Source organism: Polypterus senegalus, unplaced genomic scaffold (assembly GCF_016835505.1).
Source record: "Polypterus senegalus isolate Bchr_013 unplaced genomic scaffold, ASM1683550v1 scaffold_5881, whole genome shotgun sequence".
Lineage (NCBI taxonomy): Eukaryota > Metazoa > Chordata > Cladistia > Polypteriformes > Polypteridae > Polypterus > Polypterus senegalus.
In genome coordinates, this window is record NW_024379093.1 from 1 (window position 1) to 53,125 (window position 53,125).

General features: G+C 39.0%; 1 pseudogene; it reads right to left on the reverse strand.

Annotated features, from left to right (window-relative positions):
- Window positions 1-1,698: 1,698 nt before the first annotated feature.
- LOC120519793 lies at window positions 1,699-45,370 on the reverse strand (annotated as a pseudogene).
- Window positions 45,371-53,125: the final 7,755 nt, after the last annotated feature.

Genomic DNA, 53,125 nt, shown 5'->3' on the forward strand with positions numbered 1-53,125 from the left:
GTCCATCTCGGTTGTGAATATGGATGTCTTGGGAAACAGAAGGACCCCAAGGCTGCGAGCACCCAGGGCATCTCACTTGTAAGTTATTCAAGAAGCCATTAATGAGCTCACTGAAGGGAATTCTGCACATAAGGAAAAAATATAGCGATAACTAGCAAATGATAGTACACCATCTGAAAAGATGTTACATTAGAATGAAAGTCTTTAGTTTTGTTTAATATTTAATTAAACTGTACAGCTTCATAATAAAGCCAATGGCACTATTTTTACTTAGGAGGTAATCATAGATAAGTGTAGGGGATTGCACAGAGATGCGACTATAAATCAGACATTGCAAGTAATTTTTAAAAGAATAACATTCAATCACTGTGGAAATTAGAAGCTGATATTTGTAAATCTTGAAATGGAACATTGGGCAATGTAATATCAGGTATCAACTATAAAACACTCTCCATAGTACTGGTCAAAATGAATTGGAAGGACTAATCATTTCTTAATTGGACTTTATAATATGTTAGCAAAAGCTGGAAGAATTACCTGTGACCAACATTCCTCTTAACCAGGGGTGGGCAAAGTCATTCCTCGAGGGGCCGTAGTGGCTGCAGGCTTTTCTTCCAACCCAGTTACTTAATCACAAGCACTTATTGCTCAAGTAACACTTCTCCATTTTAGTTGTCTCGCTCATTACGATTTTGAACCCTTATTGCCTATTTTAGTCTTAAACAGCTGTATTCTTGGTTTTTTATTGCTCCTTATTAGCAATAAGATGCAAATGACAAAAGAAACTAGCATTTCTCCATTTAACTTGTTTCCATTTACACCTGTGTGTATTTAATGTGCACTCTTTGGTTTAATTAAATACTTTGAAGGAAAGTGAAGAGAAAAAAGTAAACGGCTGAGAATTACTCTTCAATTTTAGACTTCAAATAATTTGGACAATATCCTTAGAAATGAAAAAAAATCTAGGATATGAGAATTACCTGACATGGCAGAGTTAAAGCATTAACAAGTCATGAAATTAAATTATCGGCAAGGATTATTTTCTAATTAAGCAACTGGGTTGGAACAAAAACCTTCAGCCACAGCAGCCCTCCAGGACTCACTTTGCCCACCCCTGCTCTTAACTGAATCTATTAAGACTCATTTCATTATTAAATTAGAAATGTTGAAAAGTGTTGATAATGGTCCAATTAGGATGACTAAAGAAATGGGTTATCATTAAATTACCAGGGGTTTGAACTGATCGTCTCTGTTAAGAGGCTATTCTTGATTGTGCCCTGTCAGACTACAACTGATTATTCAAAACAGTATCTATTACATTTCATATGGTAGGGACATTATCTAAAAACTTTTCACTGGTAACAAAACAGTCATCACATATATTTTATAAATATACAATACAGTCTAGTATATACAATCATAATATTTACAGTTATGTTCCACTTTTGTTCCAGACTTTATAAGCATGGTTGGCACTGCGAAAATCTAAAACTCCATTTGTTAAGGTAATACAAGGCAATTTTTTTATCATTCACATATCTATGAGTTTTTACTAAACTGTCTTATTCTTGTTTATATACAATATTTATTTTATTATGTCAGTTGACCTGTGACCCTGCTTATCACTAAAGTTGCTATTTAGAAAAGTGGTAAATAATGAAAACGATGGAATAACTTAGTAAGCTAAGAATTACTTACCACTTTCCTTCGGCCAGTGCCATCTTTTTGGAATAGCCACTTGATTGAAGCCTGTGGTGACCGTGGTTGACACTCAAGAAAGACAGTGCTGCCCTCTACGCCAAACTGAGATGTCTCACCCAGTCGCTTCTCCACTAATGAAGAGAAGGGAAAGAAGACATTCAGTAATACAGATAAATAGAATGAAATGAGTTCAGGAAAACTTTGATGTGAAATGTGGGTGTTGCACCTCACGATACCACTATTTTAAAGACAGATGTAGAGTTTCATATTTGAAATAAGCTCCTCTAACCTTACCCAGTTTAGTTTTTTGGTTTCTATGGCTACAAGGAGAATGTTTTGTGTGCCAGATGGACTGTTAAACTATACTAAGGCACTGATCACAATGTTGTCACGTGCAGGATTTTCATACTCATCTGGGCTATTTTTCCTGTTTTCCTTAACAAAATATTAGACTACCTACATTTTTACAGAGGTTAAAAGGAATTCATTTTTACAAAAATGAATTTGTTTTCTAATGCCAGTTGTTTGCAAAATGTCTAGAAATTGGTCAGGTTCTGAAATAACTACTTTATGTCAGTGTCGAAATTGATCAGCCTGTAAAGCACCCAACACAGCCATATGTCCTCTGCTTTCCAGCTGGTTAGGGTTTTCACCAGAAAAGAGAGAGAAGTGCTTGAGAAGTAAAGCTGCTTTATAACATGTTGCATATGGCACTACTCTGGTGGAGTCTGACATTTTACAGCTTTAAGGAAAAGTAACAACTCATTTTCTAATATTTATACCAAATGTATTGGAATTATGACTTTTCAATTTTCCATCCACAGCACTCTTTATGTGTTGATATTTTGTTTGTGATTCGAGTACTTTTAGCAATAAATACAAATAAGAACTGTGGCACTCGGCTGGGGGTAGCACCCAGCCGGGAAGCCCAGGAAGACAGGAGATGGGCTCAGGCCTCCTCCAGACCACGAGGGGGTGACTGCCCTGGCTCCTTTGGGGGCCACGGGTACATCGCTGGGAAGATCAACCCTGTAGGGGCCCGTGGTCACCGCCAGGGGGCACCCCCATGCCTGGAGAACCCTGGACCCCAGCACTTCCGCCACGCCAGGAAGTGCTGGGGAAGACGAGTAGCGACATCCAGGAGTGCTTCCGGCTATGCAGCCGCACTTCTGTCACACTGGGGCGTGTTCGGTGGGAGATTGCCAGAACACACCTGGAGCACATCCGGGTATAGATAAAAGGGGCTGCCTCCCTTCATTCGGGGCTGGAGTCGGGTGGAAGATGGACGAGGTCGGTGAAGAGAGAGAAGGAGGCGGTCAGAAGAAGAGGCAGTGTGGTTTGGTCTGGACTTTGGGGAAGATTGGGGTTTGTGGCGCACTGAACTTGTAAATATTAGTGTTAATAAATGTGTGGTGGTGTCTTTAAACTTGTCTGCCTGTCTGTGTCCGGGGCTCGTTCCACAGAACAAACATAACACTCAACTAATTCTACCCACCAACATTTTATTCACAAGTGAGAACCCTTAGATATACTAAATGGTTGCAACTGATGGATAGCTAAAAACACACTCATATGAAAATGTGTGCTTGTCCCCAACAGAACAAACTTCTAGTACCGAGTTTAGCTCTCCACTTTGTCTGACATTGACATTCACATGATGATATGAATGAACAAATATCTGACACTCTTGTTGAAGGCAGGGTTTATAATTAGATGTAGATTGTCTGAAAAGAGGTTCGGGTCAGTACACCAAGGCAAAATTCAAAAACAAAAATCAGAATACAAAAATCAAGGCCATAAAACAGACTACATTTCAAAATACCAATGAGCAAAGAACCAAAACAAAAACACCACAAAACTGCTATCAAAGGATGCTAAAGTCAAAACTGTGAGATTATTTTGTCTCTTAAAGGAGCAGCAATGTCATCAGATAGGTGTTTCCTTGCCATCACTATTAATCAGAAAAAAGACTACATGACAAAGAATGTAGGACAGTTGTATTACCACTGATTCAATGCAATTACGCAAAAAATAACTTACAATACAATGTTGAATACCCAAGTAACAAATCATAGACTTTTATTGTTCATACATTTTTATATGCTTTTACCATAAGAATCCTGTCAGATCTTAAATTTGGACTATTCAATTAAACATGTTTTATTCTTTTAAATTTAATAATAATCTAAACACTAACAAAATGCATTGGGCAGATGATGGCATATTATTTAGTACTGCTGTCTGAAATCTCCCAGATACTATGTTTTTCTGCAAACAGTTTGCTTTTTTCCCACAAGCCTGTATGGCAGCGTTTCTCAACCTTTAAGTATTTGCGACCCGAGTTTTCATAACCGTTTTAATCGCGACCCCCCCCTAACATTTTTTTGAAATGTAGATGCATATTTTATTATACCTACTTAACCTTTATCGACATTTATGTAACTCTATATTTATTGTTCCAGTATCAGAATGTAGTTTAAGTTAATTTGTTTTGGTTTCAACAGATGTTTTTTTTCATATTTTTGATTCTTGTTTTCTTTTTTTCACATCTTTGCACCCCCCTTTTTGTTACTTCGCGCCCCACAGGTTGAGAACCACTGCTGTATGGATTTGTCTTTGGCTACTGTGGTTTTTCTATCACACCCTAAACATAGGCATGTTATTTTAGATAGGGACACTACGTTGGGTTCTAATAAAAAACGCTTTATAGTTGTAGAAACCATACCCTTTCATTAGTACGGGGTTGTTTCCTTTTAATTAAATTAATGTATTTTCATGCTCTCCAATTATTGCTATAAAGACAGGACTGCCTGTGGGGTAGCGCTACAGACTCAAAGCTCTAGGTGCCAGAGTTTTAATTTTAGGATGTGCATTCAGTGTTCTAGGCTGCTGTGACAGGCCCTGGCTCCTGCCATCCTGTAATGGAACAAGTACAGTAGATTTAGAAAATATATGGATGACTTACAATTAATAAATGTTTTAACATGCAGTACCAGTGCAAAAAGCCCTCACGTAATTGGCTCCTTGTGCACTGCTGACACACTGCTCCTCTTTATAAAAAATATAATATGCTTACTGAGAAAAATGTTCAAAGAAAACAGTTCACCAAATGACAGATGTTCATTTTGTCTTCACTATTTGATATGCCTTAAGAAATGAAAAACTGTTGGATCTTTTAATTCATCTTTTTCCAAAAGTAGTTTAATGTTGCACTGAAAATGTCATTGAATTTCTTTTCTTATACAATAGACTTCAACTTTCAAACAGATTTTTATGTTGTACATTTATATGTAAAAAATACTAAAGACTGCAGGAAACTAACAAAATAATTTTGTGTGTAGGTTTTTTTCCATTGGCCAGCAACTGAATAGCCCTTCTAAAAAGATGATGGTGAGCCCAGTGTGTGGATAGTTATATATTTGTAATTTCCATATATATATATTTTGATTTACTTTCAGATTTTACACTTGAACTAATATCTTGTGAGTCTTTCTCTTACCTGTTAAACTTAAGTTTAAAGTTTTTGCTATTTGTTCTTATTTCTTTCTTTCCTTTTTTTCATACCCATAATGTCAAAACCTTGTCTGTGCACTTTTGTGCTCCACTTAAACTTCAGATGGAATACTAAATTGCGGTTGCATCTCATTTTGTGCTTTGCTTTGACTGTTACTTGAAGTTATGCAACAGGCTGGTATACCAAACATTAATTGTAAATTATTCAAAGTCATATTGGAATGAGAAGGCTTGTGTTAGAACTGTAAATGGAAACTAAGATACTTTACAATAAAAAAGAAGTAAGGCAGGAATATATTTTGTCATTTATATTGTTCGACTTATATAGTGAACATTCAATAACAGTTGCACTGGAGGAAGATAAAGGAATAGGCATTGTGGGACACATTCTAAACAATATAAGGTATGCAGATAACACAATACTGATTCTGAGAATGAACTAGACCTACAGAAACAAATTTACAATATAATTATGAAGAATATGGAATGGAATTAAACATATAACATTAATTACACATTAATCCATAAAACTGGAGGAAAGACATGAGATAGTGGCCAAAAGAATTAAACTGGCATAGAATAAAGAATACAAATAATTGCAAAACTGGATAACAGGAAATGGGAAATGTATAAAAGAAAAACAATTAATAAAAGGAGGTTTAAAATGCAACCTGAAAATGAAATTGCTAACATTTTCTCAAATTTTGGCTATTGCTGTGAAACATGGACTTTGAGGAAAGATCTGAAAAGGAAAATAGACACTTTTGAGCAATGGTACTACAGACGAACTCTAAGAATAAGCTGGATAAACAAAGTAACTAACATACTCATATTACTCAGAACAAAAACAAAGAAACATCAAGGAATAAATTTAACACAACGAAAGATGAAGTATGTTGAGCATGTGGTGAGGAGATCCGCTGGAAATCTATCCTTGTACATCTTAGGGGCAAGAATAAATAGTAAAAAAGTTAAGGAAAGACCAAGGAGAACCTGGTTAGATGAAATTGGGGAAAGATTAAATGTAAAAAACCATGGGGAAGTATAGGGGCTAACTGAAAACTAAATAAGATGGAGAACCATGATATGAAAGAGGACTATACAAATGAAATATTATTGGGGCTTTAAAAGAAATCACCGAATCCATAGGCCCAAACCATTGTTTTGCCATGTCCTGTCTGAACAGCCTTCCATTTATATATGCCATGCAGGGAAAACTGCCATGACTTTGTCATTTAAACCACCCATTAATTATCCAACCTGCTACATCCTAACTGCAGGGTCACAGGGGTCTACTGGAACCAATCCCAGCCAACGCAGAGCGCACCGCAGGGCACACACTAGGGACAATTTAGGATCGCCAATGCACCTAACCCGTATGTCTTTGGACTGTGGAAGGAAACCAGAGCACTTGGAGAAAACCCACATAGACACGGAAAGAACATGTAAACTCCACGCAGGGAGGACCGGGAAGCAACCCGGTCTCCTAACTGTGAGGCAGCAGTGCTACCCACTGCACCACTGTGCCACCCTCAATTAAACTACCTGGTCTTAAAAACTACTTTCTGCTGAAATCCCCTATATTCCATTAACTGCACAACTCAGTTAAATATTCAAAAAGTTCCACATAATTTTTGTCAAGACATATATGCTAAATGCCTGCAACCTCCCAAACACCTTTAGAACTGGTCTGTTTGATTAGGATCTGCTCACCTTTAGCATTGAATCCCCGGCACTGCCGCAAAGGGTCCCCATATTTAATGTCTTGTCTGCGACTCCTCCTGCATTGCAGACACAAAGAGACATTAATGCTATCATGAATGTTTCCTAGAAATTACAGATGACAACTTCAAATACTGTATAAAGCATGCATCAGAGACAAATGTTTCTGCAGAAGGAGAATGTTGCTTCAGCCAGTTGCATTTATTAGTGATTAAACCCCACTTGCTCTAGCCATTATACAGCTCATCTAATGCTTTTGGAAAAAATGAAGGCTAAAACAGCACATACCTCTTGGTAGCTGGAGTAAAGGGTGCACAGTTCTCCCCATCCCAAGCGCAGTATGGGTCTCTGGCTAGGCAGCAGTCAGAACATGCTTTTCCATAGACACCACAGCGGTGAAGTGAAACTTGAGTCAAGCCTTCTGAAGAAACATAAAGTTGTTGCTGCAAGCAAGGAATAAAAGAGTTGTGTTTATTATAAAATATATATATAGTTTTTAGTTTGTACGAATATTTGCATAGATAATATGTAAAACAAATTACAAGTTTTAATTTATTGCAAAGAAAAAGCAGAAAGAATATACAGTATAAAAATCTCCCATGTACTAAAACCTGGAATAAGTTACATTTATAGTGAGTAGAACTGGCATAACTCTGCTTTTTGTTAAACAAAGTATTACATTATGAATCAATTGTTAATTCTTTCCTCAATAGAGACAGTACCTGAGTACACTGAAGAAAAATGGGAAGCAAGACAGAAGCCAAACCTGAATGGCTGTCATATGTCACACTTAAATTCACTCATACAGGGATTATTGCATGCATCCAGTCAACTTAAGACAGTGCAATGCTTTAAAATGTTTTATTAAACAAGACTCCTTACTCCATTTGCTAAATTAACTTAAACTGATTTTGAGGTCTTAGGGAAACAAATGTCAATCAGGTAGCATCAGATTCAAAACAGAAGTCACATCAGGATGGGCAGCCTATCTGTTGCAGGGAACAGTCATGCACACATTCATACACACTCAAAATAGCGACAATATAACGTCACCAATTAACCTACAGGGTCACGGGGGTCTGCCGGAGCCAATCCCTGCCAACACAGACCCCAAGGCAGGAACAAACCCCAGGCAGGGCACCAGCCCACAGCAGGACACACACACCCACAGACACCAAGCACACACTAGGGGCAATTTAGGATCGCCAATGCAGCTAACCTGCATGTCTTTGGACTGTGGGAGGAAACCGGAGCACCCATAGGAAACCTACGCAGACACGGGGAGAAACTGCAAACTTCACACAGGGAGAACCCGGGAAGCGACCTTGCAGGTCTCCTTACTGCAAGGCAGCAGTGCTACTACTGCGCCACCCCGTATATAATACAATTAAGAAAAATAAGGAGATTCAAAATAACCAAAACAAATGAAACAAAAAAAAAACTAGTTCAAAAAGTTTAATCCAAAAAAAATATATACAAATAAACATACAGTATCTATAAATAATATGATAAAAAAGAATGCAAAACAAAATACATGGATAAAACAAGAAGAAACATAGGGAAGGAATTACTTAACATAAACCAAAGCAGAAAATTTGAATAGCAAATTCCAAGGAAACATGAGCAAAACGTACTGTAAGTGCCAAGAAATTTGAATACTAAATGATGATAAGAACTATAAACTATTACTTTAGGTTTTGATGAGACAAGTGCTAAGAACTAAACACAAAAAGTATCCTTGTAGGCCAATGGCCCCATTGAAGTCTTGGGGGACTCAATATGGCTGCAGATTTTTGTTCCAACCAGTTTCAAAATCAGTATGTCATTTTACCTCTAACTGATCACATTTTTAATTAGCTGGTCTTTGTTATCTTTCTTATATTGCATATAGTAAGAGCAGAGGAGTGAGATTTATTATTCATAAGAAATTTAGAAATATTCATAATTTTGCCATAGTTCTACGTTATTAACTCTCTTATATCATTTTCCTATTAATTGACCATTTTCTGTAGAGTTTGCTCCCTTAATTGCATCCTAATGATCACATTTAGGAATGCAGACAGCAGAGTAAACTACACTGAGTGCTAAACTTGGGAACCATTGTTCTAGACAAACAACAAATCTAAGAGCTTTTAGAGAGAAGTGTTGGGTAAGAGAGCTACAAGAACTGAAGTAAAGGCTAGCTAAAGGCACAGCAGGGGCCTTTTATAACTCTCCCAGGTAATTGTGGCCAATGTTGAGTTCAATAGAGGCAATAACCTTTTCATACTCAAAGACAGCTTTTGATCTCTTTTCCCTTGCCCATCAATCTGACAGATGTGTCACATAATGTGCAAAGCCACCATATGCTTTCTTCAGTTTGCAGTCTCCTTTTAACAAACAGCTGTGGGAAACCAATAGAACAAAACGGGAACTAGCGTACTTAAACCTTCCCTGACCTGAGATGTATCAAACCAGCACAGCACCCTCTTGTTAACACAACATTATTCATGCCAGCATCTGGTGTTTCTCCTATCCTTCTCTAAATCCAAAATCTTCTTTCTTGGCTTTGGTTATGCCCCTGAGACTGCTGTTCGCCAATTTAAAAATTCTGTTTTCTCTACTGCATGGCCCTCTTTCAAACATACTGTAAATTTAACAGTTGATTTATTGTCTTAACAATGAAAATAAAATGTACTTATAAGAGAATTTTTTGTATCTATAGATTTTGCAGTGATAACAAAAGTTTTTTTATTGCAGAATTCTCCCAGACTACCTCCTGAAACATACTAGTTAACAGTATCAATGTCCTCTAAACCACAAATAAACTTTGTATCACTGACTCCACAGTGTTAAAAAAAACAGTCACCAAATTAGTGCCTTGCATTTTTCACTAAAAAGGTGGCAAAACTACTGAGTTTGTAACAAGGAAACGTTCTATATCTACAAAACAACCACTGCTGTTCTCCCTCGAGGGCAGTGTATTAAAACTTGCAACAAGAATAATTTTGTCAGGCACATAAGGTTTCCATTAAATTCAGGCTCTGAAGCACCACCTAGTATACTTTGGCCGACCAGTAGTTACTCCCCAAGGTGCTAAAATATGGAAGAGCTATGCTTTAGCATGTTGCAAAACAAGTGGTGTTAGTTCCATTTATTTAATGACTAGCAAAATACCCGCGCTTCGCAGCGGAGAAGTAGTGTGTTAAAGAAGCAATGAAAAAGAAAAGGAAACATTTTGAAAATAACGTAACATGATTGTCAATGTAATTGTTTTGTCACTGTTGTGAGTGATGAGTGTTGTTGTCATATATATATATATATATATTTACACACACACACATAAACATATATATATACATATCTATACATATACACATATATACATACATATATATCTACATATATACACATACATACATACACACACATATATACACACAAATACATATATATATACATACACACACACATATATAAACATATATATACATATACATACATATCTACATTTATACACACACAGCTATTTCGTATCAGTGCAATACGCTGCTTGTTAAAATTGATAACTCCCGCTCTTACGTGCAAGTCTGCGTGGATATTATGAACTATCGTATTTGATCAAGTTCTATTTAAATTTTAAATAGAAGGAATTTTTATTTAGTCGACAGAAATATCTTTGGTAGGAATGGTAAAAACAGACAGGAATATTATTCCTGAATAAATCAACTCAAAACTTAAACAACTTATAATATTTTGCTCTCCATAAAAATATATCCTGTCTAAATTATACAAGTTAGAAATAAAGTAAACATTAAAAGAACAAACATTCAAATTTCTTTACTCTTATGTAATTTTATATAAAAAATAAACTTAGATTTTAAATATCCCAAAAGATTTTGCTCTCCATAAAAATATATCCTGTCAAAATTATACAAATTCAAATATGAACATGGTGCATAACAAAACCTGGAAATATAAATAAAATTTGTTCTTTTCAGCAATAACAAATCAAATCATTCAGTTGTCTTTGCTCACATGTCATTTTAGAGCTGGACGCCTGGCATCTTTTTTTCTCCACAAGTTCGTTTCTGTTTGGTGTGAGGTTCTGTGTTGTGGAGATTCTCAGGATGGAGTGCAGGTGCTCATCAGTGAGGCGACTCCTGTGTGCTGTTTTGTTAGTCTTTATCACTGAGAAGAGCTTCTCACACAGATATGTGCTACCAAACATGCACAAGGTTCGAGCCGCATGTAGACGGACTTTTTTTGTTCTTCAAAGTCACCAAAGCGCCGTGCAAACTCAGTGCGCCAATAACTCTAGCTTCGCAATAACTTGCAGCATCATAAGGTAGACTTGATTAACACGGTAAGTGTTAGGCAAGGCAGCTGAAGCGCTGCATTATGGGATCTGTAGTTTATTGTGTTACCAGCTTCATATACCCGGCCATTAATAACAATAATACAGTATATAAAATGATCTCGCGGGCGGATATAATTACACGCCGGGCCGGATGTGGCCCGCGGCCCTTGAGTTTGACACATATGGACTAAATAGAAATTGAAAAGATATATTTCTTCAAATGTGATCGCAATTCAGATAAAGTTGACGCCAAGACTACAGCCTGCATGCCTCAATGAGTCATCCTCCCTCGCTCTTACTTTTTACCGTTCATCTAATGAATACACCGAGTAGGGCTTTACCAAAACAATCATTGATGGCGAATAAAGTATCCATTATTCGAGTATGTAGATCGGGATATATATATACATATATATATACCCGCGTACATGCGGAGAAGTAGTGTGTTAAAAAGCTAGAAAAGAAAAGGGAACATTTTAAAAATAACGTAACATGACTGTCAATATACAGTATTTGTTTTGTGAGTGTTACTGAGTGTTGCTGTCATCAAGGATTTGATTATCATTATTTCTTTCAATCAGGTTCGTATTTGTAGGATGTGTTGTGTTCAAGTTACATTCCGTGTTTGTCAATCGTTGTAAAGATGACAGGTTTCATTCATCGATTCGTTTCTTACTGCATAAATAAACAGCTCATCTTCTTCTTTATCTGAGACCTGACACACTGCATGCACGGGTTTTTTTTACACTGTCTTCCTTTAGCGGGACATTGACTTTTTCCAACGTGTGCTTTGTTTCTGCAGTAGCTGGATTTATGAATATGCTTGTAAGTATCAGACGCTTCATATTTTTTGCTGCCTTTTCAATTGTATGATTCGGTTTTTGTTCAGCACTCTTTGGAACTGTTGCTTTTTATCTGTGCACTGCGTCCGTTCACGTGAGCTACTCAGTGTATATGCATCGAAGTTTCCCAGCTGTGCTGGTGCCATCTCGTGCTATGTCCATAGCTGTATTTAATGTTACCTTAGTCCTGGCACTTAAAACTTTCTCTCGCAGTTTCGCTGAGTTTGTGTCAAACACCACCCTGACCATCTCATCTTCCTCTCCATAAGCACAGTCCTTCACCCGTGAATATTTACCCGTGGCAGGTTGCTATTGGATTGCCGCTGACGGACAGCCTTATATGGGCAGGCACTAAATTACAAACGCCAGCGGCAGCCTGTCTATGAACTTAATTTAAAGTGTAGGTTTACATCGTGCTTTGTTTCCGAAGTAGCAGAACTCATGAATATGGTTGTATATGTCACTCGCTCGCTTCTTATTGTTTTGCTGCCTTCTCAATTATATAATGCATGTTTTCTTCAGCGCTTTTTTGAGGTCTTCCTGGTTTTCTATGTACTGCGTGATTACGCGGGAGGCGTGATGATGTCACACGAAACTCCCCACGGCGTTGAAGCTCATCTCCATTACAGTAAATGGAGAAAAACTGCTTCCAGTTATGACCATTACGCGTAGAATTTCGATATAAAACCTGCCCAACTTTTGTAAGGAAGCTGTAAGGAATGAACCTGCCAAATTTCAGCCTTCCACCCACACGGGAAGTTGGAGAATTAGTGATGAGTCAGTGAGTGAGTGAGTGAGTGAGGGCTTTGCCTTTTATTAGTATATATATATATATATATATATATATATATATATATATATATATATATATATATATATATATATATATTGTGATGGACGGCCGAGATTTCAGTCTGGCCAGGATGTCCCTCAACTAAGAGAAAGCCTTTTTATGGCACTGCATCCCCCGGGACACTAGATGGCAGCTCCCCTGGACGGAAGTGGTTCCCCGGATTCCCGCAGGGCAGCATGGGACATGGAGTCTGATTCTTCAGCCCTGTTGGGTGCCGCCAGGGGGAGCTCACCAAGAACCCGGGGACTATTACGGTGACGTTAACCCGGAAGTACTCAGGAGTCACAAGGACGGAAACTCGCAGTACTTCACCTAAAAAGGCGTTTGAACTGAAGACGGAATACTTTAGGGTCATAGACTATAAAGGATTGTGGGAAACCCCAGCAGATGGAGCCGGAGTTGGGTGGTAGAGGACAGAGCTGCTGGGAGTGGAGGATTGTGTTTATTATTATTGATTATTTTATTGATTTATTACTGGAGAATTGTGGAGAGTGTGGTGCTTTGTGCACTTTATTGAAGAAAATATTAAAGGAATATTGTGTCTGGGACGTCTGTCTGGTGGGTTCAACGGGGCAACAGCGACCCCTAGCATCCACAATATCTATATTTACTTATATAATATGCTGCCATGGCTGTTTATTTGTCTGTCCAAGATTTTAAATCACCTGTAGCTCGTAAACCGTTTCACCTATTGACTTGAAATTTCGTACACATATACTACGTGACGTCTACTATCCGCTTTCGGGGTGATGATTTTTATTACTCTTTTTATTTTTATTTTATTTTATTGCAGAATCAACTCTCTGCAGCGCGCAACAGTTCTCATTCCCTTCCACCTTCGCAGTCATTTCCCCTACCTCTTCATATCTATAATCATTTTTGAGGCAGATTAAAGACTTAAGTGCAAGCTTAAGTGAAAAATGAAAGCAAATGTACTAAGTAATTGAAACACAAAAACTAACTTAATCAGTTTTAACACGAAAAAGTGCAGACAAAAGAAGAGAAGCAGCGGGCCGCTAAGGTGGAGAAAACAAGAGCTGCACAGGAAGGAGCAATTACATCAACCTCTGAGCAAACAAATGATAAACGTACAGAGAAAGAGGATGAAAACTACAAATCAAGTGTATTCACTGCACGCTATCGTGCAGTATGCCATTACTGGTATATCTATACTAATAAAAGGCAAAGCCCTCACTGACTGACTGACTCACTGACTGACTCATCACTAATTCTCCAACTTCCTGTGTAGGTAGAAGGCTGAAATTTGGCAGGCTCATTCCTTACAGCTTACTTACAAAAGTTGGGCAGGTTTCATTTTGAAATTCTACGCGTAACGGTCATAACTGGAAGCTATTTTTCTCCATATACTGTAATGGAGTTGAGCTGGATGGCCGTGGGGGGCGGAGTTTCGTGCGACATCATCACGCCTCCCACGTAATCACGTGAACTGATTAAGTATCAACGCAGTACGTAGAAAACCAGGAAGAGCTCAAAAAAGCGCTGAAGAAAACATGCATTATATAATTGAGAAGGCAGCGAAACAATAAGAAGCGAGCGACTGACATATACAAGCATATTCATGAGTGCTGCTACTTCGGAAACAAAGCAAGGTGTAAACCTAAAGTTTAAGTTAAGTTCATAGACAGGCTGCCGCTGGGGTTTGTAATTTAGTGCCTGCCCATATAAGGCCGTCCGTCAGCGGCAATCCAATAGAAACACTGCCGCTAAATATTCACGGGTGAAGGACTGTGCTTATGCAGAGGAAGATGAGATGGTCGGGGTGGTGTTTGGCACAAACTCAGCGAAACTGCGAGAGAAACTTTTAAGTACTGGGTCTTAGCTAACATTAAAAACAGCCGTGGACATCACACGAGATGGCACCAGCACAGCTGGGAACCTTCAATGCATGAACACCAAGCGGCTCACGTGAACTGACGCAGTGCACAGACAAAAAGCAACAGTTCCAAAGAGTGCTGAACAAAAACCGAATTACACAATTGAGAAGGCAGCAAAAAAATATGAAGCATCTGATACATACAAGCATATTCATAAGTGCAGCTACTGCGGAAACAAAGCACACGGTGGAAAAAGTCAATGTTCCGCTAAAGGAAGACAGTGTAAAAAAAAAAACCCGTGCATGCAGTGTGTCACATCTCAGATAAAAAGGAAGACGAGCTGTTTATTGATGCAGTAAGAAACGAATCGATGAATGAACCTCTTATCTTTACAATGATTGACAAACACGGAATGTAACTTGAACACAACACATCGTACAAATACGACCCTGATTGAAAGAAATAATGATAATCAAATCCTTGATGACAGCAACACTCAATAACACTCACAAAACAATTACTGTATATTGACAATCATGTTACGTTATTTTTAAAATGTTCCCTTTTCTTTTTCATAACTTCTTTAACACACTACTTCTGCGCTGCGAATATATATATATACCCCAATCTACATACTCTCAAATAGACAAGCCACACGCGCCATTAGCACAATTGTAGAGGCTTCGCCTCTAGCGCCGACATCCGAGGTTCGATTCCCGAGAATGGATGCACTGAGTATGTACGCATGCTTCCCGATTCATTTTACCCTCGCATCTCCTTGGTTTGGGACGTATGAAAAAATATGCGGTTAACGCAGAATCATGTTACGTTATTTTTAAAATGTTTCCTTTTCTTAGCACAAGCACAGCTGAGAAGCTTCGATGCATGTACTCCATAACGCGTTAAAAAAGATAAAGCATTTAATCAAACTTTCAATTACAAGCAAAGGGGAACTTTTGTCAATGCATGATTTCCTGGTACATCGATTACACTGATGCACACATCACAGCTATAAAAATGTTAGAGTCGGAATATAGCGTGTTCCTACGACTGATCGGAGGAAAATTTCATTTCAAAAGACTAACCGATCGAAGCCTTGATAAAAGCATGGTTTTGTGCACACTGAAAAGCAAGCAAAATTAGATGCATTACAGAAAGCAGACTTTGTGGCTCTTACTGGGGATCATTGGACTTCCGCGACCGTTAGTAATTCTAAATACATCTAATTACAAAATGTTCAATGATCACACTGTTTTAGCCTAATGTACAAAATAATTTTGGCTAAGGTTACTCAGAGTTTAAAGATTAAGTTTGTCAAATTACCTTTTATGTTTCTGACTTATTTTCTTAATAAGAAAAACTGCACTTTATGTTGAAATTTTGGTTATTATTATTTAAAGACAATACCATTCTGAAAATGTACTTAAAGTACTTAAACTACCACTTTATTTTTAAGTCTGCCCAATTTTAACCAGGGATGATATTTTTGTTTCTGTTTTGAATTCAAATGCAGTTTAAGAGCATCTTTTCTTTTTCAGAAATTAAAAGAGCTTGAGTTTACAATATTCATGTCCATGTCTATTATTTGATTCTGTCGCCTACTAAAACCCTTTTAAATTAAAAAAAAAACATTTGCAATTTGGGGCAAATTTTCATGTGTGATTACATACGATTAATCAAGATTAATTATTACACAGCCTCTAATTAATTGGATTAATTTTTTTAATCGAGTCCCACCCCTAATATATATATATGTAGATATATATGTAGATTTGTATATATATGTGTATATATGTATATATGTGTGTGTGTATATATATATATATGTATATATATATAACTGTGTATATATGTGTATATATATGTTTATATATGTGTGTGTGTGTGTGTCTGTGTGTATATATATATAAATATATATACATATATATATAAATATATATATATATATATGCCAGCAACACTCATGACAATGACAAAACAATTACATTGTCAATCATGTTACGTTATTATTAAAATGTTTTCTTTTCTTTTTACTTCTCAGCTGCCAGCGGGTATTTTGCTATATATATATATATATATATATATATATATATATATATATATACTAGCAAAATACCCAGGCAGCTAGCAAAGTACTGCATTAAAATTTTTATTAAGAAGAAAAGTAAACCTTTTTAAACTGAGGGAAAATATGCCAATAATTACTTGTTAAGGATCTCTTTGTATACCATGTTGTCAGTTCGGCCCTCCGGTTGTAACATGACCAAGCTGTGCGCTGAGCTTACTCTTGAGCATGCAATGTACAGTTGGCCATGTGAAAAGTAATCTTGTCTCAAATCTCACAGCTTGGATTGCTGCTGTCATAATCGGTTTGAGTTTCATGGTTTGTTTCAATTACAACAGTATTTGCAGGATTTGTTGTGTTGAAGTGACATTCGGCATCTGTCAAGCGTTGTAAGCACACAACCAGTTTCATCGATAAAATCACATCCAGCTTTTGAGAGTTTAAACATTCATAAACATCAAAGTGTCCACTACTGAAATCGTCACCTGTGAATCTAAGATGTTTAAGAGGCATTGGCGGTTGTCGAAAGGTGTAAAATATTTGGCCATTTCGGTACACTTGAAAGCAACAACCGAACAATTCAGTGGCAGCCATCAACTCACATGCAGAACCATAGGTGAAGGGCTTAAGCATTTCACTCTTATATTGCTCCTCTGTAGTATAATTATCTCCTGTACCGTCATCAGTCCACAACTTGAACCTGTCCCAGTCATTCAATACATAAGACACAATGTTCCTCCGGATATCAAGAGTGAGCCTGATATGGCCGTGCAATATGATCATCTCGATAGACATGGTAATGAGGGTTGGAATGATAAAGGAAATGGGTACCTGAGCAATGTAAAGTAAGTTTAAAATACCTACACAATAACTATAATTGTAATAAACAAACAATAAAACAGCGGAGAAGCCGTGGATTAAACATAAAGGAATGTAGTTATCAGTAGGGAGACGTGAATCCCGTGGCGAAGCAAGGAAGGGAATGTAGAGACTGGAGCGACGGACGGCCTTATATAGGCAGGCAGCCAACAATGTGGGAGGCGTTGGGATGGGGGACCCAACGCCACCTCACACGGCGACCGAGCTGCAGGCTATGGACGATATATATACGTAAGTAGGATTCAGTTAGCGTTGGGAACCTGTGTACCAAATATCTTGAAGATGGGCCCATAAGTAACAAAGACTGTTGAAAAGTTCAATATGGCGGCCGACAGTGGCATCATACCACCGAAATAAGTACGTACATTGGTTTCGGTTAGCTCAGGGAAGCCGCCTACCAAATTTCGAGAAGATGGGGCCATAAATAAGAAAGTTCAACATGGTGGATGTTGTTGACCGTTATGACCGTTACGCATAGAATTTCGAAATGAAACCTGCTAAACTTTTGTAAGTAAACTGTAAGGAATGAGCCTGCCAAATTTCAGCCTTCTACCTACACAGGAAGTTGGAGAATTAGTGATGTTGGAAAGTTCAATATGGCAGTTGACAGTGGCGTCATACCACCGAAATAAGTACATATATTGGTTTCGGTTAGCTCAGGGAAGCCACCTACCAAATTTCGTGAAGATGGGGCCGTAAATAAGAAAGTTCAACATGGCAGACGTTGTTGACCGTTATAACCATTACGTGTAGAATTTCGAAATGAAACCTGCTTAACTGTTGTAAGTAAGCTGTAAGGAATGAGCCTGCCAAATTTCAGCCTTCTACCTACACGGGAAGTTGGAGGATTAGTGACATTGGAAAGTTCAATATGGCGGCCGACAGTGGTGTCATACCAACGAAATAAGTACGGACATCAGTTTCCATTAAAAGTTCAATATGGCGGCCAACAGTGGCATCATACCACCGAAATAAGTACCAAATTTCAGCCTTCTACCTACATGGGAAGTTGGAGAATTAGTAACATTGGAAAGTTCAATATGGCGGCAGACAGTGGCGTCATACCACCGAAATAAGTATGTACATTGGTTTCAATTAGCGCAGGGAAGACGCCTACCAAATTTCGTGAAGATGGGGCCATGAATAAGAAAGTTCAATATGGTGGACGTTGTTGACCGTTATGGCCATTACGCGTAGAATTTCAAAATGAAACCTGCTTAACTTTTGTAAGTAAGCTGTAAGGAATGGGCCTGCCAAATTTCAGCCTTCTACCTAAACGGGAAGTTGGAGAATTATTGATGTTTGGAAAATTCAATATGGCGGCTGACAGTGGCGTCATACAACCAAAATAAGTACGTACATCGGTTTTGGTTAGTGCAGGGAAGCCACCTACCAAATTTCGTGAAGATGGGGTCAGCCTTCTATCTACACGGAAAGTTCAAAAATTGGTGACGTTGGAAAGTTCAATATGGCGGCCGACAGTGGCGTCATACCATTGAAATAAGTAAGTACAGCGGTTTTGGTTAGCGCAGGGAAGCCGCCTACCAAATTTTGTGAAGATGGGGCCATAAATAAGAAAGTTCAACATGTATGGACGTTGTCGAACGTTATCGACCGTTATGACCTTTACGTGTACAATTTTGAAATGAAACCTGCTTAACTTTCGTAAGTATGCTGTAAGGAATAAGCCTGCCAAATTTCAGCTTTCTACCTACATGGGAAGTTGGAGAATTAGTGATGAGTCAGTGAGTCAGTCAGTCAGTGAGGGCTTTGCCTTTTATTATTATAGACTAGTAAAATACCCGCGCTTCGCAGTGGAGAAGTAGTGTGTTAAAGAAGCAATGAAAAAGAAAAGGAAACATTTTGAAAATAACGTAACATGATTGTCAATGTTATTGTTTTGTCACTGTTGTGAGTGATGAGTGTTGTTGTCATATATATATATATATATATATATATATATATATATATTGTCACACACGCAGCATGGGAGGCAGCTAAAGGGCTCGAGTGAAGGCAGTTCTGAGCCATGCCGGGATGTGGCAGAGCGCACTAACTCTCTTTCTCACTTCCCTGTAGACCTAACCCGGGAGGTTCCACCTGTCTCTCTGGACGTCACTTCTGGGACCGAGCCAATGGAGACAGACCTTGCCAGCTCCGGCCCCCCTGATGTCACATCCGGGACTAAACCAATGAACAATGAACACGTGCCCGACCCTTATGACCTCACTTCCTGTCTCCCCTTTAAAAGCCTTCCCTTTTCCCTTCTGTGTCAGTCTTGTTTTGGACTCTGTTGTAAGCACTTCAGTGCTGGTATTTGAAAGAAAACGAAGTTGCAGCCAGGATACCAAATTACATGGGTGGCTGCCCCAAACCTTTTTCTGTCTTTGACTCGTTTTGTGACAGTGGCGTAGTCGGCAGGATGGAGAAGTCCCAGAAGAGAAGGGGACAGGACCTGCAAAACACCCAGGTGGGAGCGTACCGGGGCCGAGTATTCAGGCGGGAGGGTGCCCGTGGTTCGGCGAGACCCGGTGCGGGCTCCGCTCCCAGCACGCAGAACTAGGCCGTCTAGAGAGGCCAGGGAGTGTGCGGGTGGGGCTCACCGTGGGCTGCCCTGGAGGGGGGAGACAAGAGGGACTCAGTATGCTCTCTTGGGGGAGAGTGCCTGCCCCCCAGTGAAACCACAGCCCCTTTTACCACCTTGGGGTGCCCCAGACTGGCAGGTGAGTAAAATAACGAAGTGGAGGTTGGACCCTGAGAGGCCGACCAGTAAACAAGCCTGGTCCTTATGGGCAAAAGTATGGCAGTGGCTACGGCCCTTGGAAAACAAGCCCTACCAGGTCATTGAGCAGGTAGCGTGCTATCTGCTCCTGAAAGCACTTCCCCAGGGCTTCACCCAGCCGGTCTGGGGCGTGCAGTTTAAGAACATGTCTGAGCTCATAGAGCTTCTGGAAACACAGAGGGCGGCCTCACACTCTGGGAGAGCAGAACCGCCCTTCTGCCAAACTCAGCCGGGTATGTCCCAAGACCTAGCCCCTCCCTGTATAACCCGGAGCTTGCATCGGCGTCGCGCGGCTGGCACGCAAAACCGCTTGGAGGCGAGGAGGAATGCAGGTGGAGGGGAGGAGGGCTTGGTGTGCTCTGACAAACCCGCTGACGGTCCCGCATACAGGCGTGGTGATCGTTAACGGGTTTAAAACTTCCGCTGCTCGATTCCGCAGCAACATTTCCATTGTTGCCCGCCGCTTTGTGCTACCGCGACAATGGCTAAAATTCAAGACCAGTATAACCTGTGTCCACGGGAAACCGCTGGTACAGCACCGCCGCTTGTGTCATTAGCTACGGACGATCAGTCCAGAAAGTAACCGTGGCAATCCTTCCTGATCCTCCGCACCGGTGATACTAGGGCGGGACTGGTCTGACATTAAAAGCGGTGAGACACATACCACTCCGGGGTTAAGTTGGGCCTCGTTATGGACGGAGATGAACCGTCTCAAGCTGCCTCCACGCCGTGTAATCAGCCGGCAGAGAGGTGAAGCAGCCGTCCTGGCTGACGTGGCAACTCCCGGGCCGTCGCAGGCTGACACGTCATCCACCAGCGCCGCGGCGGAGCGGGAGGAAACCACGCCCATTGAGGTCGGCGCTGACCCTCTCTCCGTGTTGCGGTTTCAATTTAAAAGCGCCGGCTTCTTTCAAAGGGAGCAATGGAATGACGACTCCCTGAAGTTTGTAAAAAATGCAGTGGTCCTTGTCAATGGCCAGCGCACTAGTCAGTCGATGCCACAGGGCCCCTACTTTGTGTTAGATAATGACCTCCTTTACCGTGTAGCAATGCATGACGGGCAGGAGACGAGGCTGCTGCTAGTGCCGCGTACCTTCGGCGGCAGGTCTGCGAGCTAGCACACGCCCACCTCCTAGGTGGCCACCTGGGCACCGAAAAAACTCTGGAGCGGATCAAGCTCCGGTTTTACTGGCCAGGAATTAATGAGGAGGTTCGCCGCTTTTGCGCTTCCTGCCGGAGTGTCAACTGCGACAGATTCCTAGGAGGGACCGTGCTCCTCTTGTTCCTATTCCCTTGATTGGCGTTCCCTTCCACAGAATCGGGTCGACCTGGTGGGACCTCTAGAGCCCTCAGCCCGAGGACACAAGTACATTTTAGTCCTCGTGGATTATGCTACGATACCCGAAGCTGTTCCGTTGCGCTCAGCTACCTCTAAAGCCATCGCACGGGAATTACTAGGGGTATCCGCCCGCGTGGGGATCCCCAAAGAAGTCTTGACAGACCAGGGGACCCCCTTCACCTCGGAGACGTTCAAGGAGACTGCCAGATTACTGAAAATAAAGCATTTAAAACCTCGGTGTATCATCCTCAAACCGACGGATTAGTAGAGAGGTTTAATCAAACTCTCAAGCAAATGCTACGTAAGGTGGTCAGCGAGGATGGAAGGAACTGGGATCAGCTCCTCCCCCTCGTCCTTTTGCCTATCGGAAGTCCCACAAGCCTCCACGGGGTTCTCCCCCTTTGAACTACTGTATGGGCGACAACCTCGGGGCATATTGGATATTTTGAAAGAAGGCTGGGAAGAAGAGGCTCTTCCCACCACTAACATACTGGAGTATATCGCGCAGTTACGCGATAGATTTGGAAAGATTCGCCTGTCCTTAAAAGTCACATGGAGGAGGCTCAAGCAGCACAGGTTCGCTACTACAACCGCGCACGTCTCTTGGGAGTTCCACCCGGAGATCGGGTCATGGTCCTAGTGCCTACCTCCCACTCTAAGTTGCTTGCCCACTGGCAGGGCCCCTCTGAAGTTAAGGAGAGGAAGGGACTGGTCGACTATTTGGTGAGTCAACCCAATCGCCGGCCAAAGGAGCGGTATATCATGTGAACCTGCTGAAACCGTGGAAGGACAGGGACCCGACCCCTCCTCCGGCCAGCCCCGCTCACTCTTCACACACACGACCTTAACTTTGGGCAGACTTGAGACCCAGGCAGCGGCAGGAGCTGGAAACAGTTATCCGGACCGTTCGAGAGGTAGTCAGTGAACACCCGGAAGGACCTCTCTGATTGAGCACAACATTGTGACAGAGCCGGGGTTGTTGTCCGAGAACGCCTACCGTCTTCCCGAGGCAAAAAGGCTGAAGTGGAGCTGAGATCAAGCGCATGCTGGAACTAGGTGTAATTGAGGAGAGTTATAGTCCCTGGTCCAGCCCCATTGTGCTCGTCGGTAAGCCTGGCGGAGTTGGAGGTTCTGCAATGACTTCCGTCGCTTAACCAAGTCTCCCAATTTGATGCCTATCCAATGCACGCGTGGGCGACCTCCTCGAGAGGCTTGGACAGGCTCAATACCTGACCACACTTGACATGACAAAGGGTACTGGCAGGTTCCTTTAACGGACTCCGAAGGAAAAACGCGTTTAGTACCCCTAGCGGACACTGGCAGTATCGTGTCCTTCCATTTGGGTTACGGGGCTCCAGCAACCTTTCAGCGTCTGGTGGACAAAGTGCTTCGCCTCATAACTCATACAGTGCTGCCTACCTAGATGGCGTGGTCATCTATTCCAGCACATGGAAGGAACACCTACAGCATGTCCAAGCGGTATTACGGACACTTGGTGAGGCCGGGCTCCGGATTAATCCCAAGAAATGTTTCTTTGGATTAAGCGAGGCCAAATATTTAGGCTACCTGGTGGGTCGGGTACCGTAAGGCCACAGTGCTCCAAAATTGATGCCATTCTGAAATGGCCCGTCCATGAACCAAGCGGCAGGTCCAAGCCTTTCGGGTTAGCGGGTACTACCGCCGGTTTGTACCCGGTTTTGGAGAAAGCGCGCCTTGACTGATTTAACAAAGAAGAGGGCCCGAACATTGTGGTATGGACTGCAAAAACAGACACTGCATTTGGTGACTTGAAGAAGGCCCTTACGTCCGCACCTATTTTGATGGCACCTAACTTTTCTTTGCCTTTCATCCTCCAGGCGGACGCCGGACACAGGCCTGGGAGCCGTGCTGAGCCAAAGTGTCGATGGTGTGAACACCCGTCATGTTCCTGAGCGGAAACTGTTGGACCGGGAGACCAGGTATGCGGCGGTGGAGAGGGAGGCTCTGGCGATTAAATGGGCGATCACTCAGCTGAGGAACTACCGGTTGGCCGTGAGTTCACCCTTGTCACGGACCATGCACCTCTACAGTGGATGGCCCTGCACAAGGAGTCGAATCCGCGGGTCACCCGGTGGTTTCTTGACCTGCAGCCGTACAAGTTTTCGCTCGTTCATCGTCGGGGTGCTCTCCATGCCAACGCCGATGCTCTCTCTCGGTTTTACGACCTCTCGGTTAAGGTCGCCCGACCCGACGGGTCTGGGCTGAGGGGGGGGCCTTGTCACACTGCAGCGCATGGGAGGCAGCTAAAGGGCTCGAGTGAAGGCAGTTCTGAGCCATGCCGGGATGTGGCAGAGCGCACTAACTCTCTTTCTCACTTCCCTGTAGACCTAACCCGGGAGGTTCCACCTGTCTCTCTGGACGTCACTTCTGGGACCGAGCCAATGGAGACAGACCTTGCCAGCTCCGCCCCTGATGTCACATCCGGGACTAAACCAATGAACAATGAACACGTGCCCGACCCTTATGACCTCACTTCCTGTCTCCCCCTTTAAAAGCCTTCCCTTTTCCCTTCTGTGTCAGTCTTGTTTTGGACTCTGTTGTAAGCACTTCAGTGCTGGTATTTGAAAGAAAACGAAGTTGCAGCCAGGATACCAAATTACATGGGTGGCTGCCCCAAACCTTTTCTGTCTTTGACTCGTTTTGTGACAATATATATATATATATATATATATATATATATATATATATATATATATATATATATATATATATATATATACACACACACATATATATATATATATACACATACATATACATACATACACACACATATATACACACAAATACATATATATATATACATACACACACACATATATAAACATATATATACATATACATACATATCTACATATATACACACACAGCTATTTCAGATCAGTGCAATACGCTGTTTGTTAAAACGGATGACACCCGCTCTTACGTGCAAGTCTGCGTGGATATTATGAACTATCAGATTTGTTCAAGTTCTATTTAAATTTTAAATAGAAGGAATTTTTATTTAGTCGACAGAAATATCTTTGGTAGGAATGGTAAAACAGACAGGAATATTATTCCTGAATAAATCAACTCAAACCTTAAACAACTTATAATATTTTGCTCTCCATAAAAATATATCCTGTCTAAATTATACAAGTTAGAAATAAAGTAAACATTAAAAGAACAAACATTCAAATTTCTTTACTCTTATGTAATTTTATATTTTATAAAAAATAAACTTAGATTTTAAATATCCCAAAAGATTTTGCTCTCCATAAAAATATATCCTGTCAAAATTATACAAATTCAAATATGAACATGCTGCATAACAAAACCTAGAAATATAAATAAAATGTGTTCCTTTCAGCAATAACAAATCAAATCATTCAGTTGTCTTTGCTCATATGTCATTTTAGAGCTGGACGCCTGGCATCTTTTTTGGCAACAGGTTGTTTCTGTTTGGTGTGAGGTTCTGTGTTGTGGAGATTCTCAGGATGGATTGCAGGTGCTCATCAGTGAGGCGACTCCTGTGTGCTGTTTTGTTAGTCTTCATCACTGAGAAGAGCTTCTCACACAGATATGTGCTACCAAACATGCACAAGGTTCGAGCCGCATGTAGACGGACTTTTTTTGTTCTTCAAAGTCACCAAAGCGCCGTGCAAACTCAGTGCGCAGCGCCAGTTTATCAGCAAAGTGCGATTTGGGAACACCGTAGTGACGACTTGGTTTAACATTACTTGGTAATAGGGAAAGTGGGGCAAGTGGTTGTGTCTCCCATAAAAGCAGCCTCAATTGAAATCACTTTGTGATTGTGCACGGGTAAAAACGTCCGCTGAAGTGTCAGATTCTTATTTAATTCTTCTGCTTTCTGTATCTTCTGCATTGCATTCAGGTCTTTCAGGTTACCCTGATGTTTTGTTTTATAGTGCCGTCTTAGATTAAATTCTGTAATTACAGCCACATTAGCTCCACAAATGAGACACACGGGTTCAGTAAACATATACTCAGCCTCCCATCGGTTTTAAAGGCTCTATTTTCAGAATCAACTTTTCTCTTCAGCATCGTGTGAGCTAGCTTCGCAATAACTTGCAGCATCTTAAGGTAGACTTGATTAACGCAGTAACTGTTCGGCAAGGCAGCTGAAGCGCTGCATTATGGGATCTGTAGTTTATTGTGTTACCAGCGCTTCATATACCCGAGCTTTAATAACAATAATACAGTATATAAAATGATCTCGCGGGCGGATATAATAACACGCCGGGCGGATGTGGCCCGCCCTTGAGTTTGACACATATGGACTAAATAGAACTTGAAAAGATATATTTTTCAAATGTGATCGCAATTCAGATAGAGTTGACGCACTACAGCCTGCATGCCTCAATAAGTCATCCTCCCTCGCCTTACTTTTTACCGTTCATCTAATGAATACACTGAGTATGGGTTTATCAAAACAATCACTGATGGCGAATAAAGTATCCATTATTCGAGTATGTAGATCGGGTTATATATATATACATATATATATACCCGTATCGCAGGAGAAGTAGTGTGTTAAAAAGCTAGAAAAGAAAAGGGAACATTTTAAAAATAACGTAACATGACTGTCAATATACAGTATTTGTTTTGTGAGTGTTACTGAGTGTTGCTGTCATCAAGGATTTGATTATTATTATTTCTTTCAATCAGGTTCGTATTTGTAGGATGTGTTGTGTTCAAGTTACATTCCGTGTTTGTCAATCGTTGTAAAGATGACAGGTTTCATTCATCGATTCGTTTCTTACTGCATCAATAAACAGCTCGCCTTCTTCTTTATCTGAGACCTGACACACTGCATGCACGGGTTTTTTTTACACTGTCTTCCTTTAGCGGGACATTGACTTTTTCCAACGTGTGCTTTGTTTCTGCAGTAGCTGGATTTATGAATATGCTTATATGTATCAGACGCTTCATATTTTTTGCTGCCTTTTCAATTGTGTAATTCGTTTTTGTTCAGCTCTTTGGAACTGTTGCTTTTATCTGTGCACTACGCCAGTTCACGTGAGCCACTCGGTGTACATGCATCGAAGGTTCCCAGCTGTGCTGGTGCCATCTCGTGCTATGTCCATGGCTGTATTTAATGTTACCTTAGTCCTGGCACTTAAAACTTTCTCTCGCAGTTTCGCTGAGTTTGTGTCAAACACCACCCTGACCATGTCATCTTCCTCTCCATAAGCACAGTCCTTCACCCGTGAATATTTACCCGTGGCAGTTTGCTATTGGATTGCCGCTGACGGACGGCCTTATATGGGCAGGCACTAAATTACAAACGCCAGCGGCAGCCTGTCTATGAACTTAATTTAAAATGTAGGGTTTACATCGTGCTTTGTTTCAGTAGCAGAACTCATGAATATGGTTGTATATGTCACCGCCGCTTCTTATTGTTTCGCTGCCTTCTCAATTATATAATGCATGTTTTCTTCAGCACTTTTTGAGGTCTTCCTGGTTTTCTATGTACTGCGTGATTACGTGGGAGGCGTGATGATGTCACACGAAACTCCGCCCCCACGGCATTGAAGCTCATCTCCATTACAGTAAATGGAGAAAAACTGCTTCCAGTTATGACCATTACGCGTAGAATTTCGATATAAAACCTGCCCAACTTTTGTAAGGAAGCTGTAAGGAATGAACCTGCCAAATATCAGCCTTCCACCCACACGGGAAGTTGGAGTATTAGTGATGAGTCAGTGAGTGAGTGAGTGAGTGAGTGAGTGAGGGCTTTGCCTTTTATTAGTATAGATATAGATAGATATGACAACAACACTCATATCAATGACAAAACAATTACATTAGCAATCATCTTTTTGCATAAAATACAGTATATTTCTAGAGTAGTAGGCTGATGTACTGTATTAGCCATTATAGGTGTAATGAGTAAAGCAAAAGAAAATGACATGTCAAGACACAGCTGGACAGAAAGGAACAGGAAGTTAAACTTAAAATGTAACACATTACAATTGCATGGTTTAAATAGAGACAAGAGTTTTATAATCAGATATGAGGATTATTTACATCTCTCTGTCTGACCTAGTCGATTTGATTACAGATCCACATTGTAAGGAAAACTCATCAGAAACTTCAAAGGACTTTGTTGGACAGTTATCTTATCAAGAGATCTTATCAAGAATGAATCATAGGCTGGAGAGGTCTGTTAATTTTTGATATTGAAAATGACCCACTTGAAGGTTTTCAAATGCCGTTTCTTTCCTAGTTTATATATAAACACAGGGAACTCCATTTGCTGTACTACAATTTGCCTGAAGAATGAACCTGAGCTGCCTCAAACACTTGCATATTATAATCTGTTCACTTAGCCAATAAAAGGTGTTATTTTGCTTCACTTCTCATATGTATGAAATCCATGTTCTGGTCTTATATATAGTATGGTGTATGTCTGACTTATATTTTCAGGTTATTAGAGGATCATGTAACTGTAGTCACATTCTAGGTTGCATAATGAGAATGAGGGCATTTTGAGAACGACAATAAGAATGAATGATCATTTTGTAACACACATGACAAGTGTCCTTACAGGAAAAACACAGCATAAATCTGAAAATAAATGTGCATATGTATGTGCTTAGTGTTTATGAGATCTCTGTCATTTCTTCACTGAAACCTCTAAACATGAATACAGTACTCCAAATATTGCATAATCTTTTCAGGTTTTTTCTTTAGTCTAATTTATGCCCTTTGTAGTTTTCAGTTTATGTGCATTCATATGCAGGAGCATGCTCACCTCTCACATGTGTGCTGATGCATTATACAGTGTGCAGAGAGAAACCGTCATGGTTACTTCAGATGGCACATACATCATTTGTAAAAGTCTGTTTTTTTTTAATTGGACTGTGATTTATTTACAGATGATGGCTCTGGTTTGGTATTTTGGCTGATTTCAAAATCTAAGTTTAAATTTAAGAAATCTAAAGCTGAGTTCAGAAAAGTGGCTTTAAATGACCTAGGGATAAAAGATTACTCAAATAGATTATTTTATGAAATACTTATTTTGTTTTTGTTAAGTAACTTTGGAAACCTCATACCAAAAATGAAGAAAGACATACCCTTTTTGATGATATCTTCATAGTTTTGACAGGTGCCGAAGTCTGAAAACAAACAACATTAAACAAGATTTAAAAAATAAATGGCACAAATCCACATTTGTTCAAAACTAAAACCAATGCTATTTTGCAAAAACATGTCATAATGCAGACATTGCTAAACCATAAAATGTGAAAGGGGGAAACACTTTTGAATAGTTTGGAATAAATCCAGATTTCCTCACAAACTCACATACCAATTTCAGCATGCCAATAAGGCGCAGGCAGGTTTATTTTATGTAAAAAAAAATTGGACACAGTTGTATACCAGCCCCCTCGGTGGGCTAGCGCTCTGCCTGGGGTTTGTTTCCTGCCTTGCACCCTATGTTGGCTGGGTTTGGCTCCAGCATACCCCCGTGACCCTGTAGTTAGGATATAGAGGGTTGGATAATGGATGGATGAATGTATTCCAGCTAAATAAACGTGTTATTTTGTAGAAGAAGAGCCATTAATTTGTTTACTTGTTTATGTGTTTTTATTATTCTCATTGAGCATATTGTTTAAATCACATTTTAAACAGTTTTGCAAGATGTTCATCTGAGTGTTTTATCAGTGTGAATCTTATGCATGTAGAAAATAACTAGCTTACAGATTAGAGGTCTCATTGCTGAGGTTATCATCAATAACTAGCAACCCTAATTATTTCACTCAATATAGCCCATAGCTGTACTTACAGTAGATGATGAAAGTCAAATAGCCATAAAGTGTACATTTTTGACAGTCAGATCCTGACAATGTTAATCTGAAAACTGAAATCTGTGCACTACCAGTATATAAAATGATTTCAAGTGTAATATTTTGATATTAATGTAAATGATAACGGTAATTTCTCAAATAAACACAAAACGACCTGTTGCATGAAGTAGGAATCCACACATGGAGAGACACTTTGTCACAGGAACACTCACTTACAACAAGGCAGTCAAGAGACACTAATTAAGATTATGGTTTTTAGACTTTTTTATGGGTTGTAGACTATATGAAGATGCCAGAGTCGACTCAGAAGGCTCAAAATAAAACATTTAAACAAGAAGATTCCACCTACGGTGGCGCAGTGGTAGCGCTGCTGCCTCGCAGTTAGGAGACCTGGGTTCGCTTCCTGGGTCCTCCCTGCGTGGAGTTTGCATGTTCTCCCTGTGTCTGCGTGGGTTTCCTCCGGGCGCTCCAGTTTCCTCCCACAATCCAACGACATGCAGGTTAGGTGGATTGGCGATTCTAAATTGGCCCTAGTGTGTGCTTGGTGTGTGGGTGTGTTTGTGTGTGTCCTGCGGTGGGTTGGCACCCTGCCCAGGATTGGTTCCTGCCTTGTGCCCTGTGTTGGCTGGGATTGGCTCCAGCAGACCCCTGTGACCCTATTCGGATTCAGTGGGTTAGAAAATGGATGGATGGATGGATTCCACCTAGCCCCCTAAATGGGTAACAATACCAACTTCTTCACCATGCTGCTCAGAAAAAAACAAATGTAGATAAGATACAAATGAACTTCCCATTCATAAAATTAATTTCAGTTCAGCACAAAGAAAAAGAAACATCATTTGACTTAGGTGTGGGCATAGTACGAAAGGGTTACTTGCATCAGACTTTTTTCATTTGTCTCGTAACTTCTAATATACAGTATACTATCTCCTTGTGACAGTAAGGACAAAGCCAGGATCAAGCTAACCTATTTTTTAAGGACTCATCTGACTGGAGAAACATCACAAAGGGAATTTGTACATAGTGATGTATCTCTTACCTTAAACACCTCAACCTCCTCCAGAATGAGCTCTTCTGTGGTGCTGGGATCTTTAGGGAGCACAATTACCTTTTGCACTGTCCCACGATCTGGAAAAGGGAATGTATACAAGCTAATACCATGAAACACAGGATATAGAAATGTGTATGGAAAAAAACAAAACCATACTAATCAAAATGATCCATAAAGTTGTCAACAGAATATTACATTCAATACACTAATTAATAACATTATATTTAAAAAAATAGTATACTGTATATAACTTTCAAATATTCAAAATACATTAGAAAGCATTACTGCTTAAAATAACAATATGATTTCCCTTCAAGGTAAACATGCTTTAAGGTAAATTCACTTTCTTTTCTTTTGCCTTAAAATTACTTATACAGAATTATTTTTTCTGATTCTCAAATAAGTTATTAGAAGTGATAAGCAGCTATGTAAAAGTAAGGAATGCTTTTTTGCCACATCTGACCACCCAGGTTTAGATTCCCATGGTGGGCTGCTCCAGGTTCTCCAGTTTCCTCTCTTATTCCACGGTTAGAATAATGGCTGCTTTTTACTGTAAATTAACTCAGTTTAAGTGAACATGGCTTCTGTAACCCTTACATAATAACATAAGAAAGATGACACACCAGAAGAGACCATTCACTTCATCAAGCCTGTTTGTTTAACCCTTAAGTTGGTTTGAGCAGGTTCAGAACATGTGCGCGAGACTGTGGAACGCCTCCCTGACTACCTGAGAGCCCCACAGTCGACTGATGTTTTAAACGGAATCTAAAAACTCATCTTTTAGAAAGATATTTTGTTAAGGTACAGTATAAATAGATTTTCTTGTTTTATGATTTTTATTTTTACTCTGTAGCACTTTGAGATTGCTAAAATATAAAGTGCAATATAAATAAAATGTATTATTATTATTAACATTAAAATTGGATATTTGTTAGATTTCACCTTAACTTCTTAATTATTATAACTATTATTATTTGATGACTATCCTATAATGCACAATACCTATTTATGGAATTATGATACATTATTCCTCTATTTTAGATTTGTAAAATTATTTAGATTTGAAATTTTACTAAATTGCACATTTGTCTGTACTTTAAACACAGACAATAATTTCTTAAGAATGATGAGGCATATGTGAAATATTGAACTTTGGATAAGAAAAATGTTGTTTCAAATAACTGGTGGCTTTTTGGCCTTCTCAACCTTTTGTGATTCATGTTTGGTTTTACAAACTGTTAATAAGATGAATAAATACATAACACTGTGATTGATTCAAAAGTTACATTTTCAGCTTCCTAGAGAATGTAAAATATTGAAAACACACCTGTACCAAGGAACAGAACTTCATAACGGCCATCCACAGCATCGACCTGGTCCACGGCAATAGTGGTAAAACGATAGTCAACTCCTGTCCTGACCACCAAAGGCCGACGATTCAAAGGATACACTGATAAGTACATGAGCGGTGTGTACGAATGAAATTCACTACTTCATCAGAAAAGTCCTTTGTGGTGCGTATACCTGGAGTGAATGTGCCTCCTGGACACTAGTCAAAAGAGAAAGATAGTCTGAGGATGAAACTTCACATTTTAAGCATTTAGTAAATTAAAATTTCACCATTCCAGCCAAAAATTCAATGACACTTTAATCACGGTAGCTTCAAAATATTCACTAGTAAATATTTCCAAACCTTCCAATACTACTATGTACTAATTATCTTACCTGAATATTTTTGAAATTTGAATACTTTGATATAAAGCCTTCAGAGTTATCTCTGCACTGGACTGAAGTGATAAAGCAACCAAAGATGAACTTGTTGCTTTTTCTTCATGCAGCTGCGTCTTTTTGGTAAGGTCTTGTTCAATTTTGCAACTCAAATGTACCCTCACTGGCACATATTGCACATCTTGATTTTTACAATGTATGGAGACTGCCACTAATTGTATTTTTATATAGAATTTATAATGAGAACAGCTTGATATTTTCCATTTTATATTCACATTTAATATCCTTACATGAACACCTCATATTTATCTGATCTGATATGTATTTACCGAGTGTTGAATATTTCTGTTACCTTATCCATATTTACTGTGGATAACAGTTTCATGTTATTCTCCAGCAAGTATGGACATGTAACGCATAAACAGACCAGTAAGATAAATTAGAAGAACTGTACTAATGAATTGAACACAATGGGAACTCTTTCATGTTCCATTGTTATTTTCTCACTCATTGTCTAATTTCACAATACACATCACTTATCTCCCACTGTACTTAAAGATCATAATGTAAAATTAAAATGTGCTATATTTCATATTCTACTTACAGTTCCAGGACGTGGATATGGAATTTTCCCAGCATATGGTGTCCACTGGTAATTGTGGCCCTGCTTATGCGAAAATGGTCCATTGAAGACTGTCCAATGTCAGACATGGAATAGACACATACAGCTGATCCCTTAAAGACAGACCTGTAAGAGAGCAACAATAATGATCTGTGGTTTCCATCTGATTCCTTATGAATTTAACAATAACTAATGGTATCTGAAAAAATACCAGAGAATGTTATGGTCTTCATAGTTATAAAATGACTGGTTCTGCCCAGTGCAAACCCACATGTGTGTATTGTGCCTTCATCACATTTTATCGTGTTAAACAAGTGATGATGTTTCCTGTAGTTTGACAGGAAGAATGCTTTAATGACTTCAGAATATGTATACATAATGAAAATGGACAGGCCAACCTATAAAACATTTCTAATCTCTTGTTCTACACTGTTCTTTTATAGACTTAATAATGAACATATTGTCTCCACTGATATTATCATCTATTTTCTAATTTTTCACCTTTGTTCTCTGAGTTTTGATATTTGCTTAAGAAAGTCACTGCCTGGTTGAAACCACCAGGTCTGACAAGGACGAAAACAAAAGGTTTTGTGAAATATATGATAAAGTCTCTCCTCTTCTCACCAGTTCCCTGCGTAAGAAGAAGTACTTAGATTATTTTGCTAATAAATAATATTATTCTAAAACCAGTTAGAAGAAATGTTAAAAGCAATAGACACAGCAAATTCTCAAGTTTTTGATTGAATCTTATTGTGTTGATTTAAACGGTTAAACATTTTTTTCATACATACACCTTCAAGTGTTAATTTAACATTAGCGATTTTACTGTGCATGTTATTAAAGTAAACTTGGTGCCTTTCAGCAGACTTAATAAAATGCAAAAATAAGCCTACACTGTTAGAAAGGAAAAAGAAAAACATATGCAAAACATACTCATTATTTTAAAACATATACATACAAGACTTTAAAGGTAGAGAGGCTACTCACCCGTTGTTGAGAATACTGCATATAGTACGGATTGCTCATCTTGGGTTGGCTGGATAAACATGTCTCCTGCCATAAACAAAGTATGTGGTTTTAGTTTCAAGAGCTACAGTACATGACAAAATAAGCAAAAGTGACCCTAGGCCTATCATTAATTTACATAATTTGTAAGGAAGCCAGTTAACATTTAATTTTAAATTTGCTGCTTAACCAAGGTTTTAATACTCTAGATTTCAGTAAGTACAAATTACGTCCTATTGCTTTAGAAAAGAGAAGACTAAAAAACAAAATATATAACAGCAGAGTGGAGTCAATTTTAACTCAAGTAAAGACTGGATTTAGAAAAGATAACAGAGGTTATCTAGGAGTCATGGAATAAAACGTTTAGATCAGTAGTTCTTTCACTCAGTGCTGGAGACTGCATGTGGCTGCAAGTTTTAGTTACAACCAGTTTCACAACATAGCATGCTGAAATGATGCAGCTACCTCAGTGTCAGCCCCGTACTCATTACTAAATAATGGAGAATGAAATCTGCGAAAACTAAGTTCAAGAAAAAATTACACTAAATGATTCTAATAATGGCTTTACTACCATATTTCAAAAATGTGTATCTTAGGTTAATAGACAGCTCAGGATGGCGCATGACTGTGTCCTGAAATGAAATGATGCTAATCCAGGGGTGTTTCCTCCCCTTGTGTCTAATTAGGACAGGATAGTCTCAGACTATCTGTGGCTCAAGATAGGATTAAGGAGTTAGAAATAATGGTTCAGTCTCAAATATTTCTTCATAAAAGGTAGATAATAAAGATACCCTTAACAATCTACAACAACTATAATCAGTCTCTAAGTAATCCTGCTGACTCATTTGAGAGACTTCTACATAAAAGCGGTCGGGATTGTCCTTCCGTCTCCGTGAGTGCTACGCAGGCGCTGAGTTTCACACGCCCGCCCATTTTGCAATGCACGATGGGATTTGTAGTTTCGCTTTTCCAGGTAAAAGATGATTTTCTACCCAGACTGTGCGATATCTTCTTCTTCTTCTTACTATATAAAAGCGGTCGGGATTGTCCTTCCGTCCCGTGAGTGGAAAGCGTAGCGGTATTCCGCTTATCACAGGCTTACTACTTGCAGCTTGCGGTACGAAGCGACATGATGTGAGCAGAGTTCTGGTGCTCCCATCGTTCCCTTGCTTTTGTGCGTGATGCGCTGGAAAAATAGACAAAATTATGTCTCTGGAAATAATTAATGTTGATGGAGTACAAATGCCTCACCGCGTAGTAAATATCAGGGGGGTTCAAAAGGGCGACTCAATATAGAAAAAAGTTGAAATTTCATCACAAAAATAACAGAAACTACGAGTATTAAAGTAATACCGCCAAATGCAATATAACCAAATTAATGAGTTTGTATAAAATATCAAATTGATCTACATATTGAATTGCCTTAAGAAGTGGTCAACTTAAAAGTCGGTCGCCTTAAAACGGGTGAGCCTAGTAGATTATACTATTGTGTTATTGTCTATTTATTGTTCAATTTCATGAAAATATCTTAATTGAATTCCAGTTACAGATATTGCAGTTGGTATAAACAATAATGATGAGCTCATTAATTTTAGTAATATGAAGTATCAGTTACAGACATAAAAGCTAAACCTGCCTTCCCAGTGAACCAAAAAGTGCTCTTGGCGCATGTAATAATAACCATCCTCTTTATTAGTTCAGTTTATCTAAATAAAAACATGTTGAATTCATTGTTGGAAATTTTATTTTGTCACAACAACTCAAATGCAGGTGATATTATCAGTACACAAAGCCTCTGCTATTATTTAAAATTAATATGATGATAATGATGATAGGGTGACTTGGTGGAGCAGTGATTACCACTGCTGCCTCACAAAACCAGCTCTCTGGACTCAAATCCAGTGCCTGGTCATTGTCTGTGTGGAGTCTGAATGTTCTTCCAGTGTCTGTGGGGGATTCTCCATGAGTACTCTAGTGTTTCCCCTCACAATCTTTATGTCATGCAAGTTAGATTAGCTATATACAGTATAACTATGAATGTGTACATGACTATATCCCGCAATGGACAGACACCCTTTCAGGGCTGTTTTATGCTACCCTACAAGACTAAACTAAACTAAAAGTATATTTGAGAATATTATTTTATTATTGTACATTTGACAGGCACATTTACACAAGTATGTTTGCAATAACATGATGAATTACCACTTTTTGAACCAGTGGCATTTAACTTGCTTAGAGTCACATGGTGAGTTGAAGGAAGGGTTGAATCAACAACCTTTATTCAGTATAATAAGATTATGGACTCATTATGGTTAGAAGAATGTGTTACTAAGATATCTTGTGACTCAAATAAGACTAAATAATCCTTAAGACTGCTTGCCTCAGAAATGCTCTAAACATGTTAATCCATGGTGCAGGGGAGAAATTCAAAAGAAAACAAGATTTTATGGTGGTAAAAATATCCATTTAGTTAACTATTTCATCAAATCAACTTTTAATTTAAAGTTTTTATAAAACTAAGAACCAACTTGACGTGTGATGCCAGCCCTGTCATGGTGAATCTGACTTCCACAAGTAGCTGTACATCCATGAATAGTATATAGATAAAGTGAAGGTTGGTTATAGTACTTACTGTGAGCCCAGACATTCACTTTAAACTTTCTAACTCCAGCTACCGTATTATTCCATAATAATAAAATTCCAAAATACTTCTCGTTTTGTTCTTAATGAAATAAGATGTAGACATAATCAAAAGGTAGGCCAATATATAGTTTTAGTAAAGGTGTACTAACTGAGATCATCAAAATACGTCTCTACTCCATCCTCTCCAATGACAGAGCACACTAGTCTTGCTTTAAGGAAAGTGGTCCACTTGTTCACTAGAGAGCGCTGCCCTCCATCATCATTCTAGGCAACAGAAAAAGATATAGCTTTTCAAAATGTTGAACAATGAACAACAGAAGCATAAAGGAGGCACTTAATATAAGACAGACAGTTAGAGTTAAGACAAGATTTATATATCATAAAAATAGTATTATTTTTTACAAAAAGCCAACACTAAAAACTACCAGATATTGTATTTTTTCAAATGTCCATTTACTAGTAATACTATGTATATGTACCACTTACATCAATATACAGTCTATATATTTTAATAAAGTAACTATTTTCTAAATATATTATAATAGTAATCTATAGATTGCTATTAAAATATATTTATATATAAAACTACAAAACATCAGGACACACCAGTGTCCATGCCCAGGTGTAATGTTGTCAGGCATCCACATGAGGGCTGATAAATAAAGGCAACAAGACACACAAAGAAAAAGGGACATAAGGGCTAGAATATCCAATGAAGAAAGGCAACAAGACACACAAGGAAAGGGGGGCATTATGGCTAACTTATCCATCCATTCAACCACAACCAGGTCACCGCTTGCAGCAATACCAGCCCACGAGAATGAATGGGGCAGTGTGTGGTGGGCGGCAGTGAAAACGCTTGCTGCCGGGAGCCACCTGAGGGACACAACACCTGCGTGGACAGTGAAATCACCCACCTTCAGCCTCCATCCAGCCACGCTTGCAGCGCCCCAGGCCAAAGATGATGGAGCGGCAGTTACTGAGGCGTATGCATCACAGCTGTGGCCCCGTTCATATGTAGTAGGTCGGACGTCCGTAACCTGAGGACTACCTGTATATGAATTAATCTCTGAGGTGCAGAATGGGATGGTAAAGGATGGAGCCTTGACATGTTATCGAGATAATATAAAGCAAAATAAGCTACAAAATTAATATGGGATTCATATAATGAGGAATGTCCAATACAACAAGCTTATTAACTTGTGAACTGGAGTCTCTGGATTAAGGGCAAGTGGGGTACTGCCCCCAACTCTTCCAGAAGATAGCGCTGTTGTGCATAAATTACATCAGTAGTAAACTTGCCTCAAAAGTTTAAGAAATTGTTGCAATGTTTTTTCACAAACTGAAGTTAGTCGCCATAATCAACTTTTTTCTAATTTTCCATTACAGTCAGTCCCCGGGTTATGTACGAGATAGGGACTGTAGGTTTGTACCTAAGTTGAATTTGTCAGAACAGGTCCATTATTTTAATAAATGCTACTAGCCAACCCGTGCGTACCATACTACATAATCAGGCCGTTTTTAATGATTTTAAGCACAGGGAGAAAATTAACATTTGAAAAATCGGTAATGTAATAAATCAGCAAGAAAAGCAACATTGTAACAATGCACGGAACGAACCAACACACAATCGTTCGTCACTGAAAACTGGCGGACTGTCCTTGCGCCTTCTCCTGCCAGACGGAGGGATGGGGGAGCACGGAGCGGAGTCTGGAACGGGAGGAGAGGAGAAGGACGTCCATTCAGCTCCGTCCATCATGCTAGTCTGCTGATTTCATTCAGTATGCACTGCCCGCCATGTGCCCACCTCCAACTCGTCACTTGAGTCGTTGTCGACTTTACACAGTCCAGATGTACCTGTGACTGACGTAGACTTTTCATTGCTCTGTGCGGTTTTGGCTGCTTTTCTATATATAATCCACCAAGACACCCGACCACGGTAGTAGCGAGGTGGGAAGGGGGTGTGTACAAAGGGTTGGGACGCAACCAGTGGGAGCGTATGAGTCACACTTAGTGGGAATTCCATGGTTTGCAGCCCGAATGGGGTTCAATGGCTTACCCACGCCGGGCAGACACGCGCTCAATGTCATGCATAATTATTTATTGAATGCTAAACACTTCTGGAAAGACACGGATGTCTAAAACGGGTTGGTGTGAGAATACAACAGTAAGTGAATGAAAAGATGGAACTCTGGAGAGAGCAAAATACAACACAATAGTGAACCCGCAGCATAACAAACGCCGCGTGGCTCAGACGTGCATGTGGACTCTTACCACAGACGAAAGTGACTAACTTGGTGGTCAGTAAGTTTTTGCGTCTGGGCGAATGGGCAGGCAGTTTGAATGCCTAGAGAGCGAGGGTAGACGCGGCCGTGAAAAGGACTGTTGGTGGGCAGGGAAACGTCTTCCGTGTTCCTGCAGGAGCATCTAAGAAGACGCATGTTTGTCGCGGTGCGAATTGCTGAATTGCTATATGTAGCGTGTAAAACAGTTTGCTATGGTGCATGCAGTCATGCGTCGTAACCGAAAACTCGTTTTTTAAAGACTGCTTACTTCATTGTGCTTTAACCTCAGTTGTAAAGGATTGTTTTAAGGATCCCATGGGATAGCACTCGCAAACCGCTTCACACGCTGCATATGGCGATTCACCTCCACGAAACATGCCTCTCTATGAACAGTCAACATAGCTCAAGGTGCATGACATTAACCTGACCTGCACTGCATGTGGCCTCTACGACAGACGAATATAAATGACGCCATTTTTTCTATGTCCTCGCGTCCGAGTTGGTGAACGTGGCCCTGCGAGTTGTCGTCGTGATCCATTGGTTTTGAGTTGGTGGGCGTGGCTCCTTCCTGCGGCCATAGGTGTCTCACTTGTCGGCGCTTAGTGAATTCACGCCTTCCGCGTGCTTTTCATGGTTGTCTTGCCTTCCATGGGTGTCTTGCCTTAGTGAATTATATATATAGATTGTTGACCACTGTAATCAAGTGCTCTGCCAATGAATGATGGAGTTTTACCTCTCTCTGACCTTTTATTATTTCTACTTTATTTTCAATGGTGATGGTTTTCCTCTTATTTACTGTATCACCAGCACTTGCATCAGATTTGTGTTTCAGAGACATTGTTGAAGGGTGAAGACAAAAGGTTAAGATGAGCTCTTCTGCACAGCACTGTACACGCTATCACAGCAGGAAGGCACCTGTTGTCAACACGTCTCGTGTACTAACAAGAGACAACTTCCTGCTATGTGTGTAACAGTACAAGCAGGCTTGCTAATGAGAATGAATGGGGTGGCGAGGGCAGTTCACTACCCGCCCACCACAAAATCACCTCCACTACAGTATGCTGCCTGCAGCATCCACCCAGTGAGAAGAACAAGGTGCGCCAAAGGTGGGTAGTGAATTGCTCACCACTGCCCCCATTCAACAGGCAGCCACCCTACAATGCTACCCCCGCTTGCCCCGTTCACCCTCAATGGCCTCCGCTCATCCTCAACCAGGTCACCGCTTGCAGCATTACCAGCCACCCACCGAGAATGAACAGGGCAGCCAAGTGTGGTGGGCGGGCAGTGAACGCCCCTCCACTCCATCCAGCCTGCGCCCAATCAAGAGCAGTAGCTGCAGTGGCGTAGTGGGCGGGCAGCGAACTGCCCCATCAAGCCTCCGTTTTGCACACGAGCGATAGCTGTGGCCCCAGTGACTATGGAGCACAGGTCACCGCTTGCCGGGAGCCGCCTGAGGGACACTACACTGCACAAGCAGTGAAATCGCCCCTCCAGCCACCGCTGCAGCGTTCCCAGGCGAAGATGACAGAGCGGCAGTTACTAAGGCTCATGCGTCACAGCTGAGGCCCGCTTGTAAGTCGTAGGTCGGATGTCCGTAGCCAGGGGACTACCTGTATATGCTCAATACAGTTTCTTATCTAGAAAAAATATTTTGGAGTACTTCAAATTTTCATTGTGGCTGGTTCTTCTAGCCTGTTACTGGGTTACTTGGTCAGACCTTTTGACCTTACAGTATTCTATGTATACTGGATCCATGCTCGGCCAGGACGCCCCTTTGTCACTAGATCTGGGGGAGCAGCCATGGGAGCCACGCTACATCCCTCGGAACCTTTGTTGGCAGCTCCCCTGGGTTGCGTTGGGGCCACTTTCGTGGAACAGCGGAGCTTATCTTGGTTGGGCTCCATGGCCTCTGCCAGGGGAGCTGCATAGAGCTGCACGGCTTAACGAGCCCGTCTGGGCGGGGCAGCCAAACCCAGAAGTGCTGCCAGAAGTAGGTCAACGAGCACCTACAGCACTTCCGGGTGGGCTATAAAAGGAGCCTGCAGCCACTACTCAGGGTGCCAGAGTTGGGAGGAGGTGGACGAAGCTGCCCTGGGAGGAGTGGAAGACAAAGAGTGTGATTTGGGGTGATTTTTCTTTGTGTGTATTTTGGGACTGTATTAGGGCTGGTGGGACACGGGGAAGGCATGTCTCACGGCTGAAGAAAGAAATTAAAAGTTCTTTTTGTTTGTGTTTACACGTGCCTCCATTGTCAGTCTACGTGGGACAGCGCCAACCAAGCCACTATCACAATACATACTTTTGCTCATGTTTATACATGTGCAACCTGAATTTTTCAGCTTGGCCTTGAGGGTTTCCCTTCTAAGCGACCCACTAGTTAATAATTTGTGATGCAATTTAAACTGTGTTTTAATTTGTACATTTTAGAGTAGTCCTTATGATTAGCATGGGTCACCTCAATTACACTTATGTAAAATCAAGTTTATAGGGCCATTATTGTCATGCAATTTAGCACCCATTGAATAAAAATAATGCATTTATGATAAATATCCTAACACAGAGTCACAGGGATCTGCTGGAGCCAATCCTAGCCAGCCCAGGGTGCATGGCAGGAACAAATCCCGGGCAGGCACCAGCCCACCGTAAGGCACACACCCACACACCAAGCACAAACTAGGGACAATTTAGGATCGCCAATGCACCTAACCTGCATGTCTTTGGACTGTGGGAGGAAACCAGAGCACCCGAAGGAAACCCACGCAACCACGGGAGAATATGCAACTCCACGCAGGGAGGACCTGGGAAGCGAACCGAGATCTCCCTACTGCGAGGTAGCAGCGCTACCACTGTGCCACCCAATTTATGAATATCCATTTGCATTTCTGCTTTGAGTGTTAAGAATTTAATGTTGGTGTTGATACATCTTTTAATACAATCATTTGGTGATTGTACATTATAACAATATGTTGATAGATCTTTATTTTCTGTGATTTCTTAATATTATTTGGCTGACATTTTATAGTCACATTTTCTACAGTCCTATCTCTTTCTGTCTCACTTACACTCACACTCTTTCTTATACATGCAGCCTATGCATGGCTTCTCAGTATGGCTCTGCCCTTTCTGACAGTGCCTTTCTAATCGTCTGTATGGCCCCACCAGAATTTTCATGCCTGGAATTAAACTATAGGTGCAGAGGTGCCATTCAACTTTTAATTTCATGGAGAAAAATAAACAGAGAAAGAAAGGTCAGGCTTTGTGTGGTATTGGAAGAAATATAAAGGTGAATATTATCAGTATAATAATGAAAAAGAAGGCTATGGTGATGCATAATTAAAGATAGATGAAGGGGGTAAGTGATGCAGAGAAAGGGGTCTAGTACTGAACCCTGAGGTAAGGTTTGACCGAAACCATGAATAAGTAACAACAGTAATTCCTAAAGAAGAATGACATTCCAATAGTATTTTGTGAAAAATGGTGTAGAATGCTGAAACAAGATCCGAAATATAAGAATGTTTAGTAATCCAGAATCAGCAGCACAAAGCTCATTTGTGACTGTTAACAGAGTTGTTTCAGTACTAGGTTTAGAAAGAAAGAAAAGGTACAAAATATAAATTGGTGATGAAATGATCATAAAGCTGGTAAAGATCAAATTGTTCTAAATTCCAGGCAAGACAGGGGAGCATTGGACATAGGGTGGAAGCTGCAGAAAGCTTTGTGATTACTATATGTAGGTTTGGTAACAAGGTTAACAGCTGTAAATTAGCACAGTCTGGAATAATACCAGAGGAATGGGAAATGTTAGTGACAACAGTGAAGGAAAAGCAAGAGGCAGTGAGTCAGCATTGACTTAAACTGTGGGAATAGGTTCAAGGTGACAAATGGATAGGTTAGATTTATCGACCAGTTCAGATACTAAAAGATGATTAACTGGAGAAAAATCTGAGAAACTGGGTATGTTGTGATATACGAGATAGTATTCACCTATAATGAGGATGCTTGTAAAGGTGTGGCGCCCAGGTGTTGGTAAATAGTAATGGATTCGAAATGGAAAATTTTTCAAAAAGAATAAAAATATTGGAAGAAGCTTAAAGACAATAGTTTTGAACCTGTAAAATATACAAATTGGGTTACCCTGTTCACCACTTATCATGATGAAACAATATGTACATCTTTTAGGAGACAGAGATTCGTGAGATTTTTGGGATTTTGAAAGAAAATAAAATTAATGTTTTATCTTAGTTAACTGAACCAAAATAGTGTGATGGACAGCCAGGGATCTTGCCCGGACGGGATGCCCTTTTTAGGAGAAGACCGGGGGAATGGGCATACTGCCAGGAAAACCTCCCCTGGGACACGAGAGGGCAGCCCCCTTGGTTTACATCGGGGCCACGGAATTGGAGCTTAGAAGCTCAACCCGGTTGGGTCCGTGGCTACGACCAGGGGCACCTGGACAGCTCCAGAGTCTGGTCATGCAGAAGAGGAGCGGGGTTCTGGCGCAGCACTTCTGCCACACCCGGGAGTGCTGCTGGATGTTAATCAAGGGGCACCTGGAGCACTTTCGGTGCACTACAAAGGAGCCGTCCTCACTCGACTCAGGAGCCAGAGTCGGGAGGAATAGGACAAAGCTTGGGAAGAAAGGAGTAGAGGAGGGTCGGAAAGGAAGAGAAGGACTGAGTACTGTTGAAGCACTGTGTTGTGTGCAGGACCGTATTGAATAGACGCGGTGTGTTTTGGACATACGATGTCTGTCTGTCTGTGCCGGGGGCCCCGTCTACAATGTTAAAAGTAAAAGTTCTCTGATTAAAAGCATAAAATTCAAGTGGAATAAAATTAAAAGGAGCAGAATCAAAGGATCGCACCAGATTAAGTGTGTGTCCTTTCCTGTGGGCAGGAAAAGCAGATGTGCCAAGTAATAACACAACATTGTAAGAAGTAAGTAGAAGAGAAATGTCAGTTTCAATGACACCCATGTTTATTACAATCACCAAGATAATATGGAGGGGTGGCAGTAACCTAAGTAAAAAAAGATGACACTTTAGTACTAAACTCATTAAACTTGTACCAAAATGTTAGGTGCTCACATTACAGTAATCCCTCCTCGATCGCAGGGGTTGCATTCCAGAACCCCCCGCGATAGGTGAAAATCCGCGAAGTAGAAACCATATGTTTGTATGGTTATTTTTATATATTGTAAGCCCTTAGAAACTCTCCCACACTGTTTATAAATATTCTCCGCACAGTTATACAGTATATGCAAATATTTGTATATTCATTCCTATTATTTCTTTTTCAACATATTTTGAAATGGAATGTAATAATCACAAACCTTGGAAAAAATAACTTTGTTTACATTGTTTACTGTTACTCTGCTTGAGGATTAGACACAATTAAAGAAATATTTACAATGAGCAGTGAAATGTGTGTGAGTGCAGTGACAGACTTGTGTCCCAAAGGAGGCTGGTTGAGAGGGGAGGCCAAATGTCATTTATTAAGTTGCTTTCCAAGTATGCATAGTAGTTACTGCAAGTATGGCAGTATGAGTGTGAGTCAAGTGTTTTAGAAGCTTTTTGCACCTCAAAATGTCTCAAGGGTTGTCTTTGTCTTTGGAAACCACTGGCTTGACAACCATATATTTGAATGACTGCTAGTAAGCTTTAATGAACAATATGTAATGAGTTTTAAGCTAAATTTTGCTCATGCTATTATCTTCTTCTACATGTCGTCCAGAGAAGTGTGCTAGAGTTTTAAGCCTTACGTAATTAGACTTATTACCACTTTCCAGGATGCAGCCAGGGTCTTGACCAGAACCAACCCAGAATCAGGATTGTTTTAAAGATTCAATACTTAAGACAAGAGGCTGCACATACACCTGAAACACCAGGCTTAAATAACTGTACTTTTATTCTAAATGTTCGGTTTTTATTCTAAACACACAGCGTTAAGTTTACAGATTTTTTATCACCATGCAGTGGTAGATGATTGCCAAATGGTTCCCATGCATGGTTTTCAAAATTAAAAAAAAATGGATATCTCTGGTGTATCCTGATAGCAATTCATACTACTGTGGTGCCAGATGATAATATGTGTTAGGAGTAGCTCACTGCTCCTCAAGTACTATGAGCAGGATTTTTCTTTTTATTTCTTCTTAATAAAACAAAAGTATTTAATACCAGGCATATCCGGCCAACACGAGACAGCACATTGGGACTGCTTCCTCCTTCCAATGACTTCTCCCGGAAGAAAAAATACAACTTATCATCATTCTTTTCAGCACTGTCTGGGATCACATGCATCTGGATGAACACAGGATCTGAAGTGATAGAAACAAGGCAAATAAAAATGTGCTCAGATAGGATGGGGCAGATAGTTAAAGCAGGAAACAAAGCAAACTTTCATTCTGCCATTTAATGCATTCCTTTTACCTTGTTTGTAGTTACACGGAAACTGAACCTAATATATGAAGGAAATCAAAGCTAGAAACTCGCCATTTACAGTTTACACAAGTTGATTAATTTGATCTCATGTCTTTGGATTCATTTATTTTGTGGATCATAACTTTTGGCAAATGTTATAGCTAGCTGGCATTAATAGTGAATTAGTAGCATACACTGGTATTAATTATGACAACTTAAGGGAAACTTAATAGTACAGAATGGACCAAGTTACACTAGTCTTTCACCATGAAAAGATGAGCTGTCTGCCAAGTTATTAAAATTGTTAAGTTAATATGCCTATAGTAGAAGCTATACATTTACAATAATGACACTGATGAAATATTGTAGTGCATTTCCAAGAAGGCATTTTGTTTTAATAAAGAATAGTTTAATGTTCAGCCTCATACCACCCACTGATTAAATATTTTTGGGATATCACAATAGATTAGATAAAATGACAAGTTTTTCAGGTCCCTAACCCAAACTTTTTTTTGGGGTTTTTAACAAATACAAAAAAAAAAGACACTTTACCATTGAAACGGAATCATCTGCCGGGAAAAGACTGGTCTTTCCCCAAAGGGTTTTAAAGCAGGCATTTTAAAATGAAATCAACGGGCCCCCTGCATAAAAACCATATCCCTTGGAAAAAAGGGATCATTCCAAATGATTTTGGTGCCAATTTTTCAAATTTGGAAAAAAACCAACTACAAGTTTACTTTTGGCTTCCCAGTTTTCCTTTTTTCCAAGGGTTTGTCCCTTTAAAAAAATTTTTTCCATTTTTTACCTTTGTGAATGTATTTTAAAGGGGGTAACATTTTTTACTTTTTCCCTGATTATTTCCAAAAAATTTTATCCCTAAAAACAAAAAAAAACATTTAAAGACTAATATAAAATATATTTTTTTACAAAATTTTTTAAAAAAAAAACAACGCTCCCAAAAAATAACAAAAACCCCTTTTTTAATTATTTGGGGAAAAGGGGGAAAAAAATTTGAAAATAAGGGGAAAATTAAAAAAATTAAATTTTTTCCAGTTTAATAAAAAGAAGGGCCAACTTCCCCCGGCTAGAGGGGCCCAAAGGCCCTTTCCCTTTCCCAAATTTCGGGGCCTTTCCATGGTTAAAAAATTTAAAATGGGGCCCTCCACAAAGAAAGGAAAAAAAAGTTTAAAAAATATTGGTTGAAAAATTTGAAAATTTTTAAAAAGTAGAAAATACATACCTAATAATTTTAAACCCCGGGTTAGAAAGTCCACACGGATGAAGTTTATGGGTTTAAGTATTTAAAAACACACCAGGAACAAATTCTTTTTTTCCCATCCCCCAAAAAGGAAAAATAATTTGGAACCCTCCACTTGTATTGCAAAACTTTGAACAAAATTTCAATGAGATCTTTTAGCAGGGGGGAATTTAAAAGGTTGAAAAAATTTAAAATTTTAAAAAAGTACAATGGAAAAAGCAGGGGCCTTTTAAAAAAAATTTTTAAATTCTTTAGAAAGTTAAAGAAAGGGAAATGGTTGGTAAAACCCAACAAACCAAACTGGTAAACCAAAACCTATTAATTTTTTTTGGGGGGGGGAAAAATCCTTTGAAAACCAGTAAAATTTTTGGGCTCTCATTTTAATTTTAAAACCCAACATGCTAAAAAAAATTTTTTACTTGGGGTAAAAAAATTTCCCAAAAATGGAAACCCAAAAAGCTAAATTGGGTTCCATAACCCTTTCCCATAGGCTTAAAACCCCCGGGGCCCAAAGAAATTCCTATTTTATTAATTTAAACCCAAAATTAAATTCCTTTGATTTGGGTTCGCAAAAAATTTTAACAAGTTGGGTAAAAATTCAGTCCAATTACAAGTCCCAACTGTGAAATTTGGCCCAAAATTTTAAAAGGGTTTAAATTAAAATTTTCAAATTCCTTTGTTTTAACCCCGCTAAAAAAATTTATACTTGTATTCAAGAAACCCAGGGCAACATGAAACGGTTCGGTTCCCTCCTTAAAAGGGTTTTTAATTTAAAAAGTTTGAAATTTGCTTTGATAATAAAAATTTTTATCTTTACTTTTTAAAACATTTTTGGGTAAGGAAAGAAAAAAAAATAAAATTTATTTTTTACCAAATTTAAATTACAAAAAAGAAAAAATTGAAAGTTTAAAAAACAAAATTTGACTTTTTGAAATTTGGAAACGGGAAAAAATTTCTTGTTTTCAACAAAAAATTGGGTTTATAATTTTAAAAAAATTTCTTTAAAACCCAAATTAAAATTTTATGGAAAAAAATAAAACCCCAAACTTTTTTTGCAAAAAGTTTTACTGGGGGCAAGACCACCAAAGTGAAAAGTGGAATGTGCCCAACAAACAAACCCCAGAAAAGCCCCTTACATGGATTTCATTTTTTTTTCCCACCGCCCCCAAGCAAAAATGTGATTGCAGAACAATCTCCCTTATAGAAATGCTTAATAATTATTAGAGACAGTGTCCCCAGCAGGCAGGAAAAAGGGAATACTAAAAAAGGTTTTTAGGACCTTCACAGGGCCTTTTTCCTATTTTTGGTAAAATTGGGTTTATTGCATTAATTTTTTGGGAATGTAAACACTTATAAAATAAAGATTCAGAAAGACCCAAACCCTTTTGCTCACCTTTTCTCCTTTTCCTGCCATCCTACATTCCTGGCCCCGAAAGAAGCGGGCCCAAATGGATCTGAGAAAAAGGGTAGGCAGGTAATTAACAAAAAAAAGAGATGACATTTTTACGGGTTAGAATTGGGGGCTGGGTTTTTTTTGAAACAGTTTTATAAAGAATCTTTCTTCAAAGGCTTAAGTAAAAAAATATAAAACCAGTCCTTTGAATCCCCAACAACAGCTAAAAATTTTAATTTTTAATATTTTTATTTAAAAAAAACAATTGTTGGTTTAATTTATTTTCCTTTTTCGCCAAAAGTTTTTAACCCCCCTTATTGCATGGTTTTATTTTTAAACGGGTCTTTACTCAGTTTTTTTTTTAATCCCGCCAATTAAAAATAAAAAAAACTCTATTGATTTATCTAAAGAAATTGGGGAAAAAAAGACTTATTAATCTATTCTAGTCCACATGAATTTAATTTTGGGCAAAGTTTAAAAAGAAACAAAAAATTTTTTCTGTCCCGAAAAAAATATATATATATTAAATTGGAAAAATTTTAACAGCAAGAACTGGCTTTAAAAATTGAAAGAAAACTTACAGAGAAAAGTGACCATCCAGGGACTTGATGCCCCTTTTAAATAAAACTCAAAAAATTTCAACCCACATAATTTTCATTAATTTTTTCTTTTAAAATAAAAGCCTTTACAATAAGAAAAGGTTCCCTTTTTGGCGTTCCCGCGTTTCCCAAAAGCCCCTAAATATTCCGACTGCCAAGATAGGTCGATCCCCGGTCTTTGGTCCATCAGCGGAAATTGATAATCACTTGTTTTGAAGGGAGGGAAAATGAAAGGACGAAATGTAGTCTCCATCAATTCTGAAAAAAAAAATAAATAACAAAACAGGACATTCTTAAACCAAGTCATTCCCAAATCCCAAGGGGAGAGCACAAGGCAAAACCCAGTTCTTTTAATGGGAATTCCCAAAAAGCCCAATTTAAAATAATACATTCCTGGGAATATGTGAAGAAAAACAGAGTTTTCCCAAAGGGGAAAATTACAAAGAAAAGAATGTGCAAACAAAGGGGGAACTGAAGGGAAAACAACCTTTTCTTTAAACAGACAGAGATTGGGGGACATAAAGGGAAATTTATTTAAAATTTTGAAAATTTTCAGTTTGATTCCCTTCCCATTTTTAAAGTCGGTCTTCAAAAGATACATTTAGGGGGACTGATAGAAACTTGTTAAGAGTAGATTTTACAAAATACTTAAAATTTTTTTTTTTCCCTCTGAACCATAAGGGGAAAATGGAATAAGTAAAAAAAGTGTGGTAGAAGCTGCCCTCTGCCTTTGGGAAAGACATCAAGTTAAGTTTTTCAGGTTTTAAAATCCCAAATTTCTGTCACCATCCTGCTCCACTGACAGACTGAGGAGATCTTTTCCCCCCCCACTATTAACCCCTTAATTCCAAGGGGGAAAAAGTTCACATTTTTCAAAAATTGGGCTGGGTTTTACCTGCATTTTTTTTCACTTTTAATTTAATATTTTTTTCCTGTTTTGCTCTGGAGCATGTGAAATTTTCCCCCCGGGATTAATTAAAATATCTATCTTTTCTATCTATCTTTCATCTATTATCTATCTATCTTATCTATCTATCTATTCTATTATTTATTATCTATCTATCTATCTATCTATCTATCTATCTATCTATTGAAGAAATTAGTGAATAGGATTGATGGCTTTTTTTGGACTGAATGGCCTGGGTTTTCATTAAAAATTTTTTCAAAAAATATTAAACACTAACAGCTTATCTTTTTTTTCAATAATTTATGAAGTTTAAAAATTTAAATTTTTTTTTATAAAATAGGGTTTACTCATAAAAATTTTCCTTTAAACAAGCCAAGTGTTTCCTTGAGGGATAATCTTTTTTTTAAATGTATTAAAACCACCAAAACTACTGTACAAGCCGGGGAGATGTTAAAAAGGGAAAAATAAAGTTTTGGAAAAAAGATCCTTACAAGGGGGAAAAAGAAATTTAAGAGAGAGGACTCGGTTAAACCCCTACAAGGCGTAAAAAAATTAAGGGTTTCAAGATAAAAAATCAATGAAAAGAAAATTAAAAATAGTAAATCTGGCCCTCAACCTTTTTTTTATTTAAACATGTTTAAAGGGGTGGGTTGGGGAAAAAAACCAAAACCCCCTTACGTTAAAAAGAACCCACAATACTGTCTGAACAGTAGGGTGTCCCCAAAAAGAGCACAATAAAACTTTCAATTTCCCCCAAAAAAAGGAAAACAGGAATTTACTGGTATTAGTCTGTTCTTTTTCTTTTGGGGGGCCCGTGAAATGTTTTTAATTTGGCCACTTTTTTCAGCTCTTTAATGCTTGGACCAACCAACCCCGATTCTCAAAAAAGGGACTTGCCTGCCGTTCTCTTACACTTTGAAACAAAACAGGGAGACAACACACAAATCACTCCAACCCCCGGGGAATTTGCAGTCAAAACACCTGGCGGGAAGTTTTTTTATGGAGGTGATTTTAAAAAAAACTGGGGGGGAAACTTTTTAAAATCAACATTTGTCAAAATTAAGAGGGTTCCTTTTAAAAAAAAGTTAAATCAGGGGTCCGTTTTGTACTTATGGGGCACTTTCTTCTAAAAAGTTTCACCATTTTCATTATGGCTATCATTTAAAAAACAAATTTGATAATTCAGATGAACATTTTTTTTGGTTAATTTCTTAAAAACTTTGCCCAAATTTAAAAAAAAAAAACTTAGAATCTCATCATTGGAAATTCCCCTCAGAAACGCTCAAGCTTAATTTCCCCGAGCTTTTGAATTGTTCCAATTACAGTTTTATTTCAATTTTTATTTTGCAAAAAATGAGCCAAAATGGCCTCTTATAATTAAAAGGAATAAGATGGATTAAAAACAGTAGCAAAAATCACTTTTTAAAAAATTTAATTCGGATCTTTCGGGAGGGGAAAACCATCTCGGATTTGGGCCCCCAGCTGCCCAAAAATTGGTTTAAATATGCCCTCAATCTAAAGATGTTTAAAATATATATATTATATATTTTTTTTAATTTTTTTATATAATTAATTATATATATTTATACTGTATACATATCGTATATATACCTGTACATATACTATACTATAGACATACAGTAGTGATTGCATGATTTATCTATATCCAGTACTCATGGTATGGCTTCAAATTTCTTGCCAGTTAGACAATGTTTTACAACACTGTGATATTCTTTTAAAGAAAATCTGTGTGTTTTCAGAGTTGCTATTTCTATATCCTAAGAAGATTTTTCTTAAATTTCAGTAAGCAATATTTTTAAGTCATGTGAAAATATACAACCTAAAAATACATTGCCTTCTTTTAAATATTAAAGATGAAAAAAGGAGGTGTCTGGGCCAGTCATGGCCTGGAACTTAGAATGGCACTTCAGGCTCACAGACACCTACCACATTTTTTTGTTTTGCTTTTCTCTTTGGCTGAAACACATTATTTGTGTTGGATTCATTATACCTTGGTCTACTGGCATCAAACAAAGTAGTGGTTGCAATAGTCTGAGTAACAGACACATCTGAACTTGGCTCAGAGTGAAGGCATTCTGCTAATATTCCACAATGCTGGGTGTGACATCATGTGGTCAGAATGGCAACACGAATCTCTTGCCAGCTATGATAGTCTATTCTCAGACTTGTTTTTTCATCCTAATCCAAATGGCTTCATCCATAAAATCTTCTTTGAGAAGCAATGAGGATCTGTTTTTGGGGATGCACCTGCTCTTGTTAAAGGTCATAGCAGGTAACATTCACTTGCTATCTAAACAGCCGGCTACTTCATTCTCAGTCAGACTTTCAATAGATCACACTGGCGTTCAGTTTAAGTGCTTTATTTTCTGATCAGTGTATGACACAAAACAGTAGAATGCTCAACACTAAACTATGGAACAAAAAAAAAATAAAACAAAAACCATGTATTTTCAGGACACAAAATCCTTTGATGGATAATTTGAATATTTAATTTCCTCCAGGCTTGAAAAATGAAAAGTCCTGCCAAAATTTCCAAAATCTGCTGCCAGATTGTATAGTAGAGTTTGATGTAATTAACATTTTAAGGCACTACATAGGGTTGCCAGATTAGAAAATTAGAAATATGTGACACCTAAAATCCCTCTCTATATTACTATATATATAATTTATACTTGCCCCTCACACACCCAGACCAATACATTAAACAAAAGAGACATAAGTTAAAAACATTAAAGTATTTTAATGGGTTATGAGGAAAACATAAGTGAAATCATTTGAAAATATTTATTTAATACAGACAACAGAGAAATATTATTATTATTTAATAAAGGCGGTTAGAAAAAAGTGGCCGTGGCAAGTACACACTTTGTTGACACTGTATGTTGCAATGGATACAGAACTGCACAGCAGTGCGGCTGGAGAGCAAAATGGTAAGAGTGTCGCTGTCCTCAGCCAACCATAGCAACCGAACAAGTTACAAACAGGCAGCTGAACACTAGTTCTCATTACATTTGGGTTATTTTCATCAAGAGAATCTGAGAAAAGAAAGTATAATACTTATAAAGTTAACTAAATACCGTAAGAAGGTAGTAAAATATATTTTTATTATGAAATGAAAATAACTAAATACGGGACATTTGGGACAGGGTACAAAATTACAATATGGGACATATGGCAACCCTAGGCACTACATCACATAACAAATTGATAATATTTTCTACTTTTGTACATTATTATATGTTTTCGATCCCTGCAAGCTTGTATTACACTGAAGTTTCAAAATGGATTGCTGAATGTAGAAACATACAGTCTGATATTATTTACATACCTTGTTAATTAATTAAATAATTAAAATGAATGAATGTTAGGAAGTGATAGTGCAGGCATTTCACAGCTGCATATTCATAGGTTTAATCAACCAGAAATTGACATTTCTGAGTTTCCAGTTTTCTGGGGTGTACAGCTTTCATGGAT